This window comes from Bidens hawaiensis, unplaced genomic scaffold (assembly GCF_021521415.1).
Source record: "Bidens hawaiensis isolate Kalapana, Puna unplaced genomic scaffold, B.hawaiensis_p1.1 tig00021020_1, whole genome shotgun sequence".
Lineage (NCBI taxonomy): Eukaryota > Viridiplantae > Streptophyta > Magnoliopsida > Asterales > Asteraceae > Bidens > Bidens hawaiensis.
In genome coordinates this window covers 311,165-383,253 of record NW_027493246.1, presented here as the reverse complement: position 1 = coordinate 383,253, position 72,089 = coordinate 311,165, and the positions used below count along the sequence as shown (strand labels likewise).

Here is a 72,089-nt window from a genome sequence, read left to right as displayed (position 1 = left end):
GGATAGCCGTTTACCTGAAGACTTGGACTTGATCGGGGCGATAGAATCTAAATTTTTTTTGGGGAGATGATATAATTTTTCAAGTCTACAACTTCGTAAGAAGTTTCAATACAATGTTTCTAAGAAAATTGATCCAACCTTGGAAAGTTATACAGAAACTATTTCTGTGTGCTTAACTAGTGAAGTTATTAGGCCTAAAAGACTCTAAAACAGTCATTGTATGTTATGGTAGCTTTTTATGGTGCGTAAAAGTTAAAGTGATACTAACTAAATCTTCTCGATTCAAAGGGAAGACTCATTAAGAGTTGTGTATGTCTCCATATACATCTTTTTGAATGATAGGCAGAAAAGCGATTACCCAATCATACACGAGCCCGTGAGTGTTCTGATTTCCGAGAAGATAGTGTGTCAAGTACCTGCAGTGATCCAGATTCGGGACTTGCAGTAGTCTACTGTTTGAAGCTATGTAAATCTTTATTATTTAAAAAAAAATGATGATGTTTAGCCTTCTGAAGCCTATTATATTATAATTATCAATCAAGAGGCAAGAAAGAGAACGGGAAAAAGACTCTAAAGATCAAGATGTACTTACTGTTTAATCAGACACTACGGGTCGAGGTCAACTCGGGGTGACTTGGGGAAAGCCAAAAAAGCTTTGAGAATAGATGGTAGGCATCACAATCTCTGATGTGTTGTCCGTTTAAATTTTGAGCTTAATTGAACCTAATCCGTATCACAGAAGCGATGAAAACCATACTAAGTTGTTTACCTGCTTACAACCTCTTTCTTTAAGTCATAATACAGCTGAACATGGATCTAAGTGACAGCCATCTAATTAGTATGATTCCTGTTCGGATCTTTTCTAAAACATTCTGGTCCCCGTCAAGACTGAAATTTGATCCCGTGTACTTTATTTCTAAATTTTATTTTACATACGTCGTTTTATGGTTTAATACCTGGTTACTTGGTCTTTGATCGTAACATTTAACTCTTTAAAGGAAGTTTTAAAAGTTAATTGCATAATGTTCAATTTTTAAGGGACTGTTTTGTAAGTTTAATATTAAGCGAAGTTGTGTAGGGGCGAAGTTGTTAAGGGGCGAAGTTAAGGGTAAGCGAAGTTAACCTTAACTTCGCCTGGGCATATTCAGACATATATAAAGGTCAACTTGGTCAAACTCTTTAAACTTTCCAAAAACCAGGCGAACTTATCCTCTCATAACCCTCGGCGAAGTTATATCTCGAATCAAAACTTGTTGTTTATCTCTGTTTTAATCAGTGTTAAAGGTGTGTAGGGTCGAGATGACATATAATTAGTGTCAATGGCGTTAATCAGATGTCGTTTTGGTCCGATTTGAGACCTCGTTCATGCATACCTTAAACACCCACTTTTCAAACTCGTTTTAACGTGGTCGTAACCAACTTGATCGTCTAGATCTCCATAAAAACATGTTTTTTAGAGTCCACAATCATCAAATTCTCCAAAAGACATCTCGTCTGGCCTTCTAAACCTTTGTCATTTCAGATCAGGCGAAGTTATAGTTTAGGCGAAGTTGTTCTCAACTTCGCCTTAGGCTTAACTTCGCCTGCTACTTCAATCTTTAACAACTCAGGGGCGAAGTTATGGGTAGGAGAATTTATCCTTAACTTCGCCTTATACCTAAATTCGCCTGGTTCTTTATTTTATTTATAAGCTTATCTGTTATCAGGCGAAGTTATAGTAAAGGCGAAGTTGTACTCAACTTCGCCCTTTCCTTAACTTCGCCTCCACAACAGATTCTATCAGAACTTCGCTCATGGTAACAGGCGAAGTTGTGATCTGCCTTGACGATTTTTTAATTTAGCCCGTTCATGGTGCAGATATGGCAGCTGTAGCAGGAGCCGGTAGTGCAGGTGGTGACGAAGGTGGTGATAACAACCGTCAGTTCTTTCCGGGGCACAATATGTACATCACACTGGACCCGGATGCTAGCGGTGTTGATGATTATCGCGAGATCATCACTTTTCTTATTCGCTCGCGTATCTTCCATGCAATTACTACAACTCTGCCCATTTCTCTGCCGAACATAGAAGACTTCTGGCAGACGGTTGAGTATGATTGCAGAGTCGAGCCCCCAGTCATGCGCGCCACAGTCAACAATCAGGAGGTGCAGTTCTCATCGGAACAGATAAGGGTCGCCTTGCAGTTTGGGAATGAAACGAGGGATGATCCTACAGACTTTGTTGCTCCATTCAGAGATGGTGCATTTTTAAGAATGGGATATTCTGGTCCATTGGGTGACACTCAGAGACGAAAGGGATTTTTGTTGGATCAATGGAGTTTTCTCATGCACGTGATGATCGTATGCATGTCGGGTCGTAAGGCTGGTACGGACGGTATGGGTGCCAACGATGCAATCGGCAATGACAACACTGACTTACAACAAGCGTTACAGCTTCAGTCAGATGGTGTTTTATGAGATAGACCGTCAGAGACGTGCGGTATCTCGTGAAAGATTTTTGATGTATCCAAGATTCTTACAAATGATCTTGAATCATGTGGCACCTACGCTACCTCAGCGCCGTCCCATTCGATATGTAGAGAGCGTCAGCAAGAGGATATTCGCACAGTGCAGAGCGTCGAGTGCTCGAAGTAAACCAGAGCTTCGTCCACGACATACTCCGCTTTTTGGTTATTTGATCAACCCGGCGTATGTTGCTCCTCGTGGGGACGAGTTTCGGGATCCGGCACCGCAACAGGCTGTTGTTTCCCAACCACCACCTGTGGTACAGCAAGCTTTGCCTGCTGCTCCTGTTGTGGCACCGGAGGAACAAGTAGACCTTGAAGCTGCTTTTGGGGGCCAAGGATTTTTCGATATAGAACGAGATACTTCCGTGTAAAGAAGTTTCAATACAATGTTTCTAAGAAAATTGATCCAACCTTGGAAAGTGATACAGAAACTATTTCTGTGTGCTTAACTAGTGAAGTTATTAGGCCTAAAAGACTCTAGAACAGTCATTGTATGTTATAGGTAGCTTTTTATGGTGCGTAAAAGTTAAAGTGATACTAACTAAATCTTCTCGATTCAAAGGGAAGACTCATTAAGAGTTGTGTATGTCTCCATATATACATCTTTCCGAATGATTACCAATTGGAACGAGTTGATCCTGAGGCAGAGATTCAGGACTCAGTTGCAGAGGTTTCCGGTATTGATGTGTCGATGGTAGCTGCGTCTGTAGCTGATTCTGAAAGAACCGATTCTGACTCCTCAGCCGATGATGTTGCAGAAGCAAGATAGATTCTGGTTGCCCAAGAAAGACTTCATGGAAAAAGAAAGAAAGACACGGATGACAGTGAATCTGATTATGAGGAGGAGTTAGATCGGTTGGTTCGTCGATCGAAAAGGGCAAGAACGGGTGAAGGATCGGGAGCTGGTGAAAGCTCGAGGGTGGTCCGTTTCACTCCACCCGCCTTATCGGGTATGACTATGGTCCCTGCATCGATGACTGTGACAGGACCGATCACCTCGGATGTTCCCGTGATATCTACATCATCTTCCTTTGGCATTCCACCCACCACTTTTCAGTTTTCGGCTCCAGAAATTGTTTCCTTGCCACCTCCTACACTTACTCCATCGGAGGTTGTTGCAAGATTCGTTGAGTCGACACTGGTTGCCACTGCAGGTTTATCTGTTATAATACCACCTGCGGTTACTTTTCAGCCTGTTTCTGATGTTCCGGCTACCTTGGGAATCCCTCCACCGTATGCTCAAGACACTTCTCATATGAGATTTGATTTTGATGCAACTTTATCTGACTCAGACAGGATAGCAGCTCTTGAGAGGGTCGTGGCAGAACAGTCAAGAATTAACCTGATCCAGACTCACGCTTTCCAGCGCCTTGTTGCAGAAAATCAAATTCAGTCGTCTCTCCTGATTGAGCACGGTAAACTTTTTGATGCCTTAAAACAGTTCTTAGCATCTCAAGGGGAGACGAGCTGCAAGGGCGATGAGTTGAGGACGAAGAAGAATAACGATAGAGACGATGATCCCAATGCATCGAAAGATGCAGGTGGTGAGTTGCCAAGAACTGAACAAAGTCTTGGGACTTCCACATCTCAAGGGGAGTCAACGGGTGCAACTGGTGGATCAGGGGGTGATGATGTGGTGGTAGTGGATGATGAGGAGGTGTTGGATGATGATATTGTAGGTGACGACGATGTGTTACCGGTTGAAGAGATTGAGAAGATAGGAGCTGACATTGTAATTGATAGTGAGATTGAAGAGGGAGAGATTGTGGAGGATAATGTTGAGCATGAAATTCCAGAAGTTGATAAGTCAAATGTGGGTTATGATATGGGAAGCGATGAGACTGAATGGGAAGAGCAGCCGAGATGGAAAGAAGGCTACGCTCAATGGTTCGTAAAGACAAAGAAACCGGCGGTTCCTACTATGTTCAAGAAGAGTTACAACATCAAAGGGTATGCTGAATCGAAAAAGGGGATTATTTGCTGGTTGTATGATGAGCAGTTGAGGCTGTTTGTGATCAAACGTTTTGACATAGTTCAGTATTTCAAGAGGTTGTTGAGATCGTTGAATACCTTGCCTGAGTGTGAGGTGAAGGATTTGGCCAAGTTGGGGTTGATAAACAGAAGTGATGATAATATGGCTAGCATTATTAGGAAGATCGTGTGGAAAGAAAGCATAAAAGAGAAAAAGTTCGAGTTGTTAAAGCCGCAGAGAGGGAAGCTTGTTGAGGATAAAGACAGAGGTATGAGAGCTGATGGCAAAACCTTGGATGGTAATGAAGTATAAGCCGATCCGGTGTTTAAAAGAAGTGCCGATGAAACAAATGCCCAAGGATGTCTTAAAGAATCTGAAATGGTGGTATGTCGATAGTGAAACAGGTGAAGCGGTGATGGAGGATGAAGATGAACAAGAGTTGCTGAGAGTGTATGATCCAATGCACTTGGTGGATTTGTCTCAAGCTGACTTGCAGGTGCTGAACGAGAAAAAGATATTCTATATTCATGCATGGAAAGATGAAGCCAAGAAATATCAGATAGTAGTATCTGTTTGTGTCAGAGAAGGCGTTCATGCTTGAAGACGGGTGACTCGAGTTTTGGGATTACACGACACGTGATTGAAGTTAGAGATATGAAGCTACTGCCAAGGGGGAGTCTGTTGGTACATGATGTCAGTAGTTCAGTATCTAGTGTCTGTAATCGTGTTAGTTTGTTTTGTTTTGATGTTTTAGTTAAGTTGTCTCACAAGTTCGCCTGTTATAAGCGAACTTGTGGACAAGCGAAGTTATTGACAACTTCGCCTAGTCTGTTAGGCGAAGTTGTCGAGGTCTTTATATTCTAGATTACAGCTTGTTTGTAAGAGAGTTTTCGCGAGTACGTGTAATTGTGATTTGAACATCACGTGTTAAGTGTTGCAATACAACGTGTCTTTTGAGTATTGTAACGTGTATTTGTGCTTGGTTTTAACGTATATCGCATCAATCGCTCGTATCGTCTTACGTAGGGATTCCGCACCTACGTAGAACGAGATACTTCCGTGTAGATCCTGCTGGGAACCTAAAATAACTTTAGGTATGTATTATAAATAAATAAATAAAAGTTGTCTTCCGTGATTTTTCATAAACTTCAGTAAGTCTCCATAGAGTCACTATGTATGAGCCAATTTCTTTTCATAGTTATTCATCATTTTTCACCCACTTAACTTTGAATAACGTAATAGATGCCAACTTTATTGGAAAAACTCTTAAATAGTCTTTTAATAGAGGAAATTCCAAGTTTATCTCTTTAAATTCATATTTCTAGCTTTGTCCCTCTTCTATTGCATTGTTGGCGATGTGTTAGGTTGTATCGTTGATGAGTTAATAAACCAATCACATCAAGATACATTGCCAGAAAAACATCGCCCTGACGCGGCAGCTCCTACGGCAAAAAATATGTGAAGTCTTCCTTAAGCAATCACTATGCTTCATCCTCAAAGTCAACGGTTCTAGCCCCCTGAACCGTCCTAATGGACTTAGAAAAAGCCTCTTATGCTCGATTTTGGCCATTTTACACATTTCTTTGATTAACTGGCCATAAGACTTCCCACTCCACCACATGCATAAACTAATGATCTCATGATTGGCCAAAGCGTCAAACACCATATATCCTCGTCCCCGACGTGTTATGGCCGTTCAGTATCTCATCGTCAATGTTTGGCTGCCAAATTTGACAGCCATGTTCTAGTCGATGGCGATGTGTTACAGGAAAATAGCGACGGCGATATTAACTTAAAGCACCGCCGACAATGTATTTCTTTTTCTAACACAGGATCTCCGATATGTTAACGTAATACGTCTTCGGTGACGCGTTGGTGTAAGCACATCCTTAAGTACCTATGTTTGCATCCAACAAGTCATGGCAGTCATGATTTGCTAAAAAACCTACCGTCCCAACAATCGATTAGAGTGTTTAACACGTCAGAGATGATGTGTTTTCGGCCACATGTCATGTTGTTATTGGTTTGTTAATTCATCAGTGGTACAACCTAACTCATCGCCGATGTTGCGATAGATGAAGGACAAAGCTGAAAATACGAAATTGAAGGGATAAATTTGGAATCTCTCTATTAAGAGGTTATTTTAAAAAAAATTCCCGAACTTTATTTTTAAGTATTCAAAAGATAATTGTTGGCTTGAGAAAAACACTTGACAAAAGTAATGAAGTTTAAAGACAACAAATTAGAACTATCTATATGTAAAAGTCGACAATGAATAAACTAGATTTAATTATATATTTTCAAGTTAACGAATAAATTTTCTTGATTAGTCATTTTCTAGTTATTTGCAAGTTAAGTTTGATAAATTATTTATCTATTCCAACTCTCTTAAGAAACATAGTAAATTACAGCTAAATCATACTAGCTTATACGCAACATAATAGAATAATAACAAAAAATCTAAGAGTTCTTTAACTTGTATATATTATCTTTTAACTAGTTATGGAGTACACTACAATATGATATATTACTTTTAAGTTAACACTTCAATCTTTTCGGTTGAGTAGAGTTTTTGTCATTTGAAATTTATGATCAATCTATATGTTCAGTGTATGAAATTTATAATGTTTCTTAACAGAGTTTTGATGGATAAATAAATTGTCAAACTTAACTTGCAAATAACTAGAAAATGACTAATAAAGAAATTTATTCATGGTCAACTTTCAACTCGAAGATACATGTATACAGTGGTGTTCAAAGTTGAATATCAGGACTTTCAAATATCGAACTTTGGATATCCGGATCTTTCGGATAGTGAATTTCACTATCCAGATCCAAAATTTTGGATATTCGGTCGTATAGTGAATCAGATTTATGAAAATACGGAAAAACATAATAATTACAAAAAAAAAATTTAAAGAACTACATTTAAAAATATTTTGTACATCCGAAATATCTAAAAAATTATCCAACGTTTCCGAAAATTATCCGAAATATCGGAATTATTAACCGAAATATCCGAAAAGTATCCGAAATAACCTAAAATCATCTTAATTTTAATAAATAATATTTATTATAATTAGTAAAAAATATATTTCGGATAGTTCGGATATCCGAACTCTCTAAAAATTTTTAAAATCACTATCCAAAATCGAATTTGGAAATTCGGATATCCTAATTTTTGGATAATTTTGATTCGAATTTTCGAATATGAATTCTGATTTAAATTATTTTAAACATCCATTTCGAATATATCATATTGCATTTAAAGTGTCCACCCTTTGTTAAAAGATAATATATACAAGTTAGATTTTTTGTTATTATTTTGCATATAAGCTAGTATGATTATGTTTGTTTGGCATAATGGAGTACACTTTAAATGAAATATGGAGGACCCTTTAAATGCAGTGTTGACTTCCGTCTTTTAACAAGTTATGGACTACACTATAAAAGTTGTTTACTTTTAACAAGTTATGGAGTACACTTTAAATGCAACAAGGTTTTTGACCTCCGCTTTACACAGATAGTCGATTTAAATAGTCAAAATAGACTATAACTAGTAAAGCAACTGTGACTCCAATGTCACGACGGGTGGAATCCGACTATGATTGATGATCATATTGAAACGTAAATTAAAATAAGCATGTCCTAACTGTATATACAGAATTAAAAAAATCACTGTATTTTATGATTTGTAAGAGAAAATATAATACGTTAAAAATTAGTTATGAAAATAAAAAGGATATTAAATTCAAACTTGAAAATGAAATTAATCATGAAAATAAATATTTACTACAGAGATGTGTTTAACTAGAAATTATCAGTCATTGAAAAATCGTTGCACATGTGTGAGGAACTATTTTTTTTATTTCTTATACTATTTAATAAATAGTGTTTATTGTGAGAAAACTATCATTTGAATTTTAATATATATATATATATATATATATATATATATCACTAGTTTTAGAATCCCGTGTATTACGTGAGATTAGTTAATATATAAATTACAATGAATAGTTAAATACAAATAAAAAAAAAGATAACTAAGTCTCTTTATACTATGTAAAAAATATGTATTATAAATATAGTCGCTTTATATCATCAAATTTAATTGTATTTTAAATCGAGAATAGATTGTTCTACCATCAGTGTACAATAATGAAATGCCTCTGGAAGCATCATTTAAAACAATGAGTTCTTTCGATTTGAAAAATGTAGCTAAAGTCTTTCACAAAAATGTTTTACACTCCACATCCGACCATAGATAAAAATGACACTGGATTTTCCTTTTTGAACAACTTTCATGATATCCACATAGACAAACTATTGTTCATCTATCACAATAGTCTTATAATAAATATAAAATATGGAATTTTTGTCAATTATTTTTAAGACAAATATTTGTAAAAAAAATTATTATAGTTTCTTCGATACAAAGATGACTAAAAAATTGAATGCTAATACACTTTTTATAAATAATTTATGGCATTAATAGCTTAATCAATCGAGATTGACCAATTAATACGGTATGTTGAATTTATAATTAATACTGTATTTAGAACTAAGATTTTTTCTTTATTTTCTATCAATAGAATAGAAGTGATGTGGGTGGTAATTTGATAGTGAAAATTAACCTTAAAATGCTATGAGTTCAGAATTATATTTTTTTATTAGTATATATAGACATGGAGTACACTAAAAAAAATAAAATAATCACTTATCACACGGTATACAAGAGGATCTGGACTATTGATTTTATGGCATACATAAACTGTACTTATGGTACATAATAGTTATTTTGTTAAAGTTTGTTTTACTTAATTTAAAACGTTGATAACTTTTGTATACAACATTATTTTTTTAAAAAAGTTGTATCAAATATCAAGTATTTTATTCTCTTTAATTTCGGTATCTACTGTTACTTTAAAAAACATTTTATTAAACCCATATGTGTTATGCATATAATGTGTGTGATTAGGTTCATCCGTAATTAACTTATTTCATACGTAATTGTTTTTTACTTCACAGGTGATTATTTTCCTTATTGTGTGAATATTTTCTTAATGCCTGATTACTTTTCTTCATACATAATTATTTTTCTCCACGCCTAATTTAAGTCAGTTTATAAAATTACGCCTACGTTTGTATTGATGTATGATGCAATAATTATGAGGGAATGGTCTCTATCAAATTTAAAAATGTCGCGAAGATTGTAAGGTGCTTTATTATGTGCGCACAGGGATTAAAATTAATATGAATAAATCGTATATCGTCGGGTGTGGTTTTTATAGGGAGAAGATATTCAGTATGGCCCAGTCTCCAGGGTTTAAACCAAGTTGTGTCCCGTTCTCTTATCTTGGTATATTGGTTGGTTCCAATATGAATAACATATATGGAGGACTGTTTGCGTCGTGATGATGAGAATATCGGACAAGAACACACGAAACACAAATTGTGAAACCCTTAAATGTAGCCGGTGAAATCAACTACAAATAGTAAGTTGCTAAAATATGAAAGAACACTTGATTAGATTAAACTCAAAAGATTTTCATATCATTAATAAGATTAATAATGAGGTCCAACGAAAATATTAGGGTTTTGAAGGAATGACGTCTCTCAATAAAGTTGGCATGTAGGTGAGATATTCAAAGAAATATCTTCCATCAATGTGACCTAAACATTTTATTTATAAGCCCACCTTCCATGTCTTCTAGAAACCCTATCATTAGCTAACACAGAACAGGATATAATAAAATACAAGTGTAAATAAGTCTTCGAGCATGGTTCTTCAATACGAGTAGGGATCTTAAGACCTTGTGATCTTCAAGTGTGCTCAGGATATTACTTCGAGCAGATCCATACTTAGAATATTTGAAGAGTTCAATTATTCTTCTCTAGCAAGCTTCATCTTTTTAAGCACATCAAACTTTGTTAGGATAGCTCCTACGAGAAAACAAGTTCTTTCCTGAATCTCTCCACTCTTTACTTAGATTTATTTGAACATTCTAAGTATACCCGAATGGTAGACATTATCGAGGTTGAATCATGTTGGGAGTAACTCTTATAAAACTTCCAAAAACTCCCTACATGCATACTAGAGATTCTCCTTTATTGAATACCTTGCTCGACCCACTATGTTGCTCGTGAACTTAATTTAAGTGTGACATTCTCCATTTTTGGGTTAACTTGTATTTGTTTTTATTATGAAAACCGACCTGTTGTGTATCCCGAACCTTTCAATAATGTAAAAATGATGAATTTTATGTTACATATTTGTTTTATGGTTGTTGGATCTCAAAAACATCTTTTACAACCCTTAAAATGCCCTTATAATGCTTAAAACGAACTTCAGGGACTAAAATTGCCAATTTGCAAAAGATAACAATCATATTTTCCCTGTGCGACGCTTAGCGTCGCGCTAAGTGGAAAGGACAGAGCCCCTAGCGCCACACTAAGGAGCTCTGCAGCAGCACAGTAACGATTGTTGTTTGTCTATGCTTTGTTTGACCCTTTTACTCCATCCATTTACATGCTAACACTTGAAATAAACCCCACGCATGCTCCCTTCAACTTACCCTATATATACATGCTCACCTCCTTCATTTTACACCTGCTCTTCCATCAAATTCACTCTCAAATCTAAGATTTCTAGTTTATTATTCAAGTTCCTGGCAGTTTGACTTTCTAAAGTCAAACTAAGTTTAATCTTCCATTTCAACTAACTATTGGTAATTAAAGCTTAATGTTAATATACACCAACTTGTTTTCCTTCGGATTTCACTTCTTCGGTCACGGTTAGTTGAAGTGCCGTGCTACAAGGTAAGGCTACATGGAGGACTCATATAGTCCTTGACTAACTATCTAACTCGTTTATGCTTACTAACCTTGGTTAACTTTTGTATATTTTAGTTTCAAATACATGTTTAATAATTTCCATGGTATTGGGTATGTGGTAACTATCCTCATGCTTATCCCGAGTCGAGAACCGAACCAAAGCCAAACGTTTGCTTAAATGCTTTATTATTTACATATTGTATGAAAGACTTGAATATTATCATTTTAAGATTTATTTTTACACGTTCCATGGTATTGGGTATGTGGTAACTTGTAACACCGCGTCTTTTACCCTATAAAATTTAGCCCAAAATACAAGGGTAAAAGACGGGGCAAACTTAAACCTATCACGTAGCGCGACGGACTTGCACGTAGACCCACAAATGGGCGGCGTAGCGATACGCTACAGCCCAACCACAAGGGTCATCGCGGATCGCGATGACCTTGCTGAGTCGTTTGACTCGTGTCCAACCACGTGTCAACACGTGGCATGATATGACATGCCACGTGTCACAAGCCGGTAAGGCGCGTCAAATTGCGGCGCTGCGGTACGCAACGGGTCACAAGTAACCCATCGCGTACCGTGATAGGGCACCTGAACAGCCTATAAAAGGGGGTGACGGGTATTGAGCTCTCCCCATCCCATCACACCTATATTTTCACACACTTAGCATTGAAAAATGGGCCCTATTGCCTTGTAGAGCCGACATGCTATTTTCTCATAGTTCGTGCAAGAAACGAAGTTATAATCGAGCTAGCAATCATACAATCGAGTAGATCAAGATCCTGCCTTTTTTTTATTATCAATCTAAGTATCCAATCTAAGGTAGGAGTTATGTTTAAGTTATTTGAATTATAGCTTAGACAATCAATCAAGGCTATGGCCTTTAACCTTGATCGTATTTTACAAACATTCACATTCATAAACGAGTTTTTCGTAAACGTTACTTCATAATAAAGTAATGTTAATCAAAGATATATTTTGACGGGCATGTAGTAACTGTAAGGGTGATATCACTAGTAGTAAGTTTCTTGCCTAAGTAAAAGTAATTCGTACAAATCCAAATCAACCGAGGGACCCGTTTACTTACCTGGAGAAACTTACCAACGTGTTATAACCTATTAAGCAAAAGCATGCTACATCAAACCTCACATAAAAAACTTAAGTGTTTCCATTCATAATCAAAGATAAACGATTTCAAGGTTAAGCTTACAATATTAGCTTAATCAAGTAACATCATTCAAATATTTATACAAACCTATTATGTATAGGTTAAATATCATTAACAATCAATCAATCAGTCAAGGTTTTCCAACACCGACTGTACATGTGAATACGTTAACCTTTTTAATCAGTCAAAACATATTTATACTCGATAAGATGAACGGGTGTTTGTCTTAACGAGTCAGTCAATGTTTAGATGAAGTTATGTGATCTCTAAAACGTTATAAAACAAATTAGAAAATAAAATCAACTCAGACAGAATACACATGTGTCTGGATCCAAACATAACCGTTCAGCCTAATCATTCAAAGGCTACGTGGCCGTGGGCTAATGGTCATAACTAGTTTCCCATTAAGGGCTACGTGGCTCGGGAATAATTGTGTGTGTAGGGCAGTGGTACATAGAATAGAAGTAGAAATGCTTCTGCTGAGCTTGTAGAGAAAACTATATTTGTATTGTAATGGCATTCAAATGTTTTATAGAGTCATATGTGTTCACCAGCATATAGCTGACGTATTTTTCCATCCCATTGAAGGTAACTAAGCATAAGCAGCATTAACAAGGATTGGAGTCTTAATGAAGATAGAAGCGCGTACAAGATGGCTTCGTTTTGATAAACTAAATCCTTGTAATATGAAACATATCTTTTGTAAACTAAAACTCGGATATTTAATTCCCGAGTAAATTTTCAATGTAAATTAATATTATATTTAAACCAAAAGTCTTCCGCTAAAATTAACCATAAACTCTGATATATTTACAAAACAGGTACCAACTTGTGGTCACACGCCTAGGCCCTAAGTCGGGGTGTGACATAACTATCCTCGGTCTTATCCCGAGTTGAGAACCGAACTAAACCAAGTTCACTCGCTTAAAACACACAAGTGTGTTTCAAGCCACCAAAGCTTATATTTTTCTTTAATATTTCATTGTAAAATAAGTTAAATACTTTCTCAACATACTTTTCATGTCGAATCCAACTTGATCTTATAACGAGTTTGGACCGATAAAACCGAACACTCGCTTAATGGACGTTTGAGTTCTTCCAAATAGAACTACACACTTGGTTATGTCCTTATTTTGATTTTATTGGGTTATCTCATAACATTTATTATTTTGGAAAGTTGACTTCGGGCTTGGTCAATTATCAAGACCCGAACCGACAAATCCGAACACTCGTAAAGTCTCGTTTTGGTTAACAAATGGGTCTTGCATTATTGCATTCCAACTCTAATATTTACTTAACATAGGTTAAGTAAAATAAACAAACAGAATACCGAGACTTGATTTCGAGTAAACTTACTTTTCAAAAACGTCACTTTAATTTCTTTAGTATTTACATTTTAAACCTTAAACTTTAATTATTTACTTTACTTGTCATTCATTTTACTTTAAGAAATTCCAAGACTACATTCTAACTCAAAACCCCTTTTTAGTTTAGGTCTTACTCGCTAATCCCGTCGTTCTGGTTTATCACCATGTTACCTATCAAGTTACTTATTTCATGTGAGTACATTTTCATCCCCCATTTTTGTGTTCATATTTTGGGGGTGACGTTACATACCTATCCAAATACAAATGATTTATATATCGTGCCTCAAACCACAAAACTCATTAGTATATGTTTACCTATGCAAATATATTTGGTGTTACAAGCTTTATATGATTAATTGCTATGTGTTTATCACTTTCAGTTGGTTTCTCATCAAATAAGTATGATCATACGCTCCTCTAACTATCCTACCTTAAGTGCGGATAGAATAGAGACCATTCTCCGAGTACAATTGGTTGTTACCAATTAGAAATGAGCAACATCAAAATTTACTTCAAGTTGTTTATCCGAACTGTTGCAATTATTTATTGTTTCATATACGAATTGTGGATTTCATTTCATATTCTATTTATAGTTCAAAACTATGAAAATTGCTCACCAACATACGTGTTGAAAAATTTATTTTAGGCAATGTTACAGGTTTGATTATGGGTTGATTGAAGATTTGAAGTACTGAACTTATTTATGTCCTTTAGGTTATTAGAACGAATGAACAACTTACTTATTTGCTAGTATTATGATGTGTTGTTTTATGATTTTATGAAATTAATGAGTTGCTTAAATATTGTCACTTAATAGTGTCATTGCGCTATGAGCAATCGGTTATGCCCTGACGGATTCCGCCGTATTTTGGTCGGGTGTGACATTAAGCTATGTTTTATTTAGGGTTTGCTCGTTAGTAAACCATGCTTGATACAAGAACTAACTTTGCTCGACGAAGTGTAGTTTGCTTGAACTTGACACTTAGAATATTTCTGAAGATATATCCTGCTCGGATTGGATATCTTGCTCGATGAAGCATTTTCCTTGCTCGAAATGCTTGAGCTTGATCAAATTCCATACTTAGACAAATCTGGGAGGTTGAGAAGATTTCAATCATTTCATATGACCCAACAATCTTTCCATTGATTGAAACAAGCTCATATGCAACAAAACACATCTAGATTACTTACACAAGTCAAAATAAACATAAAATCCATAAAAGCAGTAAATTAAATTACATAAAGAAGATGAATACATCATTAAAGTTCTGCCTTATATGAATTACATATTGGAATAAAAATAAACAGAAAATACCTCAAAGATAAAACATAAATATTAAAGATCATCTCTGGTTATATTCTTTGAAAACAAAATTTTGAGTTCTTTTCAGCACTTTATCTTCTCTCACAGTTGCTTCTCTTTGTTGAAACATGCTAATTTCAATATAATGGTCATGATCAAAAGGTAGATCCCATTCAGCAATGTTCCAAAGATCTTCAATGTGTAGGTACTATAGATCAGAATCATGCTTGATTACACCCAAAAGTTTTCCTTTTGAACCAAGAAGAAGGAGACTCTGAGATGCTGCATCATATCTAAATTCAGTGATTCTCTCATTGGGTCTCGAAATCTATATTCTCTTGCTAATAGCTTCAGTGATTGTCTATCTAGGAGTGCTAGGTGAAAATTTGGAAGCTGTATGTTCAAGTGCCCTTTATTGTCTCCCTTTTCTCGTAGTTTCGGATGGCTCATATGATCTTGGTTTTTGGTTGAAGAGAGGAAAGCCTTTTCTGAGTTGTTATTTTAAGTACTTGGATAGATTGTTTTGTTAAGCTCTAGCCAACCTGAATCTGTATTCATAATCATGCAAAGGCAGCTTGGCTAGCTTTGTCAATTGCTCAACGGTCAATTCCCTAAAATTCTCCTTGTACTTCACCATCCTTTCTCTTCCGCTGGTCATTTCAACCTTTAGTTCACCACTCTCAACATCCTAGAACACGTCCTTAGGTAAATCTTCATTTGTCTTTGGTTCGGAACTTGATTCTCTTCTCAATGAAGCTCTGGTGACTGAAAATTGAAAGTCTTGAAGTAGATGGTCTGAAAGATGATGGTCTAGTTTATCTTCTGCTAACACCAGTTCATAGTACAGCTTTAGCAATGTATTCATGGATCTTTACAAGATCATCAGTCACCTCATATATCACTTTTTATGCCTCAAGGTCTTCAACACGTAGCTTTTCTATCTCTTCTTTTGGCAATTATCAACCTTCATAACTCCGTGGCCTTTCAACCAATTTGTGAATCATTTCCATTGTTCTTTCCTCATGCTGAATATTCTGACTTTCATCTTCTTCTTCATCACTGAGATCCTTCACCTCATCTATTTTTCTCTTATTCACTTTGTTAGCTTTAGATGAGGAAGGCTTAGACTTTCAGGCTCACTTCTTCTTCTATTGTATTTATCAATTTCAGTGTAAAACAAATCTTACAATTGGGTTCTTGGTATTCTTTCAATATCATCTCCTGGCCATTCTCTTGTTCTTAAAAGACCTCTCATTTGCTCAGCCATTATCAGAAAAGAACTTTTTTTCCTTTTATTTACTATTCTTTTCATCTTTCTTTTTCCTTTTCTATTCAGCTCTCTCATTTTCACCTTTCTTCTTTCTTTCATTTTCTTTCAATTTTTGTTTCTTTATCTCTTCATTCTTTCTCTTCTCAACTTCATTCTTCTTTCTGATAAAGTAATCAATCCTCATCACACAGATCCTTGATCTCATCAAACTATATTCCAAAGCTTAACAAAGCTTGGCACTTTCCTTCTAAGTTCATCAAGCCTCTCTTGAATGCTTCTTATGTTATGTTTAGTTAAATCAACATTAAGACTTTCATGTCTTGTATATTGAACTTCAGGTTCAACTTCTATAACAACATGAACCGTCTCAGATATATCATCTAAAGCACTAATTTGAGGTTCATATTGAAGTGGAACATTGTCTCTCTTCTTGTAAAGTTTTCCTAACTATGAATTTTCTATCAATGTATTCTTTGCACATGATTTTTTTCTTTTGGGTGCAACAACAGTTGGAGCTTGTGTAGGGGTTTGCTCTGCAATGTGCTCGGAAGTGGTTGTTCTTCTTTTTCTTCTTTCATAATGAACCACATTTTCTGGCCATATTTTTCTTTGAGTATCAACCTCTGCAGGTTCTATCTCAAACTCCTTTTCAATATTATAATTCTCATCTTCACCTCATAATTCCTCTTCTCACCCCTTTTCATATCAATCAAAGTCTCCAATATCTCATGAGGGGTCTCATAATCTCCTCTCATTTTAGATTCATCCTTCAGCTGCTTAGCCAAATAGGCATATTCAAGAGGTATTCTTTGTTCTTCAATATCTTCTTTAGTAAAAGCAAAGTATTGGATGTCATGTTCATGCATTCTAGTAATTATCTTCCTCATAATTAGCCTAGCCCTTATAGATGATGGATCAATGCATAGAAAATGATTTTTAGAAGTAGGCACAAAGGATTCCAAAGGATCTTCACGGATTTCATTTGTCATTGGGGCTTTACCCTTGTTCTTTATTTTCTAAAGAGCTTCTTGATTTTCTAGCTCTTCTTCCTCTTTAGTATGAGGGGAATTATTATCAGTTTGATCATATAAATCATCGAATTCCACATCCACATCACCTTCTGTGACATCTGCCCGAATCCGACCCGACCCAGGTACCCGTTTTCTGATCCGATTCTTTTTATGATTTAAAATTTAATTATTTTCTTTTAAAACTTGACATTTAATATATATATTACTAATAATATTCTCCGTCCCGTCCCTCTTCTTCTCTCCGCCTTCTTTTCCCTCTTGTTGCCGTCCCGCCTCTTTCTCTCTCTTGTCGTCGTTCCGCCCTTAAGCCTTGAACCCCCCCCCCCCCCCTTCTCTCTTTGTTTGTCCCTTGTTTCTTCCCGCCTAAGGTTGTCTGCGCAGCTCCACGCGTCAGACTCCTTACAAGGAAGCCTGCGTGAAGACCATCTGTTGCTGCGATACGCGAGGCGAACTGTCCCCGCAGCGCGCTAAGGATTTTAGTTCTTCCCGCGACGCGCTTAGAATTGTAGTTCTTCCCGCAATGCGCTAAGGTTTGATGCCTTCTCGCGCTAAACCCTTTGAGTCTTCTGTTTAATCTAGCCGTTTACTTTTGTGATGTCTTATCTTCTGTGCTGTTGACCTGACCTATCTTATGTCTGAAAAGTTACTTTCGGCGCAGCATGCGCACCAACCCCATTGGTTGGCAGAAAAAGTGACTGACATTATCTTTTGAGATCTGCTTTTCCATGCTTGACCAGTACCTTTATCTGACCCTCCCATGCCTGTTTACTGTTACCTGTCAGCTTTTCCTTGTCCCCTGCAGCTGCCATATCTTTTGATATCTTTTGCTTTTGTTTTCTTATGCTTTTTGATATCTTTTGCTTGATTTATCTAGATCTTTTCCCCTTTTCTAGGGATTGTGTTCCCTAGGGTTTCCCTATAAATAATAATGCCATTTTCTTAACACTACACACACAAACACTTATTATCTTCCTTGCTCTCTGCCGTTGATCCTCTGCCGTCTCCTCTCCCTGCCTTCGTCCTCTCTCCTGTTCTGCCCTGCTTTCCGGTAATCTATAATATATAATAATTTGTTTAAGTTACTTATTAATTATGCTAACTTATAATCAAGACTTAAAACCAATCGTTAAAATCTTTAATTATAGGTTAACTTGTGCTTGTTTAAAGTTGGTTCTTGCTTTATCTTTCACCGCACCGTTTATCAAGTGAGTAATCTCGTACCTAATCCCTTTTTATTTTTAATGTTTTGGGATGTTCATGTGTTCATACAAACTTAGAGTCTTAAACTTGTTTATGAACTTTAGTCGCGCAGTATCCCATGTGTTGAGGACGTAGACTTGGCTGTTTATTTGTATGTGTGGATCATTAACCGTCTTGTCGGTCTATTCCGCAGTTCTCATGGTACCATTAGATGAACACGGGAGAACAATCGTTTATGATTTTCTCTTTTGTTTACACTTGCACAGTTTTCTTGTTTTTATGCTCAATTGGGAGCACGGATTGACTATGAGCTATGAATCTTAGACTTGGTCCCGATCTGATTACACCCTTGTTGAAAACCAGACATACACATGTTGCGCGCAGATTTATTGTCATCTACTATCTATTAAACTTGATTTCTCACCAACACGCAAGTGTTTGACGTTTTATTTTAACACATGTTCAGGTTTGCTGTAACTATATTTGGAGCTTGTGGACACGTAGGACATTTTTACTTTTGGACCTAGATTAAAATGTATCAAGACAAGTTATTATTGTTCGAATATTTTGTCTTATAATATATTGATTTATGTTGATTTATGTTATCTTGTGTTTACGTTGCGCGTGCGCGAATGAATATATTTATTAAATATTGACACCCAATAGTGTCACGAGTAATGAAACAATATGTGGCGCCCCGATGTATAATCCGCCTTTGGTCGGGGTGTTACACCTTCCTCCATGATCTTAGTCTCTACAGGCTTTAAGATATCATCAACAACCTCCTCATCATCCTGAGACATGCCATAGGATTCACCTATTAAGTTAAAGGCATATGTCTCATCAATAGTTACTTCACTCTCACCTGATTCATAAATTTCCCTAATAAGATTTATGGCAAACTAATTTTCCTTTGTTTTGGTGCATCTGAGGTCTTCTCAATCTCATGACATTTAGATGTAAGTATTTGAATGGTTCTAAGAGCTTCTTCCAGTTTGGCTTGTAAGACAACATTATCATCTTTCAATTCATGATTTTCCAAAGTGAGAGTAAAATTTCGGGTAAGTAGTTCGACATATATATCTGCTCTAGTATTTTTTCTAGGTTTTTGGTTTATAGGTGAATGGATTGGTGATATATGGAAAGATTCTAGCTCAGGTGTTTGGGCATAAGATGAATGATTAGATGGATCATTAATAGGATATTCAGGTTGGGAATGGGTAGGTGAAACAGGTTGTTCAATAACAGGAGTTGGTTTAATAGGTTCAGTTATAGGAGTTTCATGGATTGGGGATAGACATGGAGAAGGTATTTGTGATTGGATTGGTGATTGATATGGTGAAAAGGCTTGAACATGAGCAGGAGATGCATTGGGTGTAGTAACATTTACGTCATCAACCACCATCTAGACTGCCTCATAAACATTCTCAATATGTGCACCAACATTATTTCATCCCATATCAACATCAAGGTCACCTTCATCATTATTATCATCATCATAATCATCATCACTAGTCCCTTCAGATTCTCTCTCTTCATCATCTTCCACCATTTCAGGCTCATGTTACTCAGTGTTACACCCCAACCTACGGCGGAATGTCGGGGCATAACTGATTGCATAGTAGCTCACAAGACACAAACATTAATATAGTGAGAATAACTAATTATTTAATTTGAATAATTAAAGTACATCACATAATCTCAAAATGAAACATTATCCAACAAAATTCAAAATAAACTTGATAAAGATAAATATTCGCTGATATCCTAAAGGTATCATCTACTTGCTTGTATTCATCTAACTCATGTAAAATCCTGCATAATGTATGAACATAAATTGATCAACACAAGGTTGGTGAACAAAAACACAATTTAATATATATAATAATAAAAAGCAATTCTCATGCGGGTGCGTAAACCGTAATCACAGCAATTAATTTGTAACAATAACATATAAAATCTGTTCATCATGACACTAGGTCAAGCTACTAAGATGGCGTAAGATCTTACTAATGAGGATGAGGATGAGGCCACCAATAAAACATTAAACACTTTAGCACATTACATGAAACAAATAATTGAGTGATAAATGTAAACGCATATATTAGAATTGTGGTTGGGGATGTAAAATAATATTCTTGAGGTTTATATATTACATGTTATCCCCAAAACATAAAACATTAAAAAGGGGATGTGAATCTACTCACCTTAAGATTTGGCAAGTGAAAGAAAATTAGAATATGGAAGAAACCAACTTAAGCGAGCTGACCAAACCGAACTTGATGATTTCCTAAATATTAGGTAAATATTTCAAAGTTAAAGTAAAACCAAAATGAACAAAAATTAATAATAAAATATGAGTTTAAACTTAAAAATTAAGAAACCCGAAATTTAAATGTGTGTTCGGTTCGTAATCCTTCCGAATGTCGTTATGAGGTCGAATCCGGATCCAACACGTCCAAAACTTAATTATAAACATAAGTTATTAAAAAGTCAAAAGCTAATTCGGGTCAATTCTTAACGTAATGGAAAAGCCCCAAATTAGTTTCCAACATAAACCCTAGTTTGAGATTAATGAAATTGAACATGAAATCCCTCAATTCCTTAGAAGTTGATTGAGGGCTTTCATGCTAAGGTTTATAAAAAATCATAAAAACCAAAACTTACCCGACAATTGAAAGAGAAACTAGTTGGTTATGATTAAAGAGACCCATTTGACTTTGTGTGGTCAACTCTTGAAGAACACTTGAACATTAACTTGAATTCGTAATAGAGCAGGAGATTTGTGAGTTGTATAGCAAGTTATGAACGACTTACTACCCTTGTTTATATAAGAATCAGGTTTAACATCAAGTTTATCACGAACTTAGAGATAACCCACCTTTGAACTTTAAACAAATGATAAGATAAGCAATAATTAGGGAAGAAACTTGATTAATTCGGGATAAAGATTGTTGATTTGAGATAGGATTTCATCTAGGAACAATCTAGAACCTTGAATTTGAATTATAATGATAACTGGATGGAGATTAAGCATTAAACGAGCTAAAAATTGGGTTAAACGAGCTGAAACGAACTTGTTGCAGCTGCTGACTGACCCAACAGTTTCATTTTTGACAAAAATGGTCCCTACAGTTTATAGTTTTGATTTTTAACAATTATAATCCCTGAAGTTTGAATAAGTTGAAACTAAGTGCTAAAACTTGGTACTTAAAACACATAAACAAGTTGTAATGAAACTAACACACGAAAAATGAACGAAATGAAATTTTATTAATAAATTCAAGACCAGAATTATAATACGTTTCGGGTACAACCAAAACAAAATTAACAAATGTTATAGTATTCCCTACTTTTGGAAATTTCATCCCAAAATTAAGGTGAAACTTCAACAAAGAGATAAGGATATTTGGTCTTCATATGATCTGCACGTTCCCAAGTAACTGTAGCACCACGTTTAAATTCCCAATGGACCTTAACTAACGAAATTCGGCTACAATTCGTTTCCTTATCCATGCGATCTCCACCGGTTTCTCAACAACGTGCATGGTCTCGTCAATATGAACTTCTTCGAGAGGTATATGGAGATTACCCTCGGCAAGACACATCTTTAGATTCGGTACATGAAAAGTCGGATGAACATTAGAGAGTTCAATGTGAAGATCGAGTTTGTAAGAAACTTTACCAACTTTATCAGTTATCTTGAACGGACCAATGAATCGAGGTGATAAATTTCCTTTTTTACCATAACGAACGACTACTTTTTAAGGAGATACCCTGAGAAGAACTTGATCACCAATATTGAACTCGAGAGGATTTCGACGTCTATCGACATAACTCTTTTGATGGCTTCTTGCGGCGAGAAGATTTTGACGGATTTGAGAAAATCTATTGGATGTTTATTGAACCATCTCGGGACCGCTTATTTGAGATTCACAAATTCGTTCCAACATATCGGGGGAAAAACATTTGCAGCCATAAAGATCTTCGAACGAAGCCATTCCAATGCTAGAATGGAAACTATTGTTATACGGGAACTCAATGAGTGGTAGATGTCCTCCCAGTTTCCACCAAATTCTAGTATACAAGATCTAAGCATATCCTCCAAAGTTTGAATAGTTCTCTCAGATTGATCGTTGGTTTGAGGATGATAAGTGGAACTAAGATCTAATCGAGTTCCCAAATATTTTTGAAGGGATTTCCAAAAGTGTGATATGAAACGACCATCACGATTGGATATGATAGTCAAAGGTAACCCATGACGAAAAACGATGTTCTTGACATAAGGCTTAAAAAGTTGCTCGACGAAATTTTTCTCTCGAATAGGGATGAAATGAGCAGATTTGGTTAACCTATCGATGATTACCTAAATACTATCATGTTGGTCATGGGTTGTTGGAAATTTAGTGATGAAATCCATAGCAATGTCATCCCACTTCCAAATGGGAATCAGAGGTTGCTCGAGTAAACCAAAAGGTTTTTATGCTCGGCTTTAACCTTAGAACATGTGAGACACTTGGACACATATACCATAATATCCTTCTTCATTCCGAGCCACCAATAGTTGGAACGAAGATCGGCATACATTTTATCCGCACCGGGATAAATGGACTATCGTGACTTGTGCGCTTCATCCAAGATTAAGGCGCGAAGATCGTCATGATCGGGAATCCATAACGATTGATTAAATAAGCAAGCCATGTCTTTTGGTTTCGAGTTCAAGTTCGGCACCACATGACATCTCGTCATACATTTTCCTTCGGTGATGGAGACGTATTGAACCTCATAGATGCGGCAAAGAAAATCAGGTTGATTAATCACGTAATCAAGCAACACAGCTTTAACATGTTCTTTACGACTTAGGGAATCGGCCACGACATTCGCTTTGCCAGGATGGTAGCGAATCTCACAATCATAGTCACTAAGTAACTCGTCCCATCTTCGTTTTCTCATGTTGAGCTCTTTATATCGAAAATGTGTTGAAGACTCTTATGATCGGTGTAAACAACACATTTCGTACCATATATATATAGTGTCTCCACATTTTTAGAGCGAATATAACGGCTCCAAGTTTGAGATCGTGGGTCATATAATTCTTTTAAAGGATCTTGATGTAACACCCCGCAACCGCAGCGGAAACGTAAACGGGGTGCGACAGACTCGTCTGATATCAACCACATTGTTTATAAAGAAAACTGAATGCATTAATATACTTCAAATTACATTATCTTGTATTCCATTATCGTCTAGGTGATACACACATCACACACTACGATACATAATTCTATTTATTATAATGTATCCTAACATCCCGCACGCAAATCTTACACACATCAAGCACTTAGCACATAAGCAATCACTTCATCTTAGTTGTACCTGAAAAGCATGTGAGAAAACGGGTCAACTACGAATAGTTGGTGAGTTTCACAATTTGAGAAAACCATGATAAATCCATATCATAATGTAATATTATCTGGGGACACTGTTAACCCAGAACACTTCCAATAACCTCTGGGGACACTGTTAACCCAGAACACTTCCAATAACCTCTGGGGACACTGTTAACCCAGAAATACATTTAATAACCTCTGGGGACACTGTTAACCCAGAACACTTCCAATGACATCTGGGGACACTGTTAACCCAGAACACTGTTGCGGGACCTTACAATGTTAACAACTCAGACAATTACCATCTTAGTACATTTCCGTACGATTCCCGTACAATAAACAATATATATATACACGCATTTCCATACGTTCAGTATGTACGTAAACATTTTTATAAAAACATGCTTTCCGCCCCGGGAAAATATTTAAAACAGTTTAGTAAAAAGGGGCTCGTGAAACTCACCTTAGCACATGCAAGCAGGTAACAACAATCATTATCAATTAACACGTCCAATCTATAGAGGGGAGGAGGGGTAGAGGACGACCGAAATTGACTTGGGATGAGAGGATTAGGCATGATTTGATAGACCTAAACCTCTCCGAGGACATGGTTGAGGATAGGAATTCGTGGAGAAGTAGAATTAAAGTTAAGGATTTTTAGAGAGAATTGAATACCTTAGGGCTTAGACTTAACTTATTTAGGTCACATACCATAATGGTATTTCCCTTACATATATTATTATTATTATAATTATTATTAGCTTTTATATAGCTGTTAAACTGTGATCTTATTATTAATATTATTATAATTAGCAGTAGTTTTTATATAGCTGTTAAACTTTGATTTCCTTTATTTTGCTTCATACACATGTACTTAGAGCCGAGGGTCTCTCTGGAAGCCACCTCTTTATTCCTTTGGATAGAGGTACGGTGTGCCTACATCCCACCCTTCCCAGACCCTACTTATAGCTTTGCTGTCGGTGGGATTTTACTGGGTATGATTGAATCTGTAATATGATCCCTACGATCGTTATTATACCATTAATGTTTATATAATCTTTAACTGTATCAACCGGTACATCTGGGGACACTGTTAACCCAGTAATGTACCCGAAATACTTATCCGGACTCAGATTGTGATATCGTTTAGAGTTCCATGGTCACAATTACTATTAGTCGTTTTTCTCGTTTTGCGTGCCTAGCACGGTTATCCGTTTTTATGTTCCAAAATTGAGTTTGGTCACACACGACCCGAAAATAATTGTTGACTGATCATTTAGTTAAAGTTGTGAAATTATAGCTCGGTTTAGACGTCCCGATTGGCCGCAGGACCCGTTTCCGTCTTTATCGTACCGGAAACTGTTAAATAGGTTAAAAACACTCAAATCATCCAACTTATTTTCGGATGATTCATTTTTACTTGTTTAACTCAATTATATAAAAATAGTTCATTTTTAGGGTTTTTATACACCAGTCAGCTCGCTTATGCGAACTTTACCGGTTTACGCGTTTTAAGCTTTAAAAGTTTGTTTTAGCACAAATAATTATCCATTTAGTCTCGGATCTTGAAATTTTGCACAAATAACTTTTTGATAGTGGGGAATTTTATAAAAATATTTCCAGAATTAATTTTTATACTTAACATTTATTTATCTATTTTTAAACACCATTTAAACACTAAATATGTCGTAAATACCAAACGATCTTAGAAAAATCCCAAATTTCTCCTGGATGTCCCGTGCCATCCACATAGTCCCCTGTAATTTTTCCAGAACCAAAATCTTCATTTACATACCATTTTCACTAAAACCGAGATAGAAAACCCTAGAACTCGTTTAACCGAAAAGCCTACTTAGACTTCTCCAACTGACCTAAAATTTTGCGTGTGACTTATTCATGATATAAAACGCTTATCTGAAATTTTCCAGAATTTTGCATGATATTTAACTATTTTTCATCATTTTTGGCCAAAACCGAGCATTAAATTCACCAAATATTCATCCTTTATCCAAAAATTACCAAATATACACAGAACTCTTATTTTCATGTGTAGAACATCCCTGAAAAATTTCATAACCTAACTCTAAACGACCAACAATCTATCCAAAAACACATACACCGACATAAACCGAATATACCTTTCGTTTTCCGCCACTACAAGCTACAAACTCGTCTTTCCGCCTTATCTACCACTAAACACAGAGCCTACAAACAACATACCACAATACCAAGCAAGTTACACTCACTATCAAGCAATTTCTTTCATGGTTACGGTTATGATACCAAAACAAAGATTTAACCGTAAAAATTCGTTTTTGATTCGTTTAACTCATTTCTTGGACCAAGATCCTTTGTATAACCCGTATACATCACTTGAACATGCAAGAATCGGTTCCATCTCGGGTTTTCACCCTTTTTCACTTGGAAACCTCATTTTCTTGAAAGAAAACTCAAGAAACGAAGATAAACACGTATATAACACGATCATTATCTCGTTATTCTTGCTAGAATTGTCAGTTTTTGGATTATGAACTTGAGAGAAATGAAGAATGTTGAGTTGGGTTTGTGAAAAAAAGAAAATGAAATGTTTTGTGGTGGTGTAGTCCGATCGGACATAGTGAGGGGGTGGGGTGGGACCCACCTCTTCATTTTAGGCCACATATTTGGATTCTCGTAATCCGGATAATGTTTTGGATAATCTGGTTCAGTTCGTTTTTCGGTTAAACGTCTAATTCGGCTTAAAACGAGGCTAAAACGGTCGTTTTTCGGCTTAAAAATGAAATTTATATAAAACCGATTTAAAAACTTAAACCATGACATTTATTAACTTAAAACATCATAGTATTAATAATTGTGCATCTTTTTCGGCTTGATCGATCATCTCTTGCTCGGTTTGGTATTAAAGGTTTCGTTTAACGTACCGACGTACTATTAAATCGAAATCCTTTTTCTGTGCTTTAATCCACTTATCCCGAAGCTTTAATGCTTCGTAACATCACTAAATATCATATATCTCATCTATAATTGAACTCTCGATTCATTCGGGTTTCAATAACTATCGATCGATTGATCGCGTATTCAATACGGTGAATTATATATTCACGTACAATCAGTACAATAAACCATGTATTCTCGTATGATTACTATGGTAATTCATGTACCCGACATTAAATATGACGTAACTACAGTCTACCGGTTAGGGTATACCTGGTTTCGTCAGAATTTTTACATTCTCCCCCCGTTAAGAAATTTCGTCCTCGAAATTTTACACGCCCACTATCCCTTCGAGAGAAAGGTGGGGGGGGGGGTTTCCTTCAGAATTCACCCTCGCGTTACCAGGTATAATCTGGTCCTCGTTGTGAATTCCACTTAGTCTTGATCAATAAAGCTTGGTGTGTCCAAACTGTTTAGTTTTCCCGTCTACTATCTCTACGGAATTATTTATGATATCAAGTATGACTTCTATGAGTACCTCCATTACTAGTACTATCATTGCCTCACCGCTTAGGTACTTTTCAATCCGTATACATGGCAAAAAATCATGTATAGTACTTAACCCCTGGAGTACTTTAATCGATAAACTAAATTACCAATCATGGAGATAGTCTCATGAGGTCCAATATATTAAGGGGCTATTTTCGGTTTTGCCAAACCTTATATCACTTCTCGAAGGTGATGCCTTTAAGAATACCTTGTCACCTCTTTCCAGCGACAATGGTTTCCTTTGAATGTTGGCATAAGTCTTTTGCCAATCTCGCGCTGCTTTCAACTTATCTTAAATATTATAAATCCTATTGGTTGTTTCTCGAATCAATTCAAATCTTATGGCTTGATTGAAGCTCATTTTCAATTTGACAAATTGGTGATAACTACTTCACCCATAGAAAGCTTCCAGCTCTCGATGCTTCCTTCCCCTCCTTCCAATAATGGAAGTAGGATGACTATTTCGATCTGAGATCATTGAAAATGGGACTCCACGACGAAATACCATTTCACCATCATGAATTTGGGCGAGAATTCATTGTGGTAGTCTTCATGAATTGGGATGAAATACGAGGATTGGTTAATCGATCCGCGATTACCCAATTTACATCATGCCTTTGATATATCTTGGGAATTTGCGTCCCGAAATCCATTGTAATTTATTCCCACTACCATTGGCGAATTTTCTGTCATTGTGGCGTTCCCTAGGGTTTTCGATGTGCAGCCTTATCTCTTGCATAACTCAATATTCACCAACACACGTAACCATATCTTTCTCCAAACTCGAGCATTAATAAAAATCCTTTCAGATATCCGTATCATCAATAGTCAAATCCGATCCCGGATGTATGGATTATTTCGATCTATGCGCTTCGTCCATGATTAATTCACGAAGGTCATGGAGGGTCGGGATCCAAACCCGATTTTTGAAGTAGAGAATTCCGTCCACGCGCTGTTCGAAATTCCTCTCATTGCCGTAAGATTCCTTCTTTTCCAATTGTTCCTCTTTCAACGCCTCACGTTGAGCGACTCGAATCAGGTTCGAAGGTTCGACTGGACTATCATCCCCAGCACTCGCACTCGCAATGGCTTAACCCGATCTTTCTTACTCAAGGCATCGGCTACGACGTTAGCCTTGCCAAGGTGATAACGGATGTCACAGTCATAATCGCTTAACAACTCGACCCATCTTCGTTGCCTCCTATTCAGTTCCTTCTGATCAAACATGTGCTGCAAACTTTTATGATCGGTGAAGATGGTGCACTTCGTATCGTAGAGACAATGTCTCCACATTTTAAGTGCGTAGATAACCGCTCCCAGTTATAAGTCGTGAGTAGTGTAATTTTACTCGTGTACTTTTAACTGTCGGGAAGCATAGGCTATAACCTTAATATACTGCGTCAATACGCATCCTAACCCTTTACGCGATGCGTCACAATACGCGACAAAACCATCGTCTCCATCGGGGAGACTTAAAATCGGCGCTTGGCACAATTTTAATGGTTTTCATCTTATTTGGATCTTTGTGAAATCTTTGTTGCTTTACAACATGACCAAGGGATTCTGCCTCCTTTATTCAAAATCATATTTTGAAAACTTCACGTATAGCTCTTCTTGTTTTAACACTTCCACAATTTTCCTTAATCGTCGTTCGTGCTCTTCTTTACGTTGCGAATATATCAAAATATCATCAATGAATGCTACGACAAATTTGTCAAAGTAAGGTTTACAGACTCGATTCATGAGTTCCATGATAACTGCCTGCGCATTTGTTAACCCGAACGGCATGAATAAGAATGCATAATGGCCGTAACGAGTCCGCAACGCTGTTGCTGCAACGTCCTCCTCTTGGATTTTTCATTTGGTGTTAACTATATATAAGATCAATTTTCTAAAGATAAATCGCCCTTTGCAGTTGGTTAAACAGATCATTTACTTCGAAGAAGTGAATACCTATTCTTGATCGTCACTTTATTCAATTCTCCCTAATCAACACATATCCTAACACTTCCGTCCTCATTTCCCAATTAAAACTGGTGCACCCCATGGTGACTAACTAGGTCGTATAAAATCTTATCCAACAATTCTTGTAACTGATTGGATAATTCTTGCATCTCGGATGGTGCAAGTCGGTAGGGTGCTTTAGCAACAGGGCCAGCTTGAGACATTAAATCGATTCTGAATTCGACCTGTCGGGTTGGCGGTAATCCAGGGAGTTCTTCTGGGAAAACTTGTGGAAATTTGCGTACCACCGGGATATCTTCTATATGTTTTCTTTTAAATACTTTGGCAATCACGTTTGTTAAATACACCACGTCTTCTTGTCGTAAATATTATAACATCTCAAGATGAGATTTGAGTGGCAACATAATACCGTACACTTTTCTCTGTATTTAATCGCTTCATCGTCCGAAAGAGAGCTTCTAATCATCTTCTTTTCATATTTGATTTCTGCTTCATGTTGAGTTAGCCAATCCATGATAACTATTACGTCAAAACTTCTTTGCTTTACTGGTCGTAGGTCAATAAGGAAAGGTTAATCGTTCAGAATAATAGGACAATTCCGTACAATTTAGTTAACCATTAGGGATTTACCGTTAGCGATTCTACAGTATAGGGTTCTATAGTTTCACTAATCGGTTTCTTTCCAAATGATAGGAGGTTAACAGGAACTAGCTTCTGTCGGCGACCGCAAAATATCACTGAAGCCTATTGCTTTAAAACTATAACATACTTAATACCACCTTTGGATCATGACGTGCTTTATTCGAATTCTCGGCTCCTTGCTTGATCAGAAGTTAATGCTTGTCCTGAGGTTCGTCTTCCAATGACACCTAGGTTCAACTTTGGGCAATTTCTCTTGAAACGTTCTGTACTGCCACATTCATCACAAGTACAACTGTTTGGCATAATTTGATTTCTTTGAATGGGTTGTTATTGAGGTTGTTGGTTTCAGAGTGGTTGTACACGAATAGGTTGGGGTTGCCGGTTCGCATGGCTTCAATTGGTTCTATAATTGGGGCACTACGTCCATCTTTACCACACCTGTGGCCTACTATCACTCGACATTCTTCTTCCTACTTATTCAAAGTCTATCTTGCACCATGCCTTTATCACTTTTCTTCTTTAACCCTCGACGTCTCACCCAACGTCCTTCCAGTCCGCTTCCCATAGAGTCAAATACATCAATGCTGGCTTGTGACACCACCCTTTCAAAGGTTGTATATTTTACAGGATTGACTATACTCCTTATCGCTGGAGTTAGTCCCCAATATAGCGCTCACTTCGCTTAGTTTCAGGAGTAATTGACCATGTTACCAGACATGACAATTCCTTCAAACAATTAGCGTGTTCTAAGTGATCAGCACACAACATTTCTATCTTCCATAACTCGGTTCCCAATCTCTGAACTTAATTACTCGAATACAAGTGCTCTAGCACAAGAATTTCAAATTCTGACCATAACATCTGAGTAAAAATTTTCTAACTATAATTTTGTACCATCGTTTTCCATCACGATACCACATAATCTACCAACATATCTGTAGCATATTTCACTACACAATGTTCTAGGCTCTTACCAAAATCCTTGACCTTTTCGATCTTTTCTATCCACTCGCTAATCTATTCCTCTCTTTACCATCAGTAAATTATTAATAATTTTTTTAACACAATCAACAAACATATCCTTCATACTGGATCTAGTTCATTACAACTACTATTCATGTTTAGTTTATAACTAATACTTGTAGTCATAATTGTATTCAGTGGGACATTATCACTCTTAGTAATACCACTAAGAATTTAAATATTCATATTCATGTGATTGCTCGATCTATAATTCCGCGATCACATCTGCATCAACACTAGCAGTGATCTGTGATACGACATTCGGTATCATCATCTGCTATCTTTGAGCATTCAACTGAATCATATCAATCTCCATCATTGGAGTTACTCTTTTTATGTCATTCTGCCGTACTCATCCCGTACGCAGTAATCAACACTAATCTCACCGTATATCTCGTTACCAGCTCAATCATAACAGTAGGTACACATTCACACCAAATATTATCACACATATTACACATACCAGTATTTAGTATATATGTCCCACAAATATAATAACATATGAACTTAACCTGACGTCGGTTAACGTTTGAATATGTTTCATAACCCTTGTCGCCAACTGACATATAGATTTTTCTCAACAAAGATTAATGTTTAACATGCTTGATTTCGATATCCTTCTGCATGGCAGCATAACCGATACATGCTCACCGTGAGCACCAAACGATTACATACTACGGAATTATAATATCCGTGTCTATTCGTATATCCGGCATACACGGTATACCACCTACGAACGAATAACCAACTATGCTATAATGATTCCAACACCTCTTCGTGTATGGGTAATCATTCTATTCGAGTATACATGGGTATAGGCATATATCGGATGTAAGGATGACATAGGGAGTTGCAAGGTTCAAGGTAATCGTGTGACATGGGTTGCCTTCAAATAGTATTAATTACTATTATGGGAACTCTATCACTAGCTCAGTCACTGTCCTCAGGCGTTCTAGGTTCGCTGAAATCGGTAGTTCTCGATCTGGAGGAGGTATGTCTCATAAGTTTGGGAGTGAGAAATACATATATATATATTTCTATATATTATTTTTATCTGCTGCTTTATTATCCATTTTATTATTATTATTTTATTTTTATTTTAATGGAACAAGAATGGGTTCAGGTACAGGCCCGTCCGTACGTGAGGGTTGGCGGTTCGGGTGAACATAGGGGGTTATTAGAATATACGGTACCGGTGTTGGTAGGGTATGGGATTTATCAATTTTGGTTGGGAGTGACGGTTACTAGATATTTCTGGTTAATGTCAAACGGAAGGTCTAACTTGGTGCTATCATAGCTGTGACCCGATAAGTCAGGCTTATCATCAACCGATGCTCTAGAAATTTCAGCATCCTCGGTACTTTTATTATTTCATCCCCCGGTTCCTTATCCGGGTCCTATTTCTCAATACTTGTACCCACAAGATACGCACATATATATATACACCTTAGCACGTATCAATAATATTATATACTTTACACATATGTTGCCATTTTTACCTATTACTGTACCCAGTGACTTCCCCTGAATTCCCTCGTGCAGACAAGTCTGTTATTATGTTCCGGACCATAACAACTCACTTGTCCGACCGAGTTCATCCCGATACTCGTCACTATCTATTATTAGTTGATATTCAGATCCTATAATACTTGAGCTACTGGTTATATTTTGGGTATCTTTTAAAGACATCCTAATTCTTTATAACCAATGGCTCTGATACCAACTTTTGTAACACCCCGCAACCGCAGCGGAAACGTAAACGGGGTGCGACAGACTCGTCTGATATCAACCACATTGTTTATAAAGAAAACTGAATGCATTAATATACTTCAAATTACATTATCTTGTATTCCATTATCGTCTAGGTGATACACACATCACACACTACGATACATAATTCTATTTATTATAATGTATCCTAACATCCCGCACGCAAATCTTACACACATCAAGCACTTAGCACATAAGCAATCACTTCATCTTAGTTGTACCTGAAAAGCATGTGAGAAAACGGGTTAACTACGAATAGTTGGTGAGTTTCACAATTTGAGAAAACCATGATAAATCCATATCATAATGTAATATTATCTGGGGACACTGTTAACCCAGAACACTTCCAATAACCTCTGGGGACACTGTTAACCCAGAACACTTCCAATAACCTCTGGGGACACTGTTAACCCAGAAATACATTTAATAACCTCTGGGGACACTGTTAACCCAGAACACTTCCAATGACATCTGGGGACACTGTTAACCCTGAACACTGTTGCGGGACCTTACAATGTTAACAACTCAGACAATTACCATCTTAGTACATTTCCGTACGATTCCCGTACAATAAACAATATATATATACACGCATTTCCATACGTTCAGTATGTACTTAAACATTTTGATAGAAACATGCTTTCCGCCCCGGGAAAATATTTAAAACAGTTTAGCAAAAAGGGGCTCGTGAAACTCACCTTAGCACATGCAAGCAGGTAACAACAATCATTATCAATTAACAGGTCCAATCTGTAATATGATCCCTACGATCGTTATTATACCATTAATGTTTATATAATCTTTAACTGTAGTACTGTACCCGAAATACTTATCCGGACTCAGATTGTGATATCGTTTAGAGTTCCATGGTCACAATTACTATTAGTCGTTTTTCTCGTTTTACGTGCCTAGCACGGTTATCCGTTTTTATGTTCCAAAATTGAGTTTGGTCACACACGACCCGAAAATAATTGTTGACTGATCATTTAGTTAAAGTTATGAAATTATAGCTCGGTTTAGACGTCCCGATTGGCCGCAGGACCCGTTTCCGTCTTTATCGTACCGGAAACTGTTAAATATGTTAAAAACACTCAAATCATCCAACTTATTTTCGGATGATTCATTTTTACTTGTTTAACTCAATTATATGAAAATAGTTCATTTTTAGGGTTTTTATACACCAGTCAGCTCGCTTATGCGAACTTTACCGGTTTACGCGTTTTAAGCTTTAAAAGTTTGTTTTAGCACAAATAATTATCCGTTTAGTCTCGGATCTTGAAATTTTGTACAAATAACTTTTTGACAGTGGGGAATTTTATAAAAATATTTCCAGAATTAATTTTTATACTTAACATTTATTTATCTATTTTTAAACACCATTTAAACACTAAATATGTCGTAAATACCAAACGATCTTAGAAAAATCCCAAATTTCTCCTGGATGTCCCGTGCCATCCACATAGTCCCCTGTAATTTTTCCAGAACCAAAATCTTCATTTACATGCCATTTTCACTAAAACCGAGCTAGAAAACCCTAGAACTCGTTTAACCGAAAAGCCTACTTAGACTTCTCCAACTGACCTAAAATTTTGCGTGTGACTTATTCATGATATAAAACGCTTATCTGAAATTTTCCAGAATTTTGCATGATATTTAACTATTTTTCATCATTTTTGGCCAAAACCGAGCATTAAATTCACCAAATATTCATCCCTTATCCAAAAATTACCAAATATTCACAGAACTCTTATTTTCATGTGTAGAACATCCCTGAAATATTTCATGACCTAACTCTAAACGACCAACAATCTGTCCAAAAACACAAACACCGACATAAACCGAATATACCTTTCGTTTTCCGCCACTACAAGCTACAAACTCGTCTTTCCGTCTTATCTACCACTAAACACAGAGCCTACAAACAACATACCACAATACCAAGCAAGTTACACTCACGATCAAGCAATTTCTTTCATGGTTACGGTTATGATACCAAAACAAAGATTTAACCGTAAAAATTCGTTTTTGATTCGTTTAACTCATTTCTTGGACCAAGATCCTTTGTATAACCCGTATACATCACTTGATCATGCAAGAATCGGTTCCATCTCGGGTTTTCACCCTTTTTCACTTGGAAACCTCATTTTCTTGAAAGAAAACTCAAGAAACGAAGATAAACACGTATATAACACGATCATTACCTCGTTATTCTTGCTAGAATTGTCAGTTTTTGGATTATGAACTTGAGAGAAATGAAGAATGTTGAGTTGGGTTTGTGAAAAAAAGAAAATGAAATGTTTTGTGGTGGTGTAGTCCGATCGGACATAGTGAGGGGGTGGGGTGGGACCCACCTCTTCATTTTAGGCCACATATTTGGATTCTCGTAATCCGGATAATGTTTTGGATAATCTGGTTCAGTTCGTTTTTCGGTTAAACGTCTAATTCGGCTTAAAACGAGGCTAAAACGGTCGTTTTTCGGCTTAAAAATGAAATTTATATAAAACCGATTTAAAAACTTAAACCATGACATTTATTAACTTAAAACATCATAGTATTAATAATTGTGCATCTTTTTCGGCTTGATCGATCATCTCTTGCTCGGTTTGGTATTAAAGGTTTCGTTTAACGTACCGACGTACTATTAAATCGAAATCCTTTTTCTGTGCTTTAATCCACTTATCCCGAAGCTTTAATGCTTCGTAACATCACTAAATATCATATATCTCATCTATAATTGAACCCTCGATTCATTCGGGTTTCAATAACTATCGATCGATTGATCGCGTATTCAATACGGTGAATTATATATTCACGTACAATCAGTACAATAAACCATGTATTCTCGTATGATTACTATGGTAATTCATGTACCCGACATTAAATATGACGTAACTACAGTCTACCGGTTAGGGTATACCTGGTTTCGTCGGAATCGTTACATTCTCCCCCCGTTAAGAAATTTCGTCCTCGAAATTTTACACGCCCACTATCCCTTCGAGAGAAAGGTGGGGGGGGGGTTTCCTTCAGAATTCACCCTCGCGTTACCAGGTATAATCTGGTCCTCACTGTGAATTCCACTTAGTCTTGATCAATAAAGCTTGGTGTGTCCAAACTGTTTAGTTTTCCCGTCTACTATCTCTACGGAATTATTTATGATATCAAGTATGACTTCTATGAGTACCTCCATTACTAGTACTTTCATTGCCTCACCGCTTAGGTACTTTTCAATCCGTATACATGGCAAAACATCATGTATAGTACTTAACCCCTGGAGTACTTTAATCGATAAACTAAATGACCAATCATGGAGATAGTCTCATGAGGTCCAATATATTAAGGGGCTATTTTCGGTTTTGCCAAACCTTATATCACTTCTCGAAGGTGATGCCTTTAAGAATACCTTGTCACCTCTTTCCAGCGACAATGGTTTCCTTTGAATGTTGGCATAAGTCTTTTGCCAATCTCGCGCTGCTTTCAACTTATCTTAAATATTATAAATCCGATTGGTTGTTTCTCGAATCAATTCAAATCTTATGGCTTGATTGAAGCCCATTTTCAATTTGACAAATTGGTGATAACTACTTCACCCATAGAAAGCTTCCAGCTCTCGATGCTTCCTTCCCCTCCTTCCAATAATGGAAGTAGGATGACTATTTCGATCTGAGATCATTGAAAATGGTACTCCACGACGAGTTACCATTTCATCATCATGAATTTGGGCGAGAATTCATTGTGGTAATCGTCATAGATTGGGATGAAATGTGAGGATTGGTTAATCGATCCGCGATTACCCAATTTACATCATGCCTTTGCTATACCTTAGGAATTTGCGTCCCGAAATCCATTGTAATTTATTCACTCTATCATTGGCGAATTTTTCTGTTGTTGTGGCGTTCCCTAGGGTTTTCGGTGTGCAGCCTTATCTCTTGCATAACTCAATATTCACCAAAATTCTCACTTAGAGAACTTAGCATAAAGTTGTTCATTTCTCAAGAGATCGAGAATAGCATACAATTGCTTCTTGTGATCGGTATCGGTTTTAGAATAGATCAAGATGTCATCGATGAAAACAATTTCGAACCTATCCAAGTAGGGTTTTGCAAACACGGTTCTTGAGGTCCATGAAAACCGTGGGCGCATTGGTTAACCCAAAAGGCATAACACAAAATTCGTAATGCCCATATCGAGTACGGAAACCGGTGTTGGGTATATCTTCTTCATTAACACGTAGTTGATGATAACCCGAACAGAGATCGGTTTTCGAAAAGCAAGAGGCTCCTTGAATTTGGTCGAAAAGGTCATCGATACGAGGTAAAGGGTAACGGTTTGTTATGGTGAGTTTGTTGAGTTCACGGTAATCAATGCATACACAGAATGTTCCATCTTTCTTCTTCAGGAATAAAACCGGTGCGCCCCATGGAGAAGAACTAGGGCGAATAAGCCCTTCGCCGATAGTTCTTGAATCTATGTAGAAAGTTCTTGCATTTCGGAGGGTGCGCAATGGTAAGGTGATTTGGCAACGGGATTAGCGTCGGGTACAAGATCGATACGGAACTCGACTTGTCGAGCGGGAGGAAGTCCGGAAACATCTTCGGGGAAAACGTCGTGATAATCATAGACGATCGGGATGTTGAAAATTTTTGTCTTTACTTCAGGATTCTTCATCGGTATGAGGTCAATAGAAAATCTATGTTTGGTGAGGGTAAGAGTACAATCACGAATAACATAGTCAATAACAATTGAACTGCCATTAGCAACTTCTATCGAGAAAGGCTTAGATAACTTAACACGAGGCTTGGCAAGTATATACATAAAATCAAAGGAAATGAAACTCCTATCAGCACTCGTATCAAATAAAACCGAAGCAGAATGATTATTCACGAGAAACGTATCGTTCACCACACCATTGGAGTTTTAAACTTGGTTTACATTAAGCATGAAAGCACGCCCACGAGCATCTTGGGTTGCTTAAGCGGCTTGGTTTGGTGGTGGAGCTTGAATAGTGGGGACATGAACCGGTTGCATGGGAGCCATGAGTTGAGGGACTTGAGAGGTGACGAGTTGTGGGACTTGGGGTTGGTATTTTGGACTTGGTAGGCTTGGGTAGTGTAGTAAGGAGCAGGTATGACTTGCGCTTGGTGTGGATAAGCAAGTAGAGAACAAGCATTGTGGAGATGATTGGGGTCTCCACAATTATAGCAAGCCCTAGGAGGAGCATTGGGATGAGCAAATGGCACGGTACGGGGTTGAGAGATTTGCGGAATGAACCGTTGTGGAGCGGTTTGTCCACGTGTAACTTCGCGCAAAGTGATAGCAAGATGACCATAACGGTTTCAGTTGGTGCACAACCGAGGTGAAGAGTAAGCGGGATGATGACGTTGACAAGTGGTACACAACGGGTGAGGCCCGGTATAGGGTTTCTTGTTGGGGTAGGCTTGTTGAGCTTGAGGTGATGGATTGGATTGGGTTAAAGCATAGTTACGGTGATCGGCCTTGCGTTTGTTCTTGTTGATGGAGTAGTGGTTAGCATGGTTATTGGTTTTGGAAGAAGATTCGGCCTTGACCTCCTTTGCGGGTTCGGTCACGACCTTCTCGGCGGGTTTCTTGGTATTTTTCCTCGTCAATGTCCCGTCATTAACGTGGTTTTTGGTTAGAGTAGCAGCAAGAGTGATGGCAACACGAAAGTTTTGTGGGTCGCTACTCAAGACGGAGTCTTGGATTTGCATGGGCAACCCGACTTTATACTTATCAATGGCTCGGGAGAGAGGAGTGACCAAGTGAGGAACCAATAGACTTGGTTCATGGAAACGGTTGTTGTAGGTGTCATTATCACCGGTTTCTTGCTTAAGTACCCAAAATTCGGCTTCCAATCTTTGTATTTCATGATTTGGGCAAAACTTTGTGAGCATGATTTCCTTGAGGGCGTCCCATGACATAGCCATGGAAATTTCGGCTCCATGGGAGTAATTTTCACATTTCCACCAAGTAAGGGCTCTCTTCTCTAAGACACTTGAAGCATAAGTGGTTTTCTTGTCCTTCGGACATTGGCAGTGGATGAAAACGCTCTCCATGTCACTTCAAACAAATGCCAATTAGTGGCATATGTTTTTAGTGACATTTAGCCTTTATGACACTATTTTAGGTTTTAATGGCATTTTGTGTATGCCACATTTGCTTGCCACACACATTTAGTGGCATTTAGCGTTTTTGCAACTAATATTTAAGTTTTAGTGGCACTTTATGTATGTCATATTTGCTTGACACACACTTTAGTGGCATTTAGCATTTGTGCCACTAAAATTTTTTGGTTCCATGTGTGTGCCATATTTGCTTGGCATAATATTTTAATGGCATTTAGTATTTCGTGTTAATAAAACCTAGATATCTAATAGAACTTTGCGTGTGCCACATTTGCATTTTCGATTTCTTTAGATTGGCTTTTGATTACGGGATTACTTTGCAATTTCGGTTCTTTATTTAGTTTGGTCTAAAATACATATCTCTGCGACAATTATTTTTTAAATAATCACTAACTTAACATCCCCTTCTCATGATGTAACAACCAATAAGACATACTTCTATGTATGCTAGTCATTGAAGAAAACTCTAAAATTGGAAGAAATAAAGACATACATGTAGTGCTCCTAATAAAGCCTCTTCCTTCAATTAATTAGAAAATTGGAAACAAATTTGTGGAAAAGGCTAATGACTAGACAAAGACGAATGTAATGGACCATTAAATAAAGATGAATAAGAATAACAGGTGGCTGATTGGTTGCTTACATAAAAGGAAATTTCCAAAACCCAAAGTCCTTCGAAAGAGAACGGGTATTTTTTTTATTGAATTCACATCGTATTCTTTTAACTTAAATCTGGTCCAATAGAACAAACAAGTCAAAACAATTACATTAATAGTATAAATGAAATTGGATTTCTAGCCTTGATGGTTTATATGAGATGTTAGAGCTACAACTACAAAATAAATAAAATTTAAATACAACCCACATATAAAAACTTTGAAATACAAATGAGAGATAACTACTCATGAGAATGATGATGATGATGATGATAATAATAATCCACGTGTGATCTAACTTTGCATAGATGAGCAGCACTGTGGTAACAGTTGTCAAATAAAGATCGATCGTAATCCGTAATTTATCCAATAGTGAACAACATAATAAAAAAAAACAAGACCTAGCTGCAAGGAACAACAAAGTAAATCTAAGAATCAAAATTTAAAGTCAGATTTTGGCAATTTGTGATTTTCAATTGAGTTTAGTTTGGGATTTTGATCCGGAAGGTCGAATGGAATTTTGAAGGGACTTTGATTTGAACAAGGAATTTTTGGGAAGGAGGAGGTATATGAACTAGCTAATCGGTTACACATATATTAGGATATAAATCTTTATATATATTTATGAGATAATGTTGTATCGGTATCTTAATTAGAAGATTGCCATATGTAATTATATATAGATGACTATAATAAATGACAAGGAAAGGGATTACATTCCATCATGGTGTCACCCACTGATCCTCAATCTCTCTAAACTAACCCATTTGGTTTTCTTGTGAAGGATTACAAGACCCGGATCCCTATTCTTCGATACAATAGCAGCGGTGATTTGTATCCTCTTCTCCCATCTAGTGGATCCAAGCATCATACACCATCTACCTTTGCAGCCATCTCTTCCCAACTGTGGCACCAACGTCTCGGTCACTCGGGATCTAATTTATTACGTACTTTAAAAACTTCTCGTTCTATTGATTTTGAGAAATTGAAAAAACATGTCTGTCAATCATGTGTGTTTGGAAAAAGTACTCGATTACCATTTAATGTTTCTCATTCTTGCACTCTATTACCTTTTGATATTGTTCATAGTGACCTATAGACCTCACCCATTGTGTGTTGGGTTTTATACAAGATTATCAAAGTTCAAGTTAACCATATTTAACATGAAAACGCAACGGAAGCTTAGATTTTAAAACTTGTTATGAACATACCATTATGTTAAAACTAAAACCCAAAGAACAAGGATCAATATTACAAGAACAAAATGCTCACAAATGTAAATTGTACCTTCTTCTACCTTTAGAAGAACAAGTGATTTGTTGAAGGAGATGGTGGATGAATGACAAGCCTCCAAAGAAGAAGACCTCAAGAGTGTGATACCCCAAGCTATTTGTGACAACACCAAGTGATTGCTAGGATTTATGAACACTATATGAGCTCCCAAAGACTCCCAATTTCTGCCCAAAATGGGCCGTGAGTTTTGAGAGGGAGTGAGAGAGAGTGAACTTGATTCAACACTTGAAAAAATTCAAAATGAAAGATCACTTTTGCATGTCTTGGATGTGGAGATATATTAAATGGTCATCACATGGAGACAAGGCCATTTGATTGGGTAAAACCACCACCCCACATGGGTGGCCGGTTTTTGATTGTTATTTATTTATTTTTTTTTTTTTTTTTTTGTTTTGTTTTAACAATTAAAACATCTCCATCTCCATCTTATACTTTATAAAACTAATTTTATAAATCATGCATGCTATCTTAATTATTTAACCAATTAAATAATTAATTTATATAAATAAATTATCCAGATAATTTATTTAAATTATCAAGTGTGTTTGTTTAGAAAACCAATTTTCTAAACACATAGTGTTCGGTATTCGTTTAAATGATCAAATCATTAAAAGAATACAATTGGTGTCGTCTAGCTTGTTATTGGGTATGACCCGACTTGGATCAAACACAGTTAGCCACATTAATATAAGTATGTGTCTCGGGCATACGTAATTCCAACAATCTCCCACTTGCACGAGATACATAGAAAATTAATGCAAGTGGTGAATACCGCCTAACAACAGTTCATCACCCCTAACGTGTTTGACGAAGTGCCATTCAATAACATCATCCCTTCAAGTCCCTTACTTGATATGATTTAGGTGAATCTATCATTATATCTCTTTGTTACTAGATGTCATGTTGGATCTAAGAGACATAGGTGATCATTCTCTTTACAATTCAACTTTATCAGGCCTTAGACATCTAAACTCTCAACACATAAGAGGAACAAATTCCATCTTGACTGTATACGCCTCTCACTATCACTTTATACTCCACCCGAGCTCATCCTTATGTACCATCTTTTACGAATAGCGAAGGGGAGAGTCAAAGTGTAATACTCGGTGAAAACCAAGGCCCAGTATACATCTCAGGTCTAAGGATAATATGAAATTCTCCTTTACTCAAAATTACTAATGATCAGGTCCATCGACTCCATGTAGTAATATTGAGAGCGGGTCAGTCCAATATTTGTATCCCACAAATATCTATGAACCTTGGCAGCAAACCTATGCTCCATATTCATTCCTTATGAATATCCACCAATCCTAGTTCATAATAGTCTTGCTTCATATTTGTTCCCACAAATGTGATCGACTACGGACTTTTAGAATAAGATAACTTATTCATGGATTAAACATGCAAAATCAGAATTTAACTCAAGATTCCATAATCATATAAAAGTTAAATTACAAAAGTCTTTTAAACGTAAATACAAAATAGATCAAATCCAATTATTAGAATATCGAAGTCCTAAGCCACTCGCATGACGCTCATGTTTCGGTCTTTCTAGGAGCTTCGTGAATGGATCCGCAAGATTTTGATCAGTTCCAACTTTGCGAATACATATCTTTCCCTTTTCAACTTCATCCCTTATGTAGTTGAATCTCCGCTCTATGTGTCTAGTCTTTTGGTGCGAACGAGGTTCCTTGATTTGTGCAATCGCACCCTCGTTGTCACAAAAGATTTCTAGGGGGTCTTGAATGGAAGAGACCACCCCTAGATCAGTAATGAATTTCTTCAACCATGCAGCTTCCTGAGCTGCCAATGAAGCGGCGATGTATTCTGATTCTGTAGTGGACAATGCTACCACTTCCTGTTTTGAGCTCTTCCAAGAGACAGCTCCTCCATTAAGAGTGAACACATACCCAGATTGTGATCGAGAATCATCTCGATCAGTTTGGAAGCTCGCATCCGTGTAACCTTTTATAGCGAGTTCCTCCTCACCAGATCCATATATCAGAAACATATCCTTAGTTCTCCTAAGGTATTTCAATATGTTCTTAACAGCCATCCAATGACTGTTTCCTGGATTCTGTTGGTATCTGCTTGTCATGCTCAAAGCGCATGACACATCCGGTCTAGTACATATCATCGCATACATGATGGATCCTATAGCAGAAGCATATGGGATTTGTTTCATCATCTCTTGCTCATCCTTTGAGCTTGCACATTGAGCTGAACTCAATATAGTCCCTCTTTGAATAGGTACAAAACCTTTCTTGGAGTTTTCCATCTTGAACCTTTTCAAGATTTTATCAATGTATGTACTTTGGTTCAAACCTATCAAGCGCCTTGACCTATCCCTATAGATCTTTATTCCCAAAATATAGGCAGCTTCACCAAGATCCTTGATGGAAAATCTACTTCCAAGCCAAGCCTTAACGCTTTCCATGGTTGGAATGTCATTTCCTAATAGTAGAATGTCATCGACATACAATACTAAGAAGGTAATTATACTCCCACTAGCCTTTTTATACACACAAGCCTCATCAGCGTTCTTGATGAATCCAAAATTTTTGATTTCTTCATCAAAACGATGATTCCAAGTTCTAGATGCTTGTTTCAATCCATAGATTGATTTCTTTAACTTGCATACTTTATTAGGATGTTTCGGATCGACAAAACCTTCAGGCTGAACCATATAGACATCTTCCTCAAGATATCCATTTAGGAAAGCGGTCTTGACATCCATTTGCCAAATTTCATAATCATAATGTGCAGCTATGGCAAATAATATCCTAATAGACTTTAGCATTGCCACAGGCGAAAAAGTTTCATCATAATCAACCCCTTGAGTTTGAGTGAAACCCTTAGCTACAAGTCTTGCTTTATAAGTATCCAAGTTTCCATGCATATCAGTTTTTCTTTTGAAAACCCACTTACTTCCAACAGCTTTGGAATTGAGTGGTGGTTCAACCAATTCCCAAACTTGGTTGTCATACATGGATTGCATCTCAACGTTCATGGCTTCAAGCCATTTGTCACAATCATTCTTGGACATTGCATCACGATATGTGGTTGGTTCATCCGAATCTACCACGTAGCAACCTTCTACAAAAAATCCATATCTTTCAGGTGGATTGCTAACTCTATCAGATCTGCGAACGTTTTGTGTGTTTTGATCAACCACTTGATCACTTTCAACAACCTCTTGTTGAGTGCTAGTATCAACCAATTGTGTATCATCTTGTGATTCTTGATCCTCATCAAATTTCACTGTTCTACTATTAGTTCCTTCCTCAAGGAACTTAGTTTCCAAGAACTTACCCTTTCGAGCAATAATAACATTTTGCTCACTAGGGTCGTAAAAGTAATATCCTATATCATCTTTAGGATAACCTATAAAGATACATTTAGTGGATCGGACTTCTAATTTGTTTGGGGTGTATTGCTTTACATAAGCTTCACAACCCCAAACTTTTAAGAATGATAGCGATGGAGCCTTTCCATGCCATATTTCAAAAGGTGTCTTCTCCACTTTCTTGGTTGGAGCCATATTTAATATGCGAACAGCGGAAAGTAAAGCATAGCCCCAAAATGATAGAGGTAAAGTGCTTCTAGCCATCATCGATCGAACCATATCTAATAGGGTACGATTTCTCCTTTCAGACACACCATTATGTTGTGGTGTTCCAGGTGGAGTGAGTTGTGAAATAATTCCACAACTTTTAAGATGATCTTGAAAAACACCACTTAGGTATTCACCTCCTCTATCACTACGAAGTACTTTGATTGTTGTCTTGAGTTGTCTTTCTACTTCAGTTTTGAAGTCTTTGAACATTTCAAAAGCTTCATCTTTGTGTTTCATTAAGTACACATAACCATATCGACTATAATCGTCAATAAAGGTAATGAAGTATCTTTCACCATTCCTAGTCATTGGTCTAAAAGGACCACATACATCCGAATGTATGATACCCAATAATTCTTTTGACCTTTCAAAAGTTTTATTAAAGGGTTGCTTTGTCATTTTGCCTTGTAAACAAGATTCACATACATCAAATGAATCATACTCATTTGTTTCTAGAATACCACTCTTGCGAAGAGTTTGCATGCGATTCTTGCTTATATGTCCAAGGCGACAATGCCAAAGATAGGAATCACCCAAGTCCTTCTTGAGTTTCTTGGTGTTGACATTGTACATTGAACTACTATGTGACGCACCAATATGATCTATTTCATATATACCATTTATGGGTATAGCTTTAAAATAAAATATGCCATTCATCAAAACATGAATATCATAATCAATAAACTTAAGATCAAAGCCACATTGTTTTAAAAGAGACACGGAAATAATGTTTCTCCTTAACTTAGGAGCATACAAAACATTTTTCAAAATTACTTCCAAACCACTTGGAAGCTTTAATATGTAGTCTCCTTGGGCTTGGACTTCAACTCTTGCTCCATTGCCCATAAAGAGACTAATGTCCCCTTTGTTGAGTTGTTTACTTCTTTTGAACCCCTGCAACAAATTGCAAATGTGAGTTCCACATCCGGTATCAAGTACCCATGTATTTGAAGAAATAATATTTAGTTCAATATGTATAGTAAAGATAATACCTGAGGTATGCCCCGCATCCCTCTTATCTTTTAACGCATTGAGATAGGTCGGACAATTCCTTTTCCAATGACCTATCTCTCCACACTCAAAGCATGGATCTTGCGCCGCAACCTTTTGCTTCTTTTCCTTCGGTTTGGTGGGCGTGATGGCTTTCCTCTTTCCCTTTCCTTGGACGTGGCCCTTGCCCTTAGCAACACTTGCTTTGGGGTTGGAGTTATGTCCCCTTTTTCCTTCATTGATTGTTAGAACGGGTAAAACCCTTTTACCCATTCCCGCTTCGGCCGTTCTTAGCATTGCGTGAAGCTCACCAATGCTTTTGTCCCATCCATTCATGTTATAATTCATGACAAAGGTTTCAAACCTTTTGGTCAAAGAATTGAGGATCAAATCCGTAGCCAACTCATTAGATACGGGACAATTCAACCTACGAAGCTTTTCAATGTAGCTTTTCATCTTTAGGACATAAGATGAGACGCTTTGGGTTTCCTCCATACGACATGCATGAAACGCTCGAACCGTTTCGAAACGTTCCGCTCTAGCTTGTTGAAGGAACATTTCCTTCAATTGAGTTATCATGTCGTATGCCCCATGATGCTCGAAATCCTTTTGGATTTCGGGAATCATAGTCCCTAACATGAGGCAAGAGGCTTGCACCGAATCTTGGTGTACTTGACCCAATCGTTATACGCCTCCTCATCTTCCACGTTAGGCTCGTCGGGAATGGGATCGTCTAAGACATATGATATCTCTTCTTGTTTGAGAACTATTCTCAAGTTGCGATACCAATCCATAAAGTTATTATGGTTTAGACGATCCTTTTCAAGGATGGTTCTTAAGGATAGGTTACGGGTGTTATGGGTAGAGGTGTTTGCATTGTTAGCGGCCATCTACAAAATTTAACAAAGTTTTATTTTAGTATTACAAACAATTTAATTATTAATACCCTTTTATTCCAAATTTTAAAATAATAATTAAATTCTAGAATCCAACGATAAATCAAATTTCGGTTAGGTGACCTTTATCCCGTTATTTGATTTAACAAGGTAGTCAATCTTGACAATTGCAACCCTTTGCAACTTCTAGAGGTATGGGACCATTCGAAATCCTTATTTCGTGTTGGCATGTTTATCCCATCAACACCATTAGATCCCATGCTTAGGTGACCTTTATCACATGGTTTCCAATTCAAGTCATCCTACTTGTATAAACATGTAAGATTAACATACAAGTGGTTAGGTGACCTTTATCCCACAAATATGTTAATATTACCCTAAGTATATTAGTTTGCTCAAAAATGGTTAGGTGACCTTTATCCCATTTAAAGTTCCCTAATACGTTAAGTGTCATACAAAAGGATGGTGTTAGACTTGTTTCCTTGGTAATTATGAAAAAGGGATTTTTAAGTTTTCCAATATTCTAGTTTGAAAAACATTATGCCATATCCTAACATGCATTTAGTAATATGGCGATTTTGAAAACCAATTTTCAAGGTTCAAGTTATAATAAAACCAATTTTATTATATGTGAGTAATCGCTTAGTTTTAATAAACCCATTTAATTAAACTAATTGACGCGATATTACCAAATATATATTAGAACCCGTTTTATGCTTGTTGTCGTTCCTATGTGACGGTTTGGATATCCTAATATCTATCAACCACACATTATATAAAGTAAAACAAACAACCAAGCATACACATGCAAAATATAGTCATAACCGAAAACCGCTAAATTTGACCATACTTGTTAGCCGAAACAAGTATAGGTCATAAGTCACACCTAAGGGACAAAACATGACACAAGGATGGAATGTTGACTCCCACTTGATCTTGCATCCAAATGCTTCAAGTATCCTTTCCAAGTTGTTGTGTTCTTGTTGGGCTTGTTAATGGGCTCCAAACTTCCAAAAGTCTTCTTGGGCCCAAGAGTGAAATTTATGGGCCTAATGGGCTTTAATCCCATGATGGGCCGGTGAGGCCCAACAAGCCCAAAATTTCGGTCCAAGGCCCAAATCCACCAATTCTTGCATCTTCAAATTTTTACAAAATGTATCCTAATACATATTTTTCTAAAAAAAGAAAATGCAACTAATCTATTTATTACAAACCAACTTATGAATAAATAAATTACACAAGCCTAAGATTATGAATTATTACAACCATATTGAATAATAAACATAATCAACATACACAAACAACAATCAACACATCCAAGGTCTAGGTTTCGGTTATGACACATCCAAACATACCAAATGTTCTAAGCATGCAACCTAAGCAACCAATGCCCAAAATTACCAAATAAAATCGGCCCCCCCCCCCCCAAGAGGCTACGGCCCAAATTATTATTATTATTTTTTATTTATTTTCAACATCCAAATGTTATTAATGGTTTCCTAAGATCTTTCATGCATGTCAAGATCTTACAAATCCATGAGGGGTAAAATCCACCAAAATTTCGGACCCCTTTTTCACCCATGAAAAACCCGAAATCTATGAACATGTAAGAAGCATAAGTCCTTGTAACCGGCTCTGATACCATTGTTGGGTTTTATACAAGATTATCAAAGTTCAAGTTAACCATATTTAACATGAAAACGCAACGGAAGCTTAGATTTTAAAACTTGTTATGAACATACCATTATGTTAAAACTAAAACCCAAAGAACAAGGATCAATATTACAAGAACAAAATGCTCACAAATGTAAATTGTACCTTCTTCTACCTTTAGAAGAACAAGTGATTTGTTGAAGGAGATGGTGGATGAATGACAAGCCTCCAAAGAAGAAGACCTCAAGAGTGTGATACCCCAAGCTATTTGTGACAACACCAAGTGATTGCTAGGATTTATGAACACTATATGAGCTCCCAAAGACTCCCAATTTCTGCCCAAAATGGGCCGTGAGTTTTGAGAGGGAGTGAGAGAGAGTGAACTTGATTCAACACTTGAAAAAATTCAAAAAGATAGATCCCTTTTGCATGTCTTGGATGTGGAGATATATTAAATGGTCATCACATGGAGACAAGGCCATTTGATTGGGTAAAACCACCACCCCACATGGGTGGCCGGTTTTTGATTGTTATTTATTTTTTTTATTTTTTTTTTTTTGTTTTGTTTTAACAATTAAAACATCTCCATCTCCATCTTATACTTTATAAAACTAATTTTATAAATCATGCATGCTATCTTAATTATTTAACCAATTAAATAATTAATTTATATAAATAAATTATCCAGATAATTTATTTAAATTATCAAGTGTGTTTGTTTAGAAAACCAATTTTCTAAACACATAGTGTTCGGTATTCGTTTAAATGATCAAATCATTAAAAGAATACAATTGGTGTCGTCTAGCTTGTTATTGGGTATGACCCGACTTGGATCAAACACAGTTAGCCACATTAATATAAGTATGTGTCTCGGGCATACGTAATTCCAACACAAACAACTAAAAATATGTAGAATTACTTTATTCTAACCTTTGGGCAAATAATGTATCTAGATGATGACAAAAATCATATATACTAGTTAATTGTCACTTAAAAGTTCTATAAATTATTTGATTTTATGCAAAGGTAGAATTACCTATCTGGAATACACACAACATTAGATTTGCCAAACTCACTACCATTATTGCAGCATATGTTAGATGAACTTGATCACTAATAAAAGAATATATATATTTTTTATAAACATGAATCACAACATGAATACCAAAGCCAAAAAGCAAAGAAAACATCAAAGACCAAAAACATGGTTAGATTATTCTAATAAATAATTTGACCCTTTTGTAGCTAAAGCAATTTACACCACCGGAAAACACGCATCTTCTACTCAATGACCCTGCAGTTAACACCAAAACATATTCACAGATTCTGTTGACCTTAGCGGCTCGGTTGACTAACTTTGACCCTACCAAAAAACTTCCATTAAGATTATTATCTCAGATTCTTGACTGTCATCAAAAGTTTCTGCCTCTCCCCTTCAACCTCTGCAAGTTGAAGGCTTAATTGCGTGTAGCGCGCATGCATTTCATGCAACTCGGTTTCCACATCTACATATTTACCCTTGATCTCCAATGTGTCTTTGATCAGCTCATTGATGTCTCTAAAGCTTCTAAAGATTGCTTCTTCATCACTATGTTGTTTAAGGAAAGAACTGCAAAAACATAAAAGATCATTATGTTTGACAAGCGTTTGATCTGAATGACAAAATTACCATTTTGACCCTTATGGCTACTACCTTTGGAATTGAATGTTTGATTTGTTCTTCACCATAAGTGCTCCAGCAAGCTCAATTTCCAAAGCAAGAACCCTCCCTAACGTGTTTCCATCTCCCGTGAAATCTTTAAATCTTGGGTACATACACTCGAGTTCTTCATTCGCCTTTAGTAACAGACTAATGATTAGAACTATAATTTCTAGGGCCCATGTTAAATTGGCCGTTTTCGCAGGTCGAACACTAAATCGTGTCAGACACATGGACCTGAACACGAGTTCAGTGGGTTGACATGCACACACCACCATTTTATCTATTAATTTATCTTTAGCATATAAGTACTCTAAAATTATAGGCTTTGGCCAAAAATGCAAATGTAAATGAAATGATTACGTTAAACATCACATTTATTTCTCTTTATCTTTTACATATATAAATAATAAAATATATACTTTCTACAACGTTCAAAAATAAAAAGGTTAAACGGGTCAACCGAATCTTGTCAAAACACATGAACCGGGGAACACGACAAGAGTTATCGCCGGTTGACATGACACGATTCGTTAATTTGAATTATCTTATTTTTAGCTTTTTTAGCTTTCTACATATCGACACTCTAAAATTGCAGGCATACAGCCAAAAATGTAAATTTATATAAAATAATTACATTTAAACTATAAAACAACAATTATTTCTCTTTTGTTTTTTTACATTTGGCATAATAAAACGTATTTTTTGTAAGTGTACGAAAACAAACGGGTACCCAAACATGGCTCATTTAGCTAAATGTGTTTATGGAGTTTGACCCAAAACTGACCGGCCCCATTTAGAATAAACCCAAACACAGATTTCATGTTAGATTGGTGCCTTGTCAAATATACACTCCAAGTTTTATGTATATTTAAATCAAAGCTCAAATTACCTTGTGTAGTTGCATAAGTTCCCTCTGTAAATCTTGAAAACTTGAGTCATGACTCATCAATGCAAGAATTGATCTCTCGTTTTTCATCTTTTCCAACTACATTTCGATAAAAGCAGCACTTAAGCCGTTTACCATCCTTATAAAAAGTGAATTATTTTAAACAACAAATAATATCATCATACCAAGTTATTTACTTTACCTCAATAATCTGTGCAACAATCTTTTCTTTTTCTTCCTTGCAACATTCAAGATTTAACAAAGCACAATCGAGTTCAGCCTGCATCGACTCCAAGTCACCTTCCAATCCCCCGACTTTAAACAACAAATCTTCAATCTTTTTCAAATAAGAAGCTTCCGATTTCTTCCGTATCTCAATTTCATCAAGGGCATCTTGTAACTTAATCAAAATATCATCACCATGCCTTTTGGAAACAAAAAGCTGGTGCTTCAATTCTTGCACTGTTGTTTCACATTGTTCTTTCATAAAAGCTAACCTTAAAGATTCTGATGGCTTTTCGGGCTCGTTTTTGTCTTGAACAGGTTTCAAACTTTGTGCATATTTACTCACTTCTGATAATCCTTCTTCCAGAATAAGTGAGTACACATCTAAATATAATAATCTTTCACAACTTATTTCATGAAGTTGATCATCTTTTGGAGCTAAATTTGGGCAATTTTCAGAAGAAAATGTTTGTTTAACAAGGTTTTGATTGGTCTCAAACATGGAAGAAACCTGGGCAGCTAACAAGTCAAGATTTTTCTGCAATTTGGTAACCGCAATCGAGTAATTTAAACGACCCCTTTCGAGTGCTGATTCTAAAGTCGTTATCTTTTTCTTGAGTTCTGTGTTAGCACAAGTTAAAGCATGTTTTTCTTCAGTTAGTTTCAAGATTTGGTTGGTCATGTCAGCTCGTATGGATTCAGTCTTGGTTTTGTAGGCGGAAATGGTATCGCCGCATGTTGAATGCTCGGTTTTTAGGGTCTCAAGGTCTAAGAGGATCTTTTCCAGGTTTTCCTCAAGCTCTTTAACCCTTTTTCCAGACTTTAAGATTTGATCTTCCATATCATCGCGCACCGATTCGGTTTCAGATTTATAGGTTAAATGCTCATCTTTTAAGTTTTGAAACTCACCCAAAATCTGCAATTGTTTTTCCTCAAGCTCTTGAACCTGTTTCTTGAGCTCCAAGTTAACACAACCCAAATCATGCATTTCTTTATCAAGTTTTAAGATTTGATCTTTCTGGGTCGAAATCATGTCACCACATGTCGAATGCTCGTTTCTTAGGGTTTGATACTTGCTCATAACATCTTTTTGCTTTTCCTCAAGTTCTTGAACCTGTTTCTTGAGCTCCAAGTTAACACAACCCAAATCATGTCTTACTTTTTCAAGACTCAAGATTTGGTTGTTCATATTTTCTTGGGTCAAAATCATGTCGCCACATGTCGAATGCTCGTTCTGTAGGCTCTTTAACTCACCCAAAATCTGTTCTTGTTTTTCCTCAAGTTCTTGAATCTGTTTCTTGAGCTCCAAATTAACACAACCTGAATCATGTTTTTCTTTTTCAACTTTTAAAATTTGATTTTTGCGGGTCAAAATAGTGTCGTCACATGTCGAATGCTCATTTTGTAGGCTTTGAAACTCAACCAAAATCTGTTCTTGTTTCTCTTCTAGTTCTTGAACTTGTTTCTTGAGCTCCAAGTTAACACAACCCAAATCTTGTCTTTCCTTTTCAAGTCTCAAGATTTGTTTGTTCATGTTTTCATGGGTCAAAAGGGTGTCGCAACATGTTGAATGCTCGTTTTGTAGGCTCTGAAACCCAAAATTTGTTCTTGTCTCTTCAAGTTCTTGGAGTTGTTTCTTGAGTTCCGAGTTAATACAAGCCAAATCATGTTTTTCTTTTTCAAGTTCTAAGATTTGGTTGTTCAAATTTTTGTGGGCCAAAATCGTGCCGCCACATGTCGCATGCTCGTTTTGTAGGCTTTGCAACTCACCCAAAACTTGTTCTTGTTTTCCCTCAAGTTCTTGAACACTTTTCTTGAGCTCCGAGTTAACACAACACAAATCATGTCTTTCCTTTTCAAGTTTCAAGATTCGGTTGTTCATATTGTTCTGAGTCAAAATCGTGTCGCCACATGTTGAATGCTCGTTTTGTAGGCTTGTTAACTCATTTAGAATCTCTTCTCGGTTCTTCTCAAGCTCTTGCACGAGTGCTTCTGCAGTCTTAACCCTTTTGTCCAGTTGTTCTTGAACACAATCCAAATCATGCTTTTCTTTAGCAAACTTTAAGGCTTGATCTTTCATATCACCACGTATCGATTTGGTCTCGGCTTTCAAGCTAGAGACAGTATCGACACATGTCGAATGCTCATTTTTAAGGCATCGAAATTCTTCCGATATCTGTTCTCGTTTATTCTCTACCTCTTGTACTAGTGACTCAGCACTCATAACTCGTTTCTCGAGTTCCCGTTTAACACGCTCCAATTCTTGTTTTTCTTTAGTGAACTTTAACGCTTGGTGTTTCAAATCATGGCGTATTGATTCTGTCTCGTATTTGCAGGTTGAGATAGTGTCGTCACATGTCGAATGCTCATTTTTGAGTCTTTCAAACTCATTAAAGATCCGATCTCGATTTTCCTCGAGTTCTTGCACGAATGCTTCAGCAACCATTACTCGTTTTTCGAGCTCCTCGTTAACACAACTTAAAGCAAGTCTTTCTTTCTCAAATTTCAAAATTTGATCTTTCATACAAAGACGTATCGACTCAGTTTCAGATTTGAAAGTTGCATGTTCATATCTAAGCTTCTGAAACTCTACAAGAATCCGGTCCCGGTTTTCTTCAAGCTCCTGCACGAGTGACTCGTAATAAGACTCCATTTCATTCATCTTCTTAACAAGATTCCCCCTTTCGGCTTTTGCTTCGTTTAATTGGCATAAAAGTTCCAAACTTTGACTTTGACTGTCTCCCAAGTCAACAACTCCTGAAACTCCCGTTCCCTTTTCAAGATTCGGCACAATACCAAGAATCATTTCCAAATCCGAGTTTATAAAGCTTATATCGGACTCACGGAACATAAGAATCTTTTTCTGGAGCTCGCGTATTCGACCCTCAACAAGAAAAAGCCCTTTGACCCGTTGACTTTGTGTCTTATCCAGAAATTGTGACCTTAATTTTATTTCACTCAGCTGTTGCAACTCATCTTTGAACTTTGAACATTCTGATTTGAGCAACATAACCTCTCTTTCTAGTTTTAGGCCTGAAGAGATCTCGTTTGTTAGATGTTGTGTGATCTTTTGTGTTTCAATATTCATCCCGTTAGCATGATTATGCAACACGTTTAATTCTTGCTTAAGATCAAAGATGAAAGATTCAGCCATTTGCAAGTTATTTCTGAGTCTTTGATTCTCTTCAAGAGCAATTACTAAGTTGCTTGAATAATCTGTGTTGCCTGTTGACTGGGTTTGACTATGGGCTGCCCCATTTAAGTCCCGGGATTCAGCATTATAACCTTCTGAGTTGTTACACAGGCCGTTATCTTCAACGGGCGAATCTGAAAAATCTTGATCCGTACCCGTTTCTTCCATAATTGGTATAAGTTCTTTAGATGCTGATCTGAAATGTGTTCTTGTATTAACCTATTTAAATGTCAAAAAAAAAAAAGAAAAGAAAATTAGTGGTTGCCATATAAGTGATTGTATGTTGTAATAAACAAGTGTTTGGATGTGCTCTATGAAAGTGATGATTTCCTATTTTGCCATTGTTTAAGGATATTTTAGACTTTCAATAGATAGCTGGATATAGGGCTGTTCAAAAAGCTCGCGGCTCGTTTAAATTAAAGCACAAATTTATAAATATATACATGTGTGTGTATTAACTTAAAGTAGTATGACATTTTTTAATGAAGAAAAAAAAAATGAAATTTCTCTTAATATTAAAATTCTCGTTTGGCTCATTTACAAGTGAACCCCAACTTGTAATATATACAAATTATAACTTAAAAATTATAACACAAATTTAATATATATGCATCATGAATTCTAAAGCATATAAAGAGTTAAGTGCCATTTTAGTACCTATGGTTTGTCCAATTACGCAACTTTAGTACCAGTTTTGAATTTATTGCAAATGGCTACCTCACTTTTCTAAAACTTGCAATTTTGGTACTTTTTTTTCTAACCCTTCAATTTTGTCCGTTAAGTCACGGGCAAATTAGTAATTTTGATTATTTTATTTATTTTCTCTTTTAGCTAAGTGCCATTTTCATACTCGTGGTTTGTTAAATTACACAACTTTAGTACTTTTTTTTGAATTTATTGCAACTGGATACTTGATTATTTTGGATAGACAACCAAACCAAAGAGGCATTACATATTACAATTAAAAGATCATCTCTAACCCTAAATGAATAGATCAACCTGCCTCCCCACGCTCACTGATCATTCAAACCCTAACCATTGTTCATCTTCAAGTTCAATGAATTACGATATATTGTTTTATCCATGTGATTCGTCAACTGTCATTCATCTACAAGTCCAATTGATGTTATACTAAAAGGTGCGAAGTTGTGTGATTTTTATTTGGCTTGATCCTCCGATGTGTTAAAGAGCTACTGTTATCATACCCGAACTTTTGAAAAAAAAATCAATGCACATAAAGAAAATGCAAGAAAAAAGGCTAAGATGAACTCGGATCTTGAGCTACTAGAAGTAAATTGACAATAAAAAACAAAAGGCTAAAAAATATGTTATACATTTCATGGTTGATTTTCATCTTTTATCATGTATTTAGTTACCTTTTAGTTGAAATATGTAATGTCTATTTTGGTTTGTCTATATATCCAAAACTAATCAAAGTATCCAGTTGCAATAAATTCAAAAAAAATGTACTAAAGTTGCTTAATTGAACAAACCACATGTATGAAAATGACATTTTACTCAAAAGAAAAAATAAATAAAATAATCATCATCATCATCATCATCATCATCGTACTCAGTATATCCCACCAATAGCAATGCTATGGTAGGGTCTGAGGAGGGTAAGATGTAGACAGCCTTACCTCTATCCCATAGGGATAGAGAGGCTGCTTCCGGTGAGACCCCCGGCTCGATAGTAGTTTTGCATCAAGCCTTGGACATAAGGCACATAGCACTCAATCATCGGGACACCGGCTGATTGGTGCATGTGCCCTTGTCTTTCGGCTATCAACGCCACCACATGATGCCTGATTAACCTTCCGCCACTTTTAACGTTATTTTCACGAGATTAGTAAAATAACGTCAAAATTAGTGCAATTTTACTTTTGCCCACCCGAGGGTTCACACATATATACATTATATGCGCGCACCGCAAGCAGGGCGTAAATAAATAAAATAATCAAAATTACTAATTTGCCCCTGACTTAACGGACGAAATAGACGGGGTTAGAAAAAAAGTACCAAAATTGCAAGTTTTAGAAAAGTGAGGTAGCCATTTGCAATAAATTCAAAACTGGTACTAAAGTTGCGAAATTGGACAAAGCACAGGTACTAAAATGGCACTTAACTCGCATATAAATTTTGCATTATGTATATGCTACATTAATTTTTAGTATTTATTTATCCTCAAGTGTAGAACATAAAAAATTCAAATTTTTTTAAATAAAAGAGCCGGCTTGAGCCACAAGCTGGCTCGAGCTTTTGACGAGCTCAACTCGAGCTTAACATTTCAGCTTGTTAAGATAAACAAGCCGAGCCCACCCTGGCTCGGCTTGGCACATTTAGCTCTAGCTGGAAAGACAATCAAACCTTATTTTCATGATAATCGGAGATCCGCAACTCCGAAGGTGATGATGTGGCGGTGCTAGGTTCCACTTCTCGGCTATAATTGCTGCTGCTTTGCAACCCCCTATCAAACTGCTGCTCAAATTCTCTGTTTGAAGAAAATGTTTGAATTTGGTCAAATGTCTAAAATGCCATTCAATAAAGTAAAAGTAAAAAAAAAAAACAATGGAAGATTCTAGACCCATATCATTGTGTTGGTTTACTTATTATGATGTAATTAAACATATATAATTTCTGAAGAATGAAATGTTTAAGTTCTCAAGAAGCGATACCTGAATCCAGTTTTAGCAGTCAGCAACTGAACTGTAACCTGACACCAAAAAGATTAAGTGAAAAATAAGTGTTTGATCTAAAAGATTCTTAACTAAATATCTATATCATCTATTTAAAATGAATTTTTTATCCAAACATTCTTGACTTTTCATCTACACGATCAATGTCCCAAACTAACAGCGCTCAGTTTGGTTTAATCTAAATTGGTTTGGGTCGAACCAGCTTACGTGTTTCGCTAAACGCGTTGAGTTTGGGTCGACCTAACGGGTTGATCTGTTTAACCAGTTTAATTTTATAGTTATTTTTAACAAAATGTGTTTTATGTCATAACATAAAAATGTATGGGTATCTAATATATTATGCCAAAAGTTACAAGATGAAATGAGTATCAAGTTTTCTATTTTAAAAGTAAATATTTTACATAGATTTGTATTTCTGGTTGTAATAATTTTAGACTATTAATATGCAAACAAAGAAAATAAATTTCAGGTTAAGCAGGCTGTATTCGTGTCAAACCGCAAAAACTCGTGTCATGTTCAGGTTCATGCGCTGGGCACAATTTTCATGTTTGTGTACTTTCACTTAGTTTCGGTTCAACCAGCCAACCTGCAAAACGGTCCATTATAATCAAAATTATCCCTAAAAAAGAAATTATAAAAGAATATTCCTCACATGCAAAATAGTTCCTTGGTCCGATCCATGAAGAGGCAAAGAAATAATAAGCGGGTTTAACGCATCCGCATAATCCGCAAGATTAATAGTAGCCTCACCAAGTATGCTCGCGTGTGAAGAACCCTAAAAGACGAAAACAACCTTACTTAACAAACAAAACTTCAAAACAGTAAACTGATTCAGGTGTAACCAAAGCTTACCATCCCCACAATGAGGTTATATAACTTATCATCATATCGCTTGTTTCTAGAATCTACTAGAAGCCTTGTAGTTTCATAAATAGGATCCGCCCACTTGCACGTTCCATTTCTCACATTCGCTTTGCTCGTTTTTGCAATTATCTTTCCCGATTCGGTAGGTATGAAGCAAACAAATAATTTATCCCATCCACCTTGTGGAATCTAGTATATTTCAAGAATACATATAATAAGGTGGTTTCAGTTGCATAATAATTATATTTGTTAAATGAAAAGAGAAAGATTTAAAAAGAAAGTACATTTGTAGCATGAAATTGTAGCCGAAAAACGACTTTGACTTTAGTTTTCTCAAGCTTCCACTTGGTAGTTCTCAACATTACTGCAAAACCATGAATTGCAAATTCGCAGGGTCCACCTGTTATTATATCAAGATTTCTGCAAAAACAAAAAGGCCCATATTGGAAAAATGGTTAGTTTTAGGCATGTAAACGAACAGAATGCTTAGTGAACAGTTTGGCGGGAAGTTTGTTTAGGTTCAACGAACATGAACAAAAAACTTTGTTTATAACGAACATGAACAAAAAACTTTTTTTATTTAGTTAAATGAACAAACATGAACACATGTCTCATTAGTTTGTGAACGTTCGTTTATTTAAGTTCGTTTATGTTGTTCGTTTACGTTTATTTAAGTTTGTTACTTTGTATATATACTCTTAGACTGTTCTAGTTCCATTACATTTAGTCTAGTATTATGAAATTCTAAATATAGTTAGTTGTTAATTTATTAATTTTTTAGCCAAAACGACATTTAATTTAATTTAGTTTAGTTATGAATTTTTTAGCCGAACATCTTCATTTTCTTAATGAACGAGCACAAACAAGAAAGCTCAGTTAGCCTAATTGTTCGTGTTCGATCATTTGTTGGGTTAAGTTAGACGAACGAACATAAATATGCCTCGTTCATGTTCGTTCGGTTCGTTTACAAGCCTAGTTAGTTTAATTCATTTATAATAAAAGACCGATTTTTTATTATAAAAGAATATGTAGTTAAATTGAAATTTGTTTATTTAATCTTATGTGATCATCAAAATCGAATAAACACTCCTTTGTGTATATATATATATATATATATATTCTTTAAAGCATTGGTTAATATTAAAAGTATAGATCAATCACCGTCACACCACAAAGACTACTTAGTGTAGATTTAAGAAAGTATTAAATTAATTAAATGTCTAAAAGTCCCTTAGATAATGAGATAACAAGGGAATCTCTTGGATATAAATCAATAATATCAATGTCAATGATTTATAATAGAAGAAAGATGTAATTTATGAAATTTAGCTTAGAATTATGTTAGAACAAAAATGGATTAGATTTTCATGTGTCAGCATCAATGAAGACAAAGAAAGCTAATCAAATAGCATTTGAATAATACCATCTACATCAAATTAATCACAAATAAGAATCTAATTAATAAAGTCAATGCTTGAACCAAAGTCAACGCTTACCTTCTCCAATTCAACTATGAAGAAGACTCTGGTCTGAAACCCTAAATACCAATTATCATCAACAGTAACTACACATTAAACAAACCAAAATTAAAATTAAAATAATAATATTAATTAATATTAATAACAATCCTTAAAACACCCAAAAAGGAAGAAAGTGATTGCACTCTCAAACTATAAAAAAATTTAATAAAAGTAATAACAATAATAATCACAATCCTTAAACCACACAAAAGGTGAAAACCCCACTTGAAAAAACCAAGAATTTGGGTCAAATTAACAACAAAAACCAATAAAAATCAAACCTTTACATCAAATAAAAGAAAACCCACTTCAAGAAACCATATTCCCAAGTGGGTTTTCAAGGATTAAGCATAAAAATCAAAGGTTAATAAAAAAGATTAAGATCAAGCGAATGATGTGTATTACTATTACCTGCTGCAAATGCAAGATCTGGGTTAGGAAACTTGCAATTGAAGCAACATTTGTGGCGTGAAGAAACAGTAACTGGAAATGGGTTTGTGAATATTTGTTTAATGTTAATCAGATGGAATGAAAAGAAAAGAGGAAAGAAGAGCAGTGAGAGTAGGAGTGGACAAAATGACAGCGTGAAAGCCTTGATTGCAAGTGCACTGAATGTGGTCCTTTAGTATTTACTAGGTGTGTAGTGGTATGTTTTACATAAATATACTTATTTTTATTATTTATTTTTAGAATTCTTTCTTTCATTTTATGACTTTATCTTTTGGGTTGTTAAGGTAATAAATGTGGTTGGTTGGTTCCTACATTTATTTTATTTATTTATTACGAAAATAATGGTTTGGGTTTTTTTTTTATTTTTTATTTTTAGACCCTGTAAAATGATTAAACTATTAGTTTTTAACTTTTTATTTATCTTTTTTATTAGTGTGATTGTCATTGTTGTATATCTTAGAAACACCTATAAACGTTTCACTCGACGAGATTTATGTTTTCTGTTCGGTTTTCCAACGAAAAAACTACACACGAACATAAGTGCACAACACTTGGAGTCATTTTGTTGTGTTAAAACCTCACCAGCCTCACCCTTGTGTCAATGTCGCCACCAACTGAGAAATCATCTTTACCGATATCTTAGAAAACCTAAATCTGGACTTTGGTTTTGAATTTTGAGCAAATAAGTCTCATTTTTCTTTTGTTGGTGGTGTAAGATCAACCACTTTAACTAAAGTCTATCATTTGATAGTTAAGAGTTGGTGCATGAAGAGGATGTAGCAATATCCTAGATGATGTGTATAGATTCTTGCAAGTTTTATGAACCTTTTCTAGATTCACCGCTTATTGATAAATTATTTCTTGTATGTTTGAAAACAATGTATAAAGAAGTGTTTAGAATAAGAGAAATCCCTGTATAAAGCACAACGGTTCATAATGGTTTGGGTGGAATAAACTAATCCGGCACATGTGCACTTCTTAATCGTCATCAAGAGTTTGTGTTCTTTAAAAACATCTCACTAACCCTAACAGGTCCCCCACTACACCATTTCACAAGTAAAGTACTTATCTTCTTGTCTCATTAGACTTGGGAATGAATGAATGAATGAATGAATGATTGTATCTTCTCCTATCACCTTTACAACTTTACCATAATTATTAATATGGACCACCACTCACTACTATTGTTGCAAGATGTATATTAGACAAACTTGCTCACCAATAAAAGAATATATATGTATATTTTTTTATAAACATGAAACACAATATGAATACCAAAGCCAAAAGGTAAAGAAAACATCAAAGACTAAAAACATGGTTAGATCATTATAATATACAATTTTACCGTTTTGTAACTAAACCCATTTACCCCACCCTACATCTAATAAACAATGGTGGTGCGGGTGGCGGAGACACGATGGTTAAGGAGGTGCTGCTACCGTTAGTCGTGGTGACGACCGCAAAGTAGGTGGCATCGGTCAGTGGTGCACGCATTGCCAACAGTGGTGGTGGTGCAGACATTAGTGTGGTTGGCTGTGGCAGCCATGGTAGTATAGTGGTGGCAACTAGGGGTGCAAATGAGCCGAGCTACTTGAGATTGGCTCGTTAACAAGCTCGATCTAGGCGAGCTTAATCAAGCCCGAGCCTGAGCTTGAGCCTAAAAGTAAGCTTGTTTAATAAACGAGCCCGAACCCGAGCTTCACTATCGAGCTCGAGCCGGCTCGCGGGACTAAACGAGCATGCCATTTAGATAATTTTTTAAAATATATATTTAATAATTATATTAATTAATATATATAATGTTACGAAAAAATAAATAAAAATAACTAAATAATATATATTATTTTATACATAAAATTATAATAAAAAATATATAAAAATAACTATAATTATATAAAAAATAGTTAATATATAGTAAATGAGCCGAGCCCGAGTTGAGCTTGAAAATCTACTAACAAGCCGATCTCGAGCTTTGAAAATAGAGCTCGAAACGAGCCGAGCTCTTTGTAAGTTAAGTGAGTCAACCTCGAGCCTAGTCGAGCTCGGACTCGGCTTGTTTGCACCCCTAGTGGCAACCATTAGGTGCACGGCCGAAGCTTAGTGTGGCCCCACCCCCCTATTTTTTGAGCATTAGTATAAATTTACCTGTTTTTCACTCAAAAGTTTTTATACATAGTGTAAATTTACCCGTTTTCAGCCGAAAATTTGAGCCCAGTGTTGTAGATGTCGTGCTCTAATAAAAAATAAGTATTTAGAAATCTTAAATACCTATAATTAGTATGGGTAAGTAAGGCCGTCTTCACAAGAAATCAGTGAAAAGTGCAGGTTTGATTCATTACTCGGAAATTATTTAACTGGGTGGACAGACGATGTCAAGCAGTTTAGAAAGATGTTTGAATGCTACACGGTTACTTTTATGATTTGTAAATATTTATGAGAAACGAGTGAATCACTTCAGGCTCAGGTAATGCGATAACAAGCTAGTCACAAATTTTGTTAAGTTGATTGCGCAATAATTACTAGACCTAGTAGTATGGTTGTGATGACAAACAGAACCTAATCCGAATTGTTGACACAACTGAAGGCGATCTACCTAATTACCAGTTTTATAATATGAAGATCAATTATTAAGCAATGACTAACGGTTTTTGGATCAATGGCTATAAGAATTTAATCCTAATGGCTGATGAATACAGCCGAATAGTTGATGCAAGATTTGACAATCAGATTACAAACTGTTTAAACAATCAATTACAAAAGCAAAGCAAGATATAATAATGTATTCAATCAAGCTCTTAATCAATGAAACACATATAATCGATCATAATCAGTTTACACAAAACCCTAGCCTAAAGTGATCGCAATGATTTAGTCTTGCCTCATGGAGATAGCAGCTTCAAGTCTTGATTCGGTTTAAGGAAACATGATTAGAGAGGTGATTGGGATGATTGGAGAGGTCCAAAATCAGCCTTGGAAACCCCCAAAAAGGCTGGAAAAAGGTCTCCCTCGAAACCCTAAAACATATGGCTTTTATAGTAATTTTTTCGGAATTTTTCGCATCAGGTTGTCCTTTGGCGTATGGTACGCCAAGTATGCCATACTCACTTTCTGCCGTACGCTGATTCTGGCATATGGTACGTCAACTCTGATTTGACCAAATTTTGTCTTTCTCCCTTGTATTGCACTCATGTTCCTTGGTTCCATCCAAAAGCTTCCAAAACACATTTTAAGCTCCAAATTAGTTCCTTTAAGCTCCGAGCACCTTCAATCATAAAAACAAATCAAAGTAACCATGTTCGATAGGTATAAGCAAGTAAAACACACGATATTAAACACGTCTTTTCACCCCCCCCCCCCCCCCCCCCGTTTATGAAACTTTTAAATATTTTGAGTCCAGCTCCCTCAACATTCTCGTCCAAGCTTCAGTGCTTCACCACTGATTAGATGGTTGAGTTGTGGTGGTGGCGACAACAACCGGCAGGTGGTCAAGATTACTTCATGATTTTTTTGTCACTTAATTGTCTCACAAACTCTAATTCATTTGGTATATTCCAATTGCCTCAAAATTTAAAATTTCCTCTAAAAACAAATCCTTGAACCCTACACAACCTATGACTTAAAAGGTCTTATATGTGTGGACGACCCAAGAATTTCATTTGAGGGGTCAACCAAAATTTTATGGAGAGACATCAGGATTTTAGTACATAAATAGCACATTTTTGTTTTATTGGAGAACGGTTGTCCCAAATCTTGCACAGTAGGTCTGCATTGCTACTGAAATTTTGGAGTTGAGAACCAGACAAAAGAAGAGATGGAAATTTGGCTTCTAGAGAGTGAGACATTGGTTGAGAGGAGGCGGCCGAATATAGTATTTGTTACTAGAATTGATCAAATATGAATATAGAATGTTAACTTATAAGCTTCGATTTCATAAACAAACAAATCATCATCCAAAAGATCTGAAGACAGTGTGAATCTGAAAATGGTTAAATAACCTTTCAATTGATTTAAGTTAGGCATGTTCAAAACGGTTTGGGACTAGGAACCGGAACGGTTCCTAACCGGTTCCTATATTCAAAACCCCCTTTTAAACCGGTTCCAGGCTCGAACCGGTTAGGGAACCGAACCGGTTCTCCCACCCTCGGACCCATAACCTATCAAACCGGTTCTTACCGGTTCCTAAACCGGTTCCTGTACCGTAACCGGTTCCAACCGGTTACAGTGTTAAAAATTTTTTTTTTTTCGTTTTTCGTTTGCGATTTGGATTCTAAACTACGATTCGTATTTGTATAGCATGAAAAATAAACAAAACAATTAACATAAAATTCATTTTATTTACTTTAAGAAGTTCAAAAAAAAAAGGTTACATGTTTTAAAATCTTCAAAAACAAACTAACAAAACATTAAACTTATAATATAAAGTTGTGACATATTATTTCTAGAAAAGCCTTCTTGTTCGTCGTAATTATTGAGCGGCGACTTCTTCCTCGGAATTACTTGTAGAAATGCCTTCTTGTTCGTCGTGCACTCGAACATCAAGTGGTGTTTCATCTTCGAGAGTGGTTACGTGTTGAATACGATCGATTGAGTCCAAGTGATCCTTTAAGCAAATGCACATCTCCACCGACTCCGAATTTAGTCTTGTTCTTCTCACCGATATTACCCTGCCACTAAGAGAAAAAGCGGATTCCGAAGCTACCGTAGAAGCTTGGACGGTTAGTAAATCACGGGCCATGGTGGCAAGAATCGGAAACTCGGTTTCCTTTACCTTCCACCAAGCCAAAACATCAAAAGTGCCATATTCCTCTTCGGATAAACCGGTAGAGTAATCATTTGCACTATACCTTCCTAGTTCGCTTGAAGGGGTGTTACCCCTTTGTTTTTTAGCCGTTACATTGCGAACGGTGTTCATAAGGCTAATCATGGGATCTCGTACTCTAGTAGCACTTGAACTTGATGAAGACCCCCCCGGCATAGGCATGCGTAAGTTTGACCCATATTTATTTAAATAAAAGTCATACATAAATTTAAAATTCAAGTTAAAATCATTTTTTGCCTCTGTTGAAAAGTTTGGGGGGACTTCATGCATATCTAAGGCTGAAAAAATTTCGTCTATCACACATTCAACCCCCGTAACATTTAACATTGGGTTTAAAGCGGCGGCGCAAGTAAAAACCGGTGGCAATTCAAGAAAGTATTTTTTTAATTTAAACTTCATTGGTAATATGATGTTTGAAAACATTGGACTTTTATTTTCAAATTCTTTAAGATTGTTAACGATTAAAAATAACTCCGAAAGAACCAAGGGACTTGTCGGATAATACGTTCCCGATAGTTTCGTAGTTGATGTTTTAAAAACTTCAAGAAAAGTCGATAAGTCATTGATAATTTCCCATTTCTCATTTGAAAAGGGGATTGCCAAATCATTCTCGGCAAGACTAGAATGAAACATTTGTAAAGTTTCTCTTTGTTTCAAAGCACTCTGAAACATTATGCAAGTGGAATTCCATCGATGAGGTACATCCCAATTAGCTCCCAAAGCTTTTCTTCCCGTATCTTTACAAAATTTTCTATATTCCATTTGTCTTTTTTTACTTTTCTTAAAAACTTCATGTATCATTAGTCTAAAATCGTTTATAACCAATGTAACCTCATCCGAAGCAAGTCCGTCTTGCACGATTAAATTAATGATATGTGCAACACACCTTGAGTGAAAAAATACACCATTGCAAATCGGCGTATATTTTAATTTTAATTTATCAACCGCCGATGTATTATTCGACGCGTTATCAAATGCCATTGAAAATATTTTATTTTCTAGTTTATAAGTTTTTATAACATAATCTAAAATTTCAAACAAATTATCTCCCGTATGTGGATACTCAAAGAGTTCGAAAGCAATGGTGCGTTTCATCATTTCCCACGATGACGGGTCTACCCAATGAGCGGTGACACAAAGATAAGATTCGGGTAGACCATGTGGAGCCGACCAAACATCACTAGTTAAGTTTATTCCCGTATTTATATTTTCAAAATATGCAATTAGTACCTCTTTGGCCTTCTTCCACAATTTTAAACAATAATGTTTAAGAGTATGACGACTTACGTGAGTGTATTGTGGTTGAAGCGTATCTCGAATCATGGCGGTTAAGCGAGGGTTGTCGAAGTGGCTAAACGGCAAAGCTTCTTGAATCACAAACTTCGCCATACGATCTTGAACTCGATCAATTTGGTATGTAAATATTCCGCCTTCACTATCCATTTGCGTTTGTTGCGAATCGACGTTCTTTTTCAACGCCTTGCAATACGGTTTTTCGATGTGTTTATTCAAATTTGAATTCGAAAGTGGGTTTAAATAAATCCCACAAAACTTGCCCCGAGCCTTCAATGAATGGTCACTCAATTCAACCAAATCCCAATGCACCAAATCTCTTGATTACGATTATGAGGTACAATACGAACAAAATTTGGTTCGGCGTTGGAATCTTGACCAACCGATGATTGTGAGGCAGCCATAACAACAAATATGAATATAGAAGAAGAGAAAACAAGAGATTAGAGAACTCAAAATGTTGTAATAGCGTTTTTTTGTATTTTTTTGCGTTCGGGTTTGCGTTTTGAGTGTTGTGATGAACCCATGACACCAAATACCTATTTATACTAGTAGTGGGGTGCTTGGGGGAGCCAAAAAACGGCTATTTTTGACCCCAACGGTCAAAAACGGCCAAAAAAAACGATTTCCAACGGCTATATTCGATCCAACGGCTAGAACCGGTTAGGAACCGGTTCCGGATGGTTCGGTTCCAGAACCGGTTCCGGTTCCTACCCGCCCCCACTCAGAAATGCAAGAACCGGTCACGGATCATTGGGTTGAATCAGATAGGGTCCGGTTCCTACAAAAATCGGGTAGGAACCGGTTCGGGTCCAGTTCGGGTCCACCGGTTCGGTTCCAGGAACCGGTTTCGTTGATCTTCCCTAATTTAAGTTGTAAAACTGGTAAAGTTGTTGATTATATGGGCCAAATGATGTTAAAGTTGGATTAGGTGATTACCAAACTAAGATTTGACAACTTTCATAATTGGGTTAGGAGCAAAATATGTTTACATTGATGCCTGTAGATAAAACTGACTAAAACTACACCTTGAGACTTTACATAGAATTATAGTTTTAAGATTGCGTATACACTTGTACCTCATGCAAGTGATAACATAAGCCAAATCTATCATTATACAAGCCAACATTAATCCAGACTGCACTCACCCTACCATCCGGGCCAACGATAGCTCATACGAAAGTGGTCTACTAGTTGGACCAGTGCTAGTCTGGTGAAAGCGTAAAACTTCGCTTGGACTAAAGGTGGTCCATTACAAAGATAAAAGACATTGCATAATGCATTATACATTAAATATAACCTAACACATCTACACCTTGCAAAATAGAAAAAACAATCGCATATCCAGAATTAGATCAATTCAAATTATGAACCATCTGTATAATATATGTGTATTATAATTTTTTTTTTAACCATTTCAACAAAAACTGTTTTTCTGCTTCACAATACATTAAGAGTATTCAATCAAAATCCAACATAGAAACATAGCAACTCCGATTGTGAGATAAGTTACAAAAACTAAAGTTCACTAAAAAAACTACAAAATCCTGCACCCGAATCTGGGAGTTTGACAAGATACGCGTACAAATCTTGACATCAAAAGTGCTCAAATAAAGCATTCAAATTTTGGTTTTGATCACTTTCTGATGTTTTGTTAACCATTTTTACCTTCAGTCAAAAACTGACCCGATAATGTATCGTTCTTTCCTTTTGAGGTTTTCTCAAGAATCACACACCAATTAGACTTGTCATAAAACTGATCCACAATAACCGCATTCTTCATACCAGAAACCAACCTAACAAAAAGAACACAGGTTGTCAATAAATTTTTTATTTTGAAACAATATGAGTCAAAAGGGAGCTATACTAGAGGGCGATAGGATGTTCAACTTTAAAGTGATTAATTTAGGGGTGCAAACAAGCCGAGCCGCTCAAAAGCTACTAGAGATTAGCTCAACTAAAAGCTCGATCAAGCCGAGCTTAAACGACCCCCACCTTCACGTATCGAACTTGAGCCAGCTCGCGAGCCTAAACAATCCTATATTTATATAAATTTAATTTTATATTATATATAGTTATAAATGTATTAAATTAATTATTAATTAATAAATAGTGAACGAGGCGAGCTCAAGCTTGAAAGCTAGTCACGAGCCAAGCTCAATAAAGCTCTAAACAGCCAAACTTGAGCTTGAAATCTGTGTAAGTTACACGAGACCAGCTCGAGCTAGTCGAGCTCAGGATCGGCTCGTTTGCACCCTTAATGATTTTTATGACCGCCAAAATAAAGATTTGGTATTAAGACGATTTTGTATCAAAGGTAAAAGGTCGTTAGATCACTACGATGACCCTAAAGATCAAAAGCTTGTTTAATTTGGCCCGTCAAAAATCACGAGTTGATATCAAGGCAATAATTGATCAAAAGTAAAAGGTCACTAGATCACTTGTATACGACTTTTAAGAACAAGATTCAGTATTATTATAACCCGTCAATAATAAAGATTTGGAATTAAAACAATATTTGATCAAAGTAAAGGGTTGTAAGATCACATGTATACGACTCTAAAGATCAAGATTTGCTATAATTACGAGCCTAAAGATTAGTTCTTTTATAGCAACTACATACCGGCTTCTAATAATAATAATAATCGGTATGAGCATCCAAACACCCTATCAGGCTAAAAATCTAATCTCTTGAAGCAATCTTTACACTAACAAACATTCCATAATCAATGAAAACCTCAACCTAATATCTAAACTGCACAACTATTTATATCGATAACAAAAATTAAACCAACCAAGATATTAACAAACGCTAACACATGAATAAAAATATTACCTTTCAGTTCACCTTCACCAAACACATGATAATATCTATCATACACAATTGCGCCTTTAACATCATCTTTCCTCGCAAGCCCATTTTCAACCGCCCCAACCGAAGCCCCACTCACTTTCGCCCGATGATAAGGCAAATGCCAAGGCACAAAGTACTCTTGCTGCTTATCATCTTCAACTTCTTGTCGAATCACATCATCAAAATCTTTAATTTCTTTAACCTCGGTTTCAGGAATACTTTCCAAAGTAACTGCAGCCGAGCTACGAACCCGCGGACTACACGGGCTCCCGGGCCCAATCCACTCTTCCAAATACTTCAACGTAAGCGGGGTCCACTTATTAAGCAAAGATCCATCTTCTTGCTCAACAGCCCACACAGTAATCAAAACATGCCCACCAATTTTCACAACCCTAACCAACTCATCAATAGCTTTCCTCCTCCTATGCTCAGTACTCAAATGATGCAAAACCGCAATCGAAATCGCGGCATCACCGTACCCGCTCCGGTACGGCAAATTAACCGTGTCAGCAACTAGAACCTCATGACCTCTATCACTACAAATCTGAATCAACGGTGCACTTATATCACAACCAATAAAGAAACAATCAGGGTTTAGCCCTAAATACTTGCCATTACCACACCCTGCATCAAGAACAACAGACCCAGGTTGCAAATTGTTCAAAAAGGTTGAAACTTTAGGCCATTTGGCGAACCGGGTTGCACTAAAATGAGGCGCGATTGCATCATACACACGGTGAACGTATTTTTTTTCGATTTCTGGGGTTGATTGAACGCTTGAAGACGAACAGTTTGTGGGTTTCTTGGTTATGATTTCTTTCATTGGGCGTGTGGTGGTGAAATTGGAATTGAAGGTTGATGGGTGGCTGTTGTTATGAAGAATTGAAGATGGTTATTGAAGGGTTTTTGATCGGGTTAGGGTTTTGAGCATCAATTCAATTAGCCGTCAGACGGATTGATTGGTGTTTGACGATGGTTAAGTTAAACCCTAGCGTTCGTCGGCGCAAAGTCGTCCGTCGAGTCTCAGTATTACGTACTAAATTAATTTATTATGATGTATAATTTTACTAGTGTTAATCGTGTGTTAACCGTGTCAAGTTGACGGGTACATATTAACATGTTGACGTGTTAGAAATGTGTAATTCGAACCAGACTCATTATTATTTGTGTTAAATGGTCAAAGATATCAATCATTATCCGCGCACATAACGGTTCTAGTCAACCCAAAAACAACCCGTATAATTGCTTATTAAAAAATAAAAAATAAAAATTAAAAACAAATCCCCACTTATAACATTTGGGAAGACACAGGTGGCTCAATGAAGAAAGACTGAGATCTTTGTATACTCCAGTTCGATTCTGAGGGCGTCCTGGTTTAACTACCAGTGGGCCTTCAGGCGGTGGGTTTCCTGGAACTAGAGATAAGTTGGAGACGCTTGAGGGCTCGTACGGCTGGGTTATGCCAGCTGGTGGTGATCTTATGCAATTGGGTCACCCCGTACGAAGCATCTAAACATTATATGTTTGTTGGCCGATAAAAAAATATAACTTACAGCAGCATAGGAAATAATTAATATGGATTTATTTTTTTATATAGGTATATTAAAAATCGTAAAATTTGGGTTGGTATATGCAAGTGTGTATTCTGAAAAAGTGGAAAATGGAAAAAACAAAAATACAAGTCTATGCGTTGTGGTCAAGCGAGCACCGGCTTCAATGAGTTACGCGGGCCACGTCGGCCACGAGCACCACAACACCCTCGCTTCACCACTTGTCGCAAGCGGGTTCCACGACCTCGGGCGATGGTAGTCGCTTGGGCTAAAGGAAGAAGAGTGATAGGTTGGCTCACAAATAGATGAATTCAACGGGGTGAATTCACCGGTGGCGCGCCCGACAAGGGTTAAAGGGTTGGGTCCAATCAGCACCACGTAACATAATATGATTGGATGAATTTACACACCGGGTTCAGCAACAACACACAGCCTAATTATCAAATTGCTTTTTAAATACATAGACAGGTTACCTGGTCAACCAATTTTTTATATGGGCCAACCCGAACCTGACCCATTTTTTAAACAGATCATGTTAACCAACCTACACTCAACCTGCTTTTTAAATGGGTTGTGTTAGTCGACTCAAAGCCTATTTTTCTTTTTGTCAGGTTAAAATCATGTCAATAATTGTCGTCCCTAGTAATTATGGTTTTAAGGTCAAGGACCTCAAGTAACGACTCTCTTTTTTTTTTTTTCAATTCGTGTAAGGATGTGACATGATGTTTTCATTGGAGGGGGCAACAACAGCTCATTTTACCGAATCTAACATCTCACTTAATATAAAAAAAAATTCTGAAGTAAAAGATATATAACTTTATTTTTTCTTCCTTTCAACTCTGTAACACAAACTCTTATTTTTTTTTTCTTTGAACTTTGAAACACAAAATTCATTATATCTTTCACTTCTTATCTCTTTCTTTCTCTCATTAATTCTATTTTCCTACTTTCACTTGTTAAACACGGAAACACAACATTAGGTAAACTTACAAGTATGCCAACTTTTTTGGGAGCTTAGTTTTCATATACTTTAGATGACCTTTAAATATTACATTCTTATTGTGTTCATGTTTCTATGTGTTTTATCCATTTTCTTGATAGTCTCAGTACTTCTTGTATCTGTTGCTTAGATTCCATGAGAAGCTCTCTTTGTTTCTAATATTATTTTTATATCCAAATATGGTTTTTGAAGACAAAAGAGGGGGGGGGGGGGGGGGAGGGCGGTGTTTAAAACAACTTTTATATAAGATAGAATATGGTTTGTCTACATTCCGCCCTCCTTAGACGCTTCAAATAACTTCATCATGCATGGGCCGTATTTTATTGAGTATGGTTGCTATTGTGATAAATTATGTTCTAATCATTTTGATTTGACGAAAATAACTATTTTAATTAGTAAAAAAAATTCAGTTTAACTTTTTCAATCACTATGGTTTCATTATCATCTCAATTAAAGTCGGACATATCAAACACTATCCACTAGTTTCGTTAAATGCTATACAAAACATGATATATATGTGTGTGTAGGCTTACGATCAAATTCAAATAGGATTTTCAGTGTGAATAAAATGAAACGAAGAAAAAAGCCAAGCGGTGGCATTTCTGTAAATAGAATAATTACTCTAGAGCAATTTTGTAAAATTACTTAAGAGTAACGCGTCGTCAGTTTCTAGTTATTATATCTCTACATATTTAACGTGGCGAAATACCTAATACGCTAATTCAGTCTTCAGGACTTCTCACCTTAAACTTTATTTGTACTCGATCTCATCCACATATATATGCATAAATATATTCATGCCTTTTAAGATTTCCACTAGTGTTGGAACATAAACCCCTGAACATGAGAAATTAATTAAGTT

At 36.3% G+C, this 72,089-nt stretch overlaps 2 protein-coding genes across 2 annotated transcripts; both read right to left on the bottom strand.

The window, feature by feature from the left end:
* Positions 1-49,558: 49,558 nt before the first annotated feature.
* LOC143562456 (uncharacterized) lies at positions 49,559-59,397 on the bottom strand. Its single transcript, XM_077050246.1, has 10 exons — positions 59,238-59,397; positions 58,026-58,161; positions 57,730-57,930; positions 57,530-57,652; positions 56,857-56,894; positions 56,549-56,672; positions 50,966-54,400; positions 50,767-50,862; positions 49,869-50,011; positions 49,559-49,784 (listed from the first exon to the last, which is right to left on the bottom strand). Exons 2-10 carry the CDS (start codon positions 58,101-58,103, stop codon positions 49,565-49,567), a joined length of 4,458 nt encoding a protein of 1,485 aa, XP_076906361.1. The 5' UTR covers positions 58,104-58,161; positions 59,238-59,397; the 3' UTR covers positions 49,559-49,564.
* Positions 59,398-67,354: 7,957 nt separating this feature from the next.
* Positions 67,355-69,516, bottom strand: LOC143562462 (tRNA (carboxymethyluridine(34)-5-O)-methyltransferase-like). Its single transcript, XM_077050250.1, has 2 exons — positions 68,641-69,516; positions 67,355-67,619 (listed from the first exon to the last, which is right to left on the bottom strand). Exons 1-2 carry the CDS (start codon positions 69,498-69,500, stop codon positions 67,478-67,480), a joined length of 1,002 nt encoding a protein of 333 aa, XP_076906365.1. The 5' UTR covers positions 69,501-69,516; the 3' UTR covers positions 67,355-67,477.
* Positions 69,517-72,089: the final 2,573 nt, after the last annotated feature.

What these genes read in the sequence shown, in the direction of transcription:
- LOC143562456 (XM_077050246.1), bottom strand. Translation starts at nt 58,103, where the DNA reads ATGTTGAGAACTACCAAGTGGAAGCTTGAGAAAACTAAAGTCAAAGTC. An exon ending in TACAATTTCATGCTACAAAT is followed by an intron (nt 57,931 to 58,025) that starts GTACTTTCTTTT and finishes GAAATATACTAG; the next exon opens with ATTCCACAAGGTGGATGGGA. An exon ending in TTGTTGCACAGATTATTGAG is followed by an intron (nt 50,863 to 50,965) that starts GTAAAGTAAATA and finishes ATCGAAATGTAG; the next exon opens with TTGGAAAAGATGAAAAACGA.
- LOC143562462 (XM_077050250.1), bottom strand. Translation starts at nt 69,500, where the DNA reads ATGAAAGAAATCATAACCAAGAAACCCACAAACTGTTCGTCTTCAAGC. An exon ending in GGTAATATTTTTATTCATGT is followed by an intron (nt 67,620 to 68,640) that starts GTTAGCGTTTGT and finishes TCTTTTTGTTAG; the next exon opens with GTTGGTTTCTGGTATGAAGA.